This window comes from Capsicum annuum, chromosome 4 (genome assembly GCF_002878395.1).
Source record: "Capsicum annuum cultivar UCD-10X-F1 chromosome 4, UCD10Xv1.1, whole genome shotgun sequence".
NCBI lineage: Eukaryota > Viridiplantae > Streptophyta > Magnoliopsida > Solanales > Solanaceae > Capsicum > Capsicum annuum.
The window spans coordinates 105,259,441-105,331,529 of record NC_061114.1 but is presented as its reverse complement, the minus strand read 5'-3'; the positions used below and the strand labels follow the sequence as shown (position 1 = coordinate 105,331,529).

The 72,089-nt window shown below is 37.0% G+C and overlaps 1 protein-coding gene across 1 annotated transcript; it reads left to right on the top strand.

Moving 5' to 3' along the window:
• The first annotated feature begins 12,985 nt into the window (after positions 1–12,985).
• On the top strand, positions 12,986–44,079 carry LOC107867924 (universal stress protein A-like protein). Its single transcript, XM_016714418.2, has 4 exons — positions 12,986–13,257; positions 28,293–28,414; positions 28,542–28,660; positions 43,732–44,079. Exons 1-4 carry the CDS (start codon positions 13,080–13,082, stop codon positions 43,838–43,840), a joined length of 528 nt encoding a protein of 175 aa, XP_016569904.1. The 5' UTR covers positions 12,986–13,079; the 3' UTR covers positions 43,841–44,079.
• Positions 44,080–72,089: the final 28,010 nt, after the last annotated feature.

The following is a 72,089-nucleotide window of genomic DNA, read 5'->3' as shown; positions in this document are numbered from 1 at the left end:
TATAAGGTAAGGAATGAGATTATTCGGAAGAAGGTAGGAGTTTCCTCGGTGGAGGACAAGATGCAAGAAGTGAGGTTATGTTGGTTTGGGCACGTGATGAGAAGGGGCTCTGATGGTCCTGTATGAAAGTGTGAGACACTGGCTATGGATAATTTAGGCAGGGTAGAGGCAGACCGAAGAAATATTGGAAGGGGGTGATTAGGCATGATATGAGCAGTTACAGCTAACGGGGGACATGACCCTTGATAGGAAGGTATGGAGGACACGAATTAGTATTGAGGGTTAGGGGGTGGGAGTGTGTCGGTAATAGTAGGGGTGCGCTCTTCTGTGTCTAGAGTTTCTTGTGAGTCGTTAGCAGTGTTAGTTTATTTTGCTTACCGTACTAGTTTATATGCATTTATCTTTTGTGTTTGTTATACTGTTAGTTTGTCTTGCGGACCATACTAGTTGTATGCACTTATCTTTTGTACTTGTCATATTGTTATCGGTCCTAAGTTGGGGGTTTATAGAAAACATCCTCTCTACTTCTCCTAAGATAGTGGTATGGTCTGCGTACATTCTATCCTCCCCAGACCCCCCTAGGTGGGAATACATTGGGTATGTTGTTGTTGTTGTTGAAACTTTTGTGACATTGATAGTTAATTATATTTTTTAAATAATTAAAATTTTCAATTATTGTAATTTATAATATTTTTTTCTTCTATTCTACTAAGTAGAAGTGACATAGTAAAATTATTACAAAAAATACTTGTGAATTTTTTAAAATGGTCACATATAAGACGTCAAGTTAATTTAAAACATCAAAAATTAATTTTTTATTTTACGTATATTTTACCTTTTTTATTAAATATTATTAATTTTTCAATACTTAAATGACTTATAATAATTAATTATGAATAATATAGTAAAACTACGATTGAAGTAGTTGAACCAGTCATGTCATAAATATCTATTTTAGTTTAGTATTAAATATTATTAATTTTTTAATATGTAAATGACTTATAATAATTACTTAGCGGTAATGTAGTAAAATCACGATTAAAGCAGCTGAAGCAGACATGTCGACCATGATCTTCAGCTGCTTATTGTGACTTCTTATATAGGATACTAATAATATAATTTTTTAATGCTTAAATAACCATAATAAGTAATTAGGGATAATATAGTAAAATCACCATTAAAGCCGCGAAGCAGACATGTATTAAAAGTGATATAACATAATAACTACAAAAAATTACTTGTGGAAAAAATTTAAGTGGCCTCATATAAGACGTCAAGCTAATTTAAAACATCAAGAGTTAATTTATTATTTTATGTTTATTTTACGTTTTTATTAAATACTATTAATTTTTTAATACTTAGATGACTTATAATAATTAATTAGAGGTGATATGGCAAAATGACGGTTGAAGCAGCTGAAACAGACATGTCAGAAATGTTTATTTTACTTATTTGTATTAAATATTATTAATAATCTAATACATAAATAACTTATAATAATTAATTAAGGGTGATACAGTAAAAACGCGGTTGTAGCAGCTGAAGCAGGCATGTCGACCTGCTGCTTGCTTCAGCATAAAACTCCCTCTTATATATAACTAACTAAAACTAATATATAGAGAGAGAGATATACATATATACACACGCATATATATAATCCCTCTTTTTAAAAAAGAATGACATAGTTTGACTTGACACGGAGTTTAAGAAAATAAAAAAAGATTTTTGAATCTTGTGGTCTTAAATTAAAAATGTGTCAAATGTACCAAAATGCCCTTCAATCTTGTAGTCTTAAACATGCCATGTGGAAAGTTAAAATCTAAAAGTTGCTAAGAAAGGAAAGAGGCATTACTAGACACAATTGGTCGGTTCGGTTTTTGGACACCCCTAATCACCTTCATTTTTCTTGTAAATAATATTAGAAATTTATATTACGTCAAGACTTGGAATAGGAAGCAATATAGTTTAACTTCCAAAAAGAAATATTTTTTAGTTTTGAACATAAATAAAAACGGATAAGAAATGTATGTCATGCAAAAATGCATCTTTTGATAAGAAAAAAAATACTGAAGTATGTTCGTCATAAGAATTTAGTTACAATTGTATTCGATTAAACAATAAAAATATATTTATGACAAATAATAAATTTTAGATTCAGAATTAAACACAAAACAATCTAAAAATATATAAAATTTTAGATTTAGAATTAAACACAAAACAATAAAAAATTATACTTTACATCCTAAATATTCATATCTAAAGCATAAATGATAAGGGAGATTTTATGACAAAGAAAACTTGAAATTGAAAAATACAAAATTGAGATAAAGATTAACGTAGTAAAAGTTAGTCGAAGAAGAGAATGTGAAATTATAAGTTTTTTTTTTTTTTTATGAAAGTATAGAATTCATAAATGAAAAAGGATACAAATTAATATTATAGCATGATTTTAATATTTTCATATATTTTAGCCAATATTTTTTCCTTTTTTGGAAGAACCAAAAACAAAAACAATAGGACTACCTTCTTTTTTTGGAAAAAGGACTAGTACAGGGGTCCAGAAGGTCATTTTTGCCAATATAAATTAATACCAAATTGTTAACTTCACAAACACATTCCTTGAACACTATTACTGGATGAAGCTTGAAGTTGCGTTATTTGCTACCTAAGAAAGTTTTGAACTTTTAGTTACATTTTTTGCGTAAATTCAATTTTTAATTAAATTTTTATTTTTAAAATTAACATTATTGAAAGAATATTAAATTTTAAATTTGATTTTAATGGTGAAAGAGAATGGAAAGGTTGTAGAAGAAATTTGAATAAATATAAATTTAATAAAGTAAAAAGAATGAAGACAAAAACTTGTATTTTACATACTATAGAAAGGAATTTCTTCAACGTGTATTTTTAATTGAAATAAAATTAGGTATAAAAAAAGAGGCCTTACCCGTGCATGTAGTTGGGGAAGTTGGGGTAAGAGACTTGGTTTTCTTGGTTAGTTTTATTTTAGTTTATTCTCCTTTTAGGTGGGATGGGGTGGGGAGGGGGGTCATTTTCTTTTTTTGTCTTATAGTGTTTTTCTTTTTCTTTTTGGTAAAATAGAAATGCATTAATAATAAAGGAAAAGGGGAGAGCTCAATCTGGCTCTAATACAAAAAGAGTTTGACGAATGATATTCGTTCGGTTACTGAGAACAGTTCTAGTGAAGGTTTTACCCTCCAAATCATCCCATAGTTTGTGAACTACATAAGGGGGTAGGGAGACAAAAACTTTACAGTTATTAAAAAAATTTCCTTTGGCGCCTTTCTTTGCTAGAGCATCTGCTACCCTGTTCTGATGACGATAACTATGTTGGACCAGAGGTCTTCCTAGTCTTTCTAGCGTCAATCTGTATTCATGAACAAAAGTGTTAAATAAAGTGTTCCCAGATTTTATCAGATTAATTATATTTATAAAATCAGTATTTACTATAATGGGAACAAAATTATGAGCAAGGACAAGTTTAAGTCCTTTCCAAAAGGCCAAGAGTTCCATGAAGTTATTAGTAGCATGAAGAAAAGATTGAGAGAAACCTAAAACCCAGTCACCTTAGTATTTTGAATAACACCACCAATACCTTATCGACCAGGATTTCCAAGGTTGGAACCATTTATATTTAGCTTGTAGAAATGTTTAGGAGGAGGAGTCTTTCTGATTTGAATGGAGGTGGTCAGCTTGGGAACAGGATTACAGGATAAGTGGGAGAATTCAACACCCTCGGAATAAGCATTATTGAAGAAGGCAGGGAAGGATTTATTTAAGAAGAGGTTGGTGTTTCTATTCTTCCAAATGTGTCAAAGATAGAATGGGGGAGGGTGGACCAGTTGAGGAGATTATCAAAGGTAGAATACTTTATAAGCTTCCAAGTTTGGATCCAATTTAAAGGGTGGAACATCTGGGGATTGAGAACAAGGTCCCCTCTGTATTTGGGAATGAGGTTATGCCAAAGAGAGTTGGCAAGAAAATAATTCAAGAAGAGATGAGAAATGTCTTCAGGTTGGAGAAGACAGTGGGGCAATAAGGGTCTATGTGGAGCCCTCTATAGGCAAGGATGAAGTTGGAGGGGGGATTGTTGTGGTAGAGGAGCCAGAGGAAATATTTAATATCATTTGGAACTGAAGTTTCCAAATCTAACCTAGGTATTTTGGGTTGGAAAAGGAATGCGGACTTTAAGAAGCAAGGTGGTGGTAGGCAGTCTTACAAGTAAACCATCCATTCCCAGAGGGGATCCAAAGAGGAGTATCATAAGTGATGACAGATTCAGGTTTAAAGTCATTGTACATGCTGTACTAGAGATTCTCAGGTATTTTAAAAGGTAGTGAGTTGAGATTTCAAAGACCATTCTGCCAGAAGAAAGAGAAAGAAAGAGCGAAATGAAGCTTGGGAAGGGGGCCACAGATGATTGTACTAAGAGAGGGGTGACAGGGTATCCAGCTTTCCTTCCGAATATCAATCTTATTACCATCATGGACAGACCATTGGACAAGATCCTTAAAGTGAGACCAGGCTCTATGTACATTTCTCCAAGTTCTGGATGAAGATGAGGAAAGCTTTCCCATAGGGTGGCTCTTATGGAGGAGAACTCTAACCCACAAAGAGGTTGGGTTTGAGTGGAGTTTCCAAGATAGACTACAAAGAAGAGTGTCATTTTTTATACTATTTTGTTGAAGGCCTAGCCCCTCTAAGTGTTTGGGCTAAGTAATAGTCGCCCAATTTACTATGTGCATTTTTCTTTTTTCCTTAGTGGAGCCCCAAATGAAGTTTCTTTGGACTCTATCTATGCGATTATAGATTTTCCTAGGGAGAAAGATATATTGCATAACATGGTTGGGGATACTGCTAAGGCAAACCTTTGCAAGAGTAGTCCTTCCTGCCATATTAAGAAATCTGACTTTCCAACTAGCCAACTTAACTGATATTGTTAAGGATGAATTAAAAGTCAGAAAGTTTTGGTTTACCTGAAAAGATAGGGAATCCCATGTCTCTCCCAAAGAACTGGCTTGATTTAATGCCAAGGATGGATGTGAGAAGAGTTTTGGTGGAGTGTAAGCAATTGGAAGAGAATAGAACCTTGGATTTATCCAAATTAACTTTTTGACCTGAGAAGGTGCTGAAGCTGTGGAGGGTCCTGACAATGGTGGTGCAGTTGTGCTAATCAGTTTTAGCAAAAGGGGTTAGATCATCTATAAAAAAAAGATGAGATATTTTGGGGCCCCTATGTTTAATCTGAATCGGATGCCATTACAAAGTATCAACTCCATGGTTTATCCTCCTGGAGAAGAATTTCATGCAAAGGATGAACAAATAAGGTGAAAGAGGGTCCCCTTACCTTATACCCCTGGTGGGTTAGAAGCTTGGGGTGTAGCTTTCATTGAATAGGATAAAAATAGTATAAGAGGATACACAGGACATAATAAGCTTGGATAGGCAAATTAAAATAGTAAAGGGCTTGTCTGATGAAAGACCATTCAAGCCTATTAAAAGACTTTTACAGATCAATTTTCAGAATTATGCGAGGTGTGATCCCCTTCATTTTCCTAAAATGATCAATGTATTCTTGGACAATGATAGCATTGTCTGAGGCTTTTCTCCTGGACAAAAAACTGGCTTGGGTATCACCAATGAGAGATTGGAGAAAAAGTTTAATTCTATTGGCAATTATCTTGGTGATAATTCTGTATTGAGTATTATAGAGTCCTATGGGTCTGAAGTTCTTGAGAGTGGTGACATTCTTGCATTTAGAAATAAGGTACAAATAAGTAGAATTGACTTGAGCATCCATAACACCACTAATGAAGGTGTTGGTGCAAAAGTCTAAAATGAGAGGAGCAAAGGTTTCCCAAAACTTTTGGTACATGAAGGGGTGCATACCATTTGGCCCAAGGGCCTTATTAGGTGGAAAAGAGAAGACAACATTATGGATTTCAGCCAAGGTGGGAGTAGAATCCAAGAGGAAGTGAGAAGAGAAAGAGATAGAGCCATTCTGTAAAGGGTTTCATGTATCCAGATGCCTTGATCTTGAAGGGGAAGGATTTAATTCATTCTTCTTCTGTTTAAAGTGGTAAAACACCTATCTAGCCTTTCTAAGATGAGAGGTTATGTCTATGAATAGACCTCATATTAGACCAAGTAAACTTACTTCCTCTGAACCCAAGGTCTAGAAACTTACAGTGGTTCAAACAGTCTCTAAAGATGGAAGTTCTAAAGTAGTTGATACTATTTCCCCTAAATTTATCCGACGCAGCCAGTAATTCATTAAAGTCACCACCAATAAGCCAACTATTACTATCAAGAGTTCTTAGAGAGTCAACTATACACATCAGCTGGTCCCAAAGGGTCCTTCAAACTGAAAAAATATTACTAGCATAAATAATACTTAAAATCCAACAGGAAAGAGGGGAACTGACTTTAACAGTGGCATAGATTGCTTGGGTGGAAATAGAGATGTCCTTAATAGAAACGGTATCATCCTTACAAAAGAGAACTATTCTTCCTGAAGAACCATTGGCAGAAGACTGGAGAAAGCAAGAGAAACCTAATTCATCAGCTAAGTGTCTCTGATCAGTCATTCGAGTTTCGAGAAGAGCTAGGATAGAAGGCTGATAGATACCTACAAGGGACTTCCCTGTAAGGATTGCTTTCCCCTTTCCTAATAACACAGATGGACCTGAAAGATCCATGTTCTTTCTTTTCGTGGAGAGTGGAGAGAGCTTTGCTTTGTAAAAATCCCCTGTCATAGGGTTTGGCAACCCTATTCCTATTTCTACCCTAGAGATATCCATAGGGAGGAGGACGACAGTCAATTTCTGAGTAAGCCCTTCGAATACCAGGTTTACAGACCTTTTCAAAGTGAGAACATCTGTTCTTGGTATCCTCAGTTGGACTAGAAGGGCCTTCATTTCCCTGTTGCTCTCTCTTAGAACTTCTAGTGTTTTTTTCCTTTACAACACTACCTGGCTCAAGAAATGATTTAAAGATGGTTGGTTCTGGGGGATCATCAATGGGGGTAAGGGGTCGTCCCCATTGTGTCTCACAAAAAGAGGACCCATAAAAAGAATAAAAGAATTGGGTGGTAGTAAGAAGGGGAGGCTCGAGCTAGTGAGGTTCATCATCTTCGATATGATTGATGGAGTGAGCTCCCCCTGGAAGGAAGGACTAATGATTTGCATGAGGGTGGCTATCCACACATTGGACCCGTAATTCCAAAGGACTTGTTTGAGGTACTCCATGGCCAGAAGAGCCAAGTAACTAGGGTCCTGAATTAGTATGGTAATCGGAGTGCCCTCCAGTAGAAGATAGAAAGGGACTGAGTAGCCGGTCAGGCAAACTTTTAGCCAAGAAGCTGGCATGTAAGATTGGGAAAGAAGGGCGAAAGTTAGAGTGATTATGTTCTAAGTGGAGGGGAGGCCATTGAGTTTAAAAGTTGAGCATTGCATGACAGCTTCATTGTTGTTAATATTAAGGAGTGAAGTAGAGAGGTGGAGAGCTTCACCTTTGGACAACTTAGTGGCATTTAAAGCCTTGTTTGTTGCAAGATTACTGGCCATCAAATTTGTTGGAGAAGAGGAAGGTATTGACGCCGTGAGAGTGGAATTACAAGGCTTGAGAGAAGTAATTATTTGACAAGAGGGGTGGGCCCCATCTAAAAGTTGTATTTCCATTTCATTATTAAAAGATAAAGGAACAGAGGTATTAGTAGCTATTAAAGAAGGAGAGTAGTAAAGAAATAATAGATGATGGATTAGTAACGGGTTTTGGGGGAGTGGTAATTGGGCTTGGTACAAGACTGGGCCTTAGGTTTAAGCCCAAATGAGGAGTAAAAGACTTGATAAAATTAGTAGTAATTGGTCTCGAGGCCTTAATGGGAGGGGAAATAGTAGGCTGGCCCAAATAGGCTGAAAAGTCTCAGTAACTAAGTTGACCCGGGGCAACCCAACAACAGAAAGATGCCCTAGAGGTGGGGATGTGCCGCCGTTTAGGAAAGCTGCTGCGTTGGGGGAAGAGAGTTAGGGGACTTACCTGGGGTAAACAAAAAAACACCTTTACCTCGATCAGAGTTTGTCGGAGAGACCGTTGTGACAGAGAATTTATTACCGGATCATTTTCTTATAAAAAACACTGTTTGCCATTCTTCCTTCGGAGCAGTATTCACAGGAATGATGGTCGGAGAAGAGGGATTCGCCGAAGGGAGACTTCCCGTTTCTCTGGACAAGAGGTAGCAAGGTGACCCAAACAACTGCAGATTTTACAGAGAATTTTTAACCTTCATACACAAGTTGCTGTCTATGGTTGTCGATGATCATTGAGGTTTTAACCAACCTACCTAGTTTAACTTGATCACAAATTCGAGCATACCGACCTCGAATTGTAGAGGATGTACATGCATCAACTTTGAGAAGAATTCTTATCTTCCGTCCAATACGTTCAAGAATGGATCAATCATAGAATTCAATTGGTAGTTGGGGTAGACAAACCTAAATTTTTGTGGAGTCAATTTTGAAGGTACTCGGGATGAAATTGGGCTCCCCTTTATGGACGAAGATGAAGCTACCAGCCACAAACTAGGGACCCCCTTGCAAATCGATATCTTGACTATCTCTACCTTTGAATTTTGCAGTGAAGAAACCATAACCCAGATCAATTAAGCACATCGGTTCTGAAAGTTTCCAAAGGGCATTTAATTTGGTACGAAGATATTGATTCGTGAGATTATCCCCAAATACCTTAAGGATAACGGAGAATTTCCAGGGACTGTAAATTTAGAGTTTTTCATCCAGAGTAAAGGTTATCTAATCATCGTTGGTATTGTTTAAATTAGAATCAAAATCAGAACAAAGCATTTGGTGATCTGGAGAAGAGATGGAGTTGGAGACAACATCTTTGTAGGAAGGTTTGGAATCCATTAACGGTGAAAGCAGCATCAGAAAAGAGAAAAGAAAATAGCAGGGAAAGAAAAGATTAGAAAGATGGAGGACTTCTCTCTCTAATATTGCCTCTATTTGTTTTATATAGTATTTTTGTTTATAGAAATGTTTTTATTTTTCAAACTAAATTAAGATAATTTATCTATTGAATTAATAAGTTAATCAGCATACATGTATATAGATTATTGTCAACGCATACATATTCAAATTATTTCGCATGATGCTTCATAAAATGAAGGATTATTAAAAACAACTATTCAATCATTATATTAGATAAGACATTTGAATACTTAGGCCATTTTTGGCCATGAAAATTATAATTTTTCGGAGTTGGAGTTGAAGTTGGAGTTGTGTTTGACCATGAATATAAGTTAAAGTTGTTTTTGAAATTTTGTCAGAAAAGTATGAGTGAAAACAAATAAAACCTGTTTCACTTTTTCAAATACAATTCCGAAATTATATTTGAAATTTTCATGGCCAAAACTTCACTTTTTTCACTAAAGTGAAATAATTTTTCGGAAAAAAGTAAAACCTTTTCACGGCCAAACGACTACTTAGAAACATATGTAGTTGATGTATCCTTGCCTACGATCAGAATTTTAAAAAGTTCATAAGTAAAAATAACTGATATATACTGTTCCCTTTTTTCTGCAGGTTCTCTATGTAGAACAAATCAATCAGATTCAACTCCATCATTTTAAAATTTTTGATATCAAATTGACATCAGATTACTTTTATTTTTCTCATGTCGTAGAATATTGATAGAAGTTAGTTATTTATGCAATATACCTAAGAACAAAAATTTGTGAAAAATATAAATTTTTGTGAAAAATATAAATTTAATACTTTATAGGACAAAAAATTGATTCTGACAGACATTACCTGTTTGGAAATAAAAATTCAGAACTTTTACTTTTTGATTAATTGGTTCATGTGAGACATTCTTTGTATTCAGTGTAAGTGCAATATCATTTGTTCAGATTATTCTTTCAATCCTTTAACCCGTGAAACTTCAATAGAATTTTTTTTTAAAAGTAGTTTCTAAAGCAAATCAAAATTATATTTGATGTGCCTTGATTATAAATACCCATCAATTTTTATTGAAAATACTAATATATAATTTTTAAAGAACTAATATTGAAAATAGTATATAGATAATAATATAAATTTCTTTGACTTTATTTCATGAACAGATTACCTCCAATCTATTGTAAGATTTGCTATGCACCAAGCTACTGTAAAATCAAAATAAATAATTAAAATACTGCAAAACATCACCCTTCTGGTAATCAAAAGAAAAAAGAAAAACTTATATAATATATGATAAAACAAATACATTTCACATAATAATGTAAACTTTTTTAAAGAAAGATATACGTAAAATTCTTTCCAAATGTTTATCACTGTTAATAAATTGATACTTCTTTTTTCATGAGTCCATTTCACAGAATAACATAAAAAAAGGAGAAGAAACATGAGTTAATGTCTCATGATGTTATCTAGTCTAATATATAAAAAGTTGATCCACATAAAAATAATAATTAAAGAATAAAAAGAAGAAACAACAACAATTAAAATTAACGTTAATTTTCTATTTTTCAACAACAAAAAAAATCATCATAATCTCATTTCTAGTTGTAGTGCCAATGATCTTCCGCCAGTTATGAAAGTGATTGTGTGAAAGGAGAAGTTAGGAAAATGTACAAATGTGGAATGAAAAAGTTAGGCAACATCAATTAATTTATATTTTTATTCCTTTAATTAATAAGATAAAGAGGAGAAGTTGTAACCATGTAGGATTATTCAAATTTTAAATTTTAATTTTTAAAATTTTTAATATTATTTTTCTGCGATGCGGACACATGACGGTAATGCCTTTGTTATTAGATACAATTAGATTTATTGTTTTATATATATTTTTGTTTTTACGGAGAAAATGTAATTTACATAAAAAATAGATGATGTAATTTATGAGCAATAATAGATACTGTGTGATTTGAGGAGAAGATATTGATTGGAGTGAGGGTCTGAGAAGTTTTTTTTGGGGGGTGGAGGGTGGGGAGAGGTGGGGGTGATTTTTGAGGAAGAGAAAAAAAGGTCGCTTAAGAAGAATTAGTGACGGATTTAGAATTTTAAGATTGTAGGTGTTGACCTTTCTTTATTGTAAAACTGCTATCAATTATATATTATAGAAGTGTAAAGCTCTTCGAACACACTAATGAAAAAAGTTAGTGAACAACCATAAAAAAAGTTAAAAACTAAACATAAAAAGTTATTCGAATACAATGATAATAAAAAAGGTTAAAAGGAAAACCATTTAAAATAAAAGCGAATTAAGAAAGAAGAGGAAAATTGAAGAACACGTTTTTTAAAGCAAAAGAAGGAAGAGTAAAAGCGGAAAGGAGATCTTAAAATTATGTGTAGGGAAATTTGACTATATTTTTAGAAAATATAATCAAGACATAATTTTTATCAGTAAACCAAAATAATTTCCCAGATACACAAGACAACAGTTGGATATATCTCAGATACACACGATAAATTGTGTGAATTCATCGGCCATTAACCCTTCATTCTTATTTTTTTCGTGAATCCAAACCACTGCTCCACCACCTCCATCTATGTTCTCTATTTTTTTGTCGTCCAAGTACCCTAGTCATATCTGAATCTCCACTAGAACCACCACCCAATGTCGCCTCATTTTCTCCTCTGTTACTATCATGATCTAGGAAAAACAACTACCACCCTCGCTAACTCCAACTAAGTCACCATCACTTTTGGATCTGGAACGATCTAAATCTATCAGAGAAGATCAGGGAGAGAACGAGGTAAGGGGGCGTTAGAGTTTAAATGGTATTTCAATGGGTATGATGGTGCAGTGGTGGTCCATTGTGGTTGTCATAAAAATATAAATTCGGTTTCATCAGAAAAAGAGATGAGGGACAGTGGTTGCTGTTAGTTTTGTGTATGATTTTTGAAAGTATATCTACACATAAATACAATTTGATATGTAGATATTTTAAGTCCTAGATACACAATCTCGAATGCACAGTCTTACACAATCCCAAATATATGTGTGCCTGTGTATCCGAGATACACATGCCTAATTTTGATATGTTTTGTAATTTAATTTAAAATTATGGGAGTTGTTGTAGATAGTTCATTTGACTATTTAGTACTCCCCCGTTTAAAAAAGAATGACCTATTTTTCTTTTTAGTCCGTTTAAAAAAGAATGACCGTTTTCCCTTTTTGGCAATACTTTAATTTCAACTTTTCACACGATATGTTTAGAACCACAAGATTAAAGGGCATTTTGGTACATTTGACATAACTTTAATTTAAAGCCACAAGATTTAAAAGTCTTCTTTATTTTCTTAAACCTTGTGTCAAGTCAAAGTAGGTCATTCTTTTTAAAATGGAGGGAGTATTAGTATTATATAGAAGAGTGAAGTAGACAACTCTTCGTCGATGTGCCTGCTTACTCCGGAATTTTACTATATCATCCCTAATTAGTTATTATATGTCATTTATATATTAAAAAATTAATAATATTTATTAAAAAATAAAATAAATATTTATGACATTTTTGCTTCAGCTGCTTCACCTATAATTTTACTATTTCATTTCTAATTAATTACTATAAGTCATCTAAATATTAAAAAAATTAGTAATATTTAATAAAAAATAGAATAAATAAAAAAAAGATAAATTGACTATTGATGTTTTAAATTAAATTGACTTCTTATATGAGGTATGGTTAATTTTTTTCACAATTATTTTTTATATCATTTCTAGTAAGTTATTATAAGTCATTTAAGACATGTCTGCTTCGCTACTTTAATCATAATAATTGATTGACTCTTGAAATTATATCAATGTCACTTAAATTAAAATAAAAGAATTTTTTTTATAAATTATAATAATTAAAAATTTAAATTTTTTTAAAATATACTTGACTATTAATGTTACAAAAATTTAGATAAAAAAATAATATAAATTTCAATGGCCAATAGCTTACTATAGTTTTATAGTAAATTATGATGCTGAAAGAATATTATAAATTACAAAAACTCCCGAAAATCAGTAGGGGGTGATTGATTGAAGGCGAGGTAGGGATGGAAGGCGAGTCAACTCTGGTGATGGTAGCAGTGAGTGAGTCGACGATCAACGGTTATCCACATGCTTCCATTAGCAGTAAAGGAGCATTCGAGTGGACTCTTAACAAGATCGTTCGTTCCAACACTTCTGGTTTCAAACTCCTTTTCCTTCATGTCCAAGTTCCCGATGAAGATGGTTTGCTTTCTCTCTCTCTTGTGTGTGTGTTTATACTGACAAACTAATTTGATGTTTACTTCTTGTTTCTGTGTATCGAAGTGATTTATATGTAATTTTATTTGGTGCTGAAGGCTTTAGTTCTGGTATTTGACCTAATATCGAGATTCCCCGTTTCCATTAGTCCAGATACTGCAACACTGACACAGCCATTTTGATGCATAAGTTTTGACCTAGATATCACTATATTGGGATTCTCAGCTTTCCACGTCCATGAGTTCTGATTAAGCCACGAGTCCAGCAATGACCTAGCCTTTTTGTTGCATAGTTGTTTTTCTTTTGCATTGTTAAGAGGGGGATAAGAAGGGTCAACTGGGAAGCAGTAGGCTAGGGATTCAAACTGGTGCAAAACGGTGCATATGTTTGCTTTTGTGATATAAGCCATTGAGTAGAATGAGCAATGTGAAGCCTTGTCTTTCCACTTGCTGTGGCTAATCCCCTTGTCACTTTAAGGGTGATGTTGTCAAAGTGAGTCTAAAGGCCAAAGAGTCATTTTTGAAGGCTACCATGATCCTTATTCATAGAATTGGATGGGGCGGAAAGCTGTTAAGCTTAATAGGCTATTCTAGAAGAGAAAAGATGAAGTTTACTCTTTTCGTGATAGCAACAAAAAGGGTTCAATACCAGAAAAGTTCAATTTTGTGTATTTCTTTTTCTTTTACATTTTGTGCTTATATTTATATCATTTTGAAGTTACATTCAAAATATGTGGAAATTTCAAGTTGCCTTGGGAAATCATTCCCGGCTTTGGATTTAGTTGGGCAAATGCAGAGATCAGTTGTTTTATCTGGTTCTGGAGCATTTGCTATAGCCATGTTTTTCTATGGGTTGCCATCCTTACATACATCTAAGTTACTTGGACTCTTTACTTTCGGTGCCGCACCCGTGTCGACACGACATGGGTGTGGGTGTGGGATCTGTACCCAATCTGGTCAACCGATTTTGGGTACTTTGACCAAAATCGACTGGGAAAGTTCGGACAAATTTAATAAATTCTGTAATCAAAACTAAAGCTAAGGTGAAATTGAAGAAAATGGAATACCTTGTATATAGAAGTTCTATGTTATTGCTTTTCTTTTTATCTACTTCCAGGATTTCTTCTTAAACAATATTTTCTCCTCAAGTTTTCCACATAACATCTCATAATTTATGTTTTATAACTCTATTTTTAGATATTTAAATTATTTTTCGCCGAATCCCCGCACCCGTATCCATCCCTACATCCATATCCCCGAATCTTTAAATTGAGACCGCGAAGGATCCGAACTCTAGTTCCATACCCGTATCGAATACCCACACCTGAGTCCGAGCAACTTAGACATACATGATGCATATAACAAAATCTTAGTACGATCGGGCTTCAGTTTGTAAACATTGATATGCCCAAATTACACCTCTCTTACGAAAGAGTAAGCGATCATTGTCAAATATATAGCCCAACTAGGTTGAGGTCGAATCTCACAGGGAATACTGTGTTCACTAAGTATTGTGGTTGTTACTAGACCGTTGATCAAATGTTCCGAATTAAATGGGGGTTTTGATTTGTAAATTGTATCTCGCTATTTGTAACAGAAAATGTTCCAGACAGTGATTCTTATTGCAAATAATAATTCAATGAGAGTAGACAAACTAGAGTGGTTACCGAGATGTTCAAGCAGCTAGGGTTGTGAATTATTTTGAATTTACGATTAATCACTTCAATTGCAAGAGTTATTGAATCCTATAATTTACCTATTTGTCTCTCAACCTAAATGAGTAGATTATCCTTCAATTCTCTCGAACCTAAAGGATGTGTTAATTTATTCAACTATTCTCTCATGTGGGTTGATTCCGTCAAGGCATCGACCTTTAACCTAAAGGTTAAAACCCTTAGATTCCATGTAAACCTCTCCTTTTCCCAACAAACACTTTTCTATTCGAACAAGTGATGTTCTTGGGCTCACCCTTCAAGTTTGCAACCAAGAAATGTCATTATTATGAAGAAGGGTTTATACAACTTCAGTTAACCATGGAAATCAAATGTTTTCACAACCCCAATCTGCTATTCACATCAAGGCTCCCATAACCCTAGTTATGGGAGCTTAGCCACACATCTCAATAGAAGAAGAATTCATTATGTTTCTCATAAATAAATTCAGAAATTACTCATAAAAATCACAAGAATTGTTCTTGAATCTTCAAAAGAGAATGAGAATAAAATGATTAGATCCACAATTCTAGCTTGAGTCTCAGAGAATACTACGTTACAATGTGTTTCAAAGATGGAAATATGATAAAAGATACTAAATAAAACCTAAACTGGGTATTTATATGTTCCCAAGTACAGAGGATTTAAAATTCGAACTCAGAAAAGCCGCGCCCAAGTTCGACGGTCGGCCTGACGGCCCGTCGGAAGCCTGATGGTCCGTCGTGTGGACCGTCACTGGTGGTCCCAAAATGTCAGGTTCTGTTAAGGGTTGACGGTCATGTTGGCGGGCCGTCGCTGGCCTGGCGGTCCGTTGCTTAATCCTCCAAGATGTCATGTTCTGTTTCGTCCCGACGGCCAAGTCGGCGTCCGTCGGATGGTTGATGGTCCACAACTTGGACCGTCGCAGAGACCACTCAATTGCTCCCTTTTGTTTTACTTTGACGGCCACCCTGGCGGTCCGTCGCACGGTTGACGCCAGTTTGACTGTCAGTAGCCTTTTTCTGCTATTTTTCCGAGTCTTTCCTTCATCTGACTCTTTAACCTGAAAACACTCAAATCCAGTATTAAATACAACATTAGTTGCTTGAAAACATACAATTATCCTTTGAAAAAGATGTAAAATGTTCCATCAAAAGTCGGAACATCAACACCCTCAACTTAAGACAATTGCTTGTCTCAAGGAACTCAGCACCAAATTGCATCCATGAACAATACAATGACAGGCAATCGACTACTGAACTAGATTTTACACAATTATTCACTTGCCGTTTTACTCACAAGAGCTAAACACATCAGGATCTATAATCGGCATTGTTTATATTTCAGCACATACACACAAACATGGATATAAGATCCCGCAGAAATCAGTAAAACTAAGTGTAACTCAAGTTGCCCTCACAGTCAATGAAATCCGCCACTCATTATATTTTGTGGACAAAAATGTAGACTCTCACACTCATCAAAGAAGTTACAAACATAGCATACACACCCATAGGCTTGCCCTTATCATCTAATGCTCCCTTATGGTTGATTCACAAAGATCAAACAGGTCTTTTTCAGGCTTGTAATGAGGCTCCGAGGTTAGGTGAGGACAAATTTTAGGAAAAGTGACTCAACATTCAGACTTACTCTCTTTGCCCTTGAATTCTACTCACCAAGGCTACTACTTTGCCAGCTCACTTACAATTCTATCATTCATTCACACTTCGCCAGAACACCTTTTTTTTTTTCTTTAGCAGTATCAACCACCCTCAACTTATGCTGATGCAGTAAGTAGAGGTGCACAATATCTTATACAGATTAGGGCCAAATGCTTCCTTTTATTTCTAAATCTCCTTTTCGTTAAACTGCTAATATCTTGATAGTAGCCACCTTCAACTTAGGTGTTTTGCTTAAGTTAAGGTGCACAATGCCCAATGTTGGACCAAGGCCAAAGTCCGGTGTCAACAACTTAAAGAGAGTTAATTTAGAGTTATTGGTAATGAAGAAAAAAAACTAACATAAGCTCAAAAAGGGTTCAAAAATGGTAAAATCTTTTTGGCGGGTCAATTATTTAGGCTAAGTGGACTGAAGATAAAAGGAGGTCTGCTATCCTATCCTATTGAATCAACCCCAAAACAACATCAATGAACCGGGCAAGTTCTAGGTATTACACTATGCAAGAACTAACACAAATACTCGCATACATAAGCAATTAAGTCAAACTCATTCTACTACTCTTAGGATTTCCATCACATGATCATGCATATTTTACATCCTAATGCCAATTACAGAATCACCAAAGGTTGTTCAACATATGCTAAACGACAAGAAAAAATAGTTATACAAATATGCTCATAGCCTTATGCCAAAGTCATTCGTCCTCCATATATACAACAAGATGCTAAAATAAAAGACACTTCATAAATAAACATTAACAAATGGATATTTACATCACAACCTAAGAAAAGAAAATGCAATTCTAGACATGTCGGTTCTACTAGATAGCACACGGGAGGAAAAGAGCATAGGTAACAAAAACCCCCGTGGTACAAGTACACCCACCCCCACATAAAATAAATGCGTTGTCCTCAATGCATATAAAGATAGTACAGAGGAGAGGAATACTTGTAAAGCCTCTTATTCAGACGAGGCATCAGTGAAATGTGGTGAGGCTCCAATGGCCTCACCTGTAGCAACATTGGCCTCTATGGTGGTAGGGGTACTCACAATCTCTTCCTTCGAAATTGGAGGTATCACATCTCGAGCTGGGTGGCCCCCTTGCTAGGGCAGAATTGGTAGAAACTCCAGCAACTTTATCTTCTGCTTTCTTCCTTCTTTTCTCTTCATCTCTCCTCGATCTTTTTGCAGCTTTTCTCATATCATAATCTTCTCTCTCTTCCAGTGTCATTGCTTCTCGTCTTCTCCTTCTGGCAGCTTTTCTATCCGTGCTTTTCTCTGCACTTTCATCCGCCTTCTTTCCTTTGTATTTCAATGGCTTCTCCTTCAAGTCAACAATACCTTCATCTTCATCGCTTATCAAAAGCAGGGTAAAAAGCAGGCTGCTGTGGTTGCTTGCTTTTCAACTCTACTATGTCCGCTTGTGCTTGTTTAAATTCTGCCATGAACTTAGCAAGATCCGGAATGGACATCACAACCAGCCTTTTGTTGATTCTTTCTTCCATGTGGTTCATCCTAATCTGAATGTTTTGAAATTGACGGATTGCCTCAGCCACAATTTGATCAACAAAAGGCTTGAATTGCGAAGCCCATGTGTCTAGCTGCTTTTTAAACTTCTTCTGCAGCTTAACCGACTTGGCAAAATTTTCCTGCGTTAACCTGTACTCCGAATAATTTGTGCCACCAATAGCTTAACCGACTTGGCAAAATTTTCCTGCGTTAACCTGTACTCCGAATAATTTGTCCCACCCATTGGTGGCATAGATTTTGATCCTGCAGATGTACTGGGCGGCACATAATCAGGCGACACATAAGTAGTGATGGGCAATGGCATACCTGTGGGAACTTCGGAAGTATCGGGGGCTGGTGTTGACTGTGTCTGGTGGGTTGGAGGTTTGGTGACTCGCATCTCAAACTTCGAGTTATTTTTTGATTTCTCAATATCTTGCCTATGTGTAGCCCGAACTGCGTTATCAACTCCTCGAATCAGAGGCACATTAGCCCGCCTGCATAGCTCCGTGATCAAACACGGGAACAGTAGTGCGCTTGCCACTTTGTGTGCTCTCACGAACATTTCATCAGCAATGATTTGGCCGAAATCGATCTTCAGCCCTGCAATTAAACTAGCCACCAGCACAACCCTGTGACTATCCAAATTGGCATCACCTCCTGTTGGCATCAACCTTAACCGATCAATGGCCCACCAGAGCTTAGCTCGGAAGCTAAGGGAGGACTTAGCAATGCGCTCTTTCGGGTTGGTTGCGCAGGCAGGGTTGCCATCATCAGTCAGTAGCCCAGACAACCACGGCCTTTGAGTCGATGCCGAAGTCAGACGATACTCAAGATCAGGAACCGCAGTCAGAGTCGGGCCCAAACAAAATCCTGTTGATTGTTCGAGACGATATGTCAATGTTAACTCCTCTCACCGGGACTGATTCTCTGTTTGGCAAGTTGAGATCTTCGTGCCTTTGGGACAATCTTTCTCTATTAGTGCCAAATAGTTGGCAAAAAACTTCCTTACCAGATTCGGTTGATAAGAACCAAGAGGCTTGTTCATCCATGTCAACTCATACTTATTGAACTGCGCTCCAGTTTTGGATATTCGTGCAACTCACTCGTTATTATTTGGTATTCTTCGGAGATTGGCCTACTCGCCGTCGGTTCCAGTCCATCAAGGAACTTGTCATTTGATCCCTCAATTTGCCACCTGAGTGCCTCCCTCATTTGAGGGTCTTTGCTCTTAACCACAGTTTCCTCCTCAGTTTTTGTCTCAACATGGCCAGCTTCTGCCTCAACGGGGTTGGGGTTAGATGTGTTGACCCCTTCCTTGTCTGGGTTCGAACTGGTACTACTAGTGCTGCTCTCACTCTCCTTTTCAGACTTGGAGAGTATGGGGATTGCCCTGTATCGTTGTCGAGTATTGAAGGCAGGTGCTTCCTCACTCCTAGCTGGCTCGCCTCTTCCGCGTGCTCTACCACCACCTCTGGTCAAAGGGAGTTTGCGTGCCATAATACCTGAAAAAGGATCAAGGAATCAGTTTGCAGGTCAAAGCCAATCTAAAACAGTGAAACTGTGGCTTGATGGTAGGTCTGACGGTTTGTCGAGACAGCGACGGTCCGCCGGACTCACCGTCAGGCCTTAACCAGTGTGTCATGCATTTCAGAGTCTTGCGACGGTTGACCTGACGGTCCGTCAGGTTACTGACGGTCCGCCATGTCGTCCGTCGCAGCTTATCCAGTGAACATCAACTTTGGCGTCTTTGCGATGGTCCACTTACGGTCCGTCGCAAGTCCGACGGTCCGCTAAGGCCGTCACCAACCCTTTTTAGTTTCAGGCTTCACTTTGACCTTTTGTCGAACACTTGGTGTGCATCTTCACTTCTTAACACAATAATGGTGAAAAATTTGTATTTAATCACAACTTTTCTCGCCTTCAGTACATTGGTTACTCAGACTTCACCCAGAACAATGCACACCAGAGTTCGACTTTGGAATTATAATCCGATTAAAGCAAAAACAAGAGAGAATTTTCTTTAACAACCACAAACTTACTTTTCCATGTTTAACAATTCAAAGAAGATGAATAAGGTTGTAAGCATACCTTGATGGTGCAAGAACTTCACTCTTCTTACTTGCAAATTCAGAAGTAAAGAAAACTTAAAGCCTTTGTCAGTGATTGATAACTTTTGTTATGATGAGAAGAAGGAAGGATAATGTTGTTTAAATAGGGGAAAAAAAAGGAAGAAGGAGAGTCCTAAAAGGGAATAATTGACCCCAGTTACTTTGAATACAGAAAAAGTTGAACAGTTTTAGGACTTGAATAGGTAGCAACGTATGTAACCGCCTCTTCTTATTGGTTTAAAAACATTTGGGTCAGATATATGCACTTTAAATAAGTCTTGAAATTAACCCGACCCGACCCGCAACTAGGGTTAAGTTGACTGTCTACCTGACGGTCCGTCGGGTGTCCGACGGTCCGCCAGGTGGACTGTCGTGGCTTACCAGAAACATGTAAATCATGCCTTGCTGCGACGGCTGATGCGACGGTCCGTCAGCATATACCAGTACCCTTGAATTTAAGCTTCTGGTTGACGGTAGGAGCGACGGTCCGTCAAACCAGCGATGGTCCGCCAACTCGACCGTCAAGCCTTATCCAGAATGACATTTTTTTATCATGTCTTTGACTGTTCTAGTGACGGCCCGTCGAGTCCTTGACGGTCCGTCAGTCTTCTCGTCACCCCCTTATCAACTGTAGAACTCCTTTCCTTCTGCATTCTCAATCCTGCACACTTCACAAACACATCAAATTGCACAAAAACAACAAATAAATTCTAACTATGGTTACAACAACACTTTGTGGGTTGCCTCCCACTAGCGCCTGATTTATTGTCGCGGCACGACTTGGTTACCTCGACTACTCAAACTTCATCGAGATACACAATGGACTCTTGACTCTTTGCCCATTGACCTTAAACAAACTTCTGTCTTTACTTTCAAGTTCCACCACACCTGGAAAAACTTGACTTACCTTGAACGGTCCAGACCATCTTGACTTTAATTTGCCCTGGAAGAGCCTAAGTCGAGAGTTGAATAAGAATACCCAGTCGCCAGATTGAAAGTCTCTCTTCTTTATTCTTCGGTCATGATAGCTCTTCATTCTTTCTTTGTACAGATCGGCTCTTTCGTAAGCATCGAGACAGAATTCATCGATCTCATTTAACTGAACTAACCTTAACTCAGCCGCTTCTTTCCAATTCAAGTTCAGCCGTTTAAGAGCCCACAAAGCCTTGTGCTCTAGTTCAACCGGAAGGTGACATGCTTTGCCGTAGACCAGCTGGTATGGTGACATTCCAATAGGTGTCTTGAAAGCAGTTCATATGCCCACAAGGCATCATCGAGCTTTCGAGACCAATCTTTTCTGCTCGCATTCAGCATTTTAGCCAAAATTGCTTTTATCTCCTGGTTCGAAACTTCCACCTGCCCACTGGTCTGTGGGTGATATGGTGTAGCAACCTTATGCTGTTTTACACCATATTTCAACAAAGCAGCTCGGAACACTCGGTTGCAAAAGTGTGATCCACCGTCATTTGTGATGGTACGTGATACCCTAAAGCGAGAGAAGATATTTTTCTTAAGGAATGCAACCACTCTCTTTCCTTTATTATCGTCCAAAGCAACGACTTCAACCCATTTTGACACATAATCAACGGCGACCAATATGTATTTCAATCCATAAGAGATCACAAAGGGGCCCATGAAATCAATGCCCCATAAATTGAACAACTCGACTTTCATCATTTTTGTCATCGGCATCTCATGGTGCTTTGAGATTGACCCTTGTCTTTGGCATTGGTCACATCTCCGCACAAACTTATAGGCATCCTTGAATAAGGTCGGGCAGTAATAACCGCTCTGCAGCACTTTCCTCGCAGTACGGTCACCTGCATGGTGACCCCCAACCGGAGAAGCATGACAAGCTCCTCGGATATTCAGCATGTCTTGAATACTCCGTCTGATAATATTATTCGCACACTGCCGAAATAAATACGGCTTATCCCAAAAGTAGTGTGTAACATCATGTAAGAACTTCTTCCTTTGATGAAAAGACAGATACTCCTGGATGACTTCACTTGCCATTAAATTTGCAAAGTCAGCGTACCAAGGCACTTTTTCAATCGGGGCAGCAAAGATCTTTTCATTCGAACATGTATCATCACCTTGTCGATCACCTTCAAGTCTGGATGATCCGTAACTTGATTTTCACATCCTTTTCTATCTTTGACTTCAAAATCAAACTCTTGTAGAAGTAGCACCCATCTGATTAACCTTGGTTTTGCATCCTTCTTTGCCATTAAATATCTCAAGGTAGCGTGGTCTGTATGAACCACTACCTTAGTTCCCAACAGGTAAGCACGAAACTTCTCAAAAGCATAGACAACTGCGAGAAGTTCCTGCTCAGTAACAATGTAATTTTTCTGTGCCCCATTTAATGCCTTGCTCGCATAGTAAATGGGGTGGAACAATTTCTCTTTCTTCTGACCAAGCACAACACCTAGTGCTACTCCACTTGCGTCGCACATAATTTCAAAAGGCTTAGACCAGTCTGGAGCCACAATAATAGGAGCAGCAACTAGCTTCTCCTTAAGTCATTTGAATGCCTTCTTGCACTCCTCATCAAACACATACTTAGCTTCCTTCTCCAACAATTTGCATAGTGGATTGGCGATCTTGGAGAAGTCTTTAATAAACCAGCGGTAGAATCCAGCGTGACCCAAGAAACTACGCACTCCCTTCACAGAGATGGGAGAGGGTAATTTCTCTATCACCTCTGCTTTTGCTCTGTCAACTTCAATCCCTCTAGCAGAAATTTTGTGACCAAGAATAGTGCCCTCCTTCACCATGAAGTGGCATTTTTCCTAATTAAGCACAAAATTATATTCTTCACATCGCTGCAATGCCCTACTCAGGTTCACCAAGCATAGTTCAAAAGAATCACCCACCACTGAAAAATTATCCATGAACACCTCCAAGGTTTCCTCCACCATGTCGGAGAATATAGACATCATGCACCGTTGGAACATGGCGGGTGCATTACATAAGCCAAAGGGCATCCGCTTGAAAGTAAAGGTACTATACGGGCAAGTGAACGTCGTCTTCTCCTGATCCTCTGGAGCAATGGAAATCTAGTTGTAGCCCGAATACCCGTCCAAGAACCAATACCAACTTCTTCCCGCCAACTGATCAAGCATTTGATCCATGAAAAGCATTGGGAAGTGGTCCTTCAAAGTCCATGAGTTGAGCTTGCGATAGTCCATACAAACTCTCCACCCAGTCACAGGTTTGAGGGGAATCAACTCATTTTTCTCATTCGCCACAACAGTCATGCCCCACTTACTATAAAAAATTGGGTGTACAACTCCCGCGTCCAGCCATTTAATGATCTCCTTCTTAACCACCTCTTGCATTGGTGGATTAAGACGGCGTTGGTGCTCAATGGTTGGTGTGCAATCTTCCTCAAGCTGAATCTTGTGAGTGCAAATGCCAGGAGAAATACCAATGATGTCGGCAATAGTACATCCTATGGCCCTTTTGTATCGTCTAAGCATAGAAAGAAGTGCCTTAACCTGCTGCTCGCCCAAATCAGCAACAATAATCACAGGCAAAGTGTTTCTACTGCCTCGAAACACGTACCGCAAATGTCCTGGCAACTCCTTCAACTCCTACACCGGTGGCTCTTCGATAGATGGCTTAGCCGGAGGTGTTGGTCGATTTTCCAGATCTAAGTCCAGTTTCTTGGGAGCATATGAATAAGATCCCATTCTCGTCAAAGCACACACTGTCTCTTCGTACTCCTCGATACCTTCACTGTAAAAATTCATCAAGACTGCAGCTAGAGTTTCCACAACAAATTTCTTTTCAATTGGAACCTCTTGCTCGTCTTCATAATAAATATCAACAATGGAAAATACACTCATCTCCTTGGGTTGCTTCATAGATTGGCACACATCGAAGCGAACTACCTCATCATTAAACCTGAATTGTAACTCATTAACCCTTAAATCAATAAGGACACTCCCGATTGCGAGAAAAGGTCTACCCAAGATTATGGGTACCTCAAAATCCACCTCGTAGTCCAAGATAACGAAATCCGCAGGAAATATGAAACTGACCACCTTCACTAGCACATCATACAATATCCCTACTGACCGTTTTACTGACTTGTCTGCCATGACTAGTCGTATGTTTGTGGGTGTAGGATCCCCAAAACCCAACTTCTTATAAACAGCTAGCAGCATCAGGTTAATACTCGTTCCCAGATCACACAAGGCCTTAGCAAAATCAAGAGACCCAATAGTACAAGGAATAGTAAATGTTCCTAGGTCCGCTTTTTTCTGCACCAAAGACCTTGTTGAAATAGCGCTACAATGGTGAGGATTATCCACCAGTTCGTAGCTCACTGTTCTTTTCTTTGTCACCAGGTCTTTCATAAACTTAGCATACCCAGGCATCTGCTCTAATGCCTCCACTAAAGGCACATTCACTGTCAGCTGCTTCAGCATCGTCATGAATTTGCTAAACTTTGTACCATCAACTTTCTTCTTTAATCTATGAGGAAAGGGAGACAGTGGTTTTGGGAGAGTGGTAACCACTGCTACGTTCTCCTTTTCTTTTTCTTTCTCTAACTCATCAACCTGCTGATGATTAGAGTGGATGTCACTACCATCTAGTTTCTCAGACTCCAGTGGACAACTTTCTTTATTTTCAACATCCTCTTCAATCACTTCTTCAATTACAGCTTTGCCCACAGAAGGGCTAGGTAATACCTTACCACTCTGAGTGGTAACTGCCATGCAAGAACCATTATTTCGAGGATTTTGCATTATATCGCTCGGCAAGGTACCGCTCTTCCTCGAGTTAAATGCTATCGAGAGTTGGCTCATCTACTGCTCCTATTGCTTGATAGAAGTTAAATGCGAATTCACTAACTGACTCATGGAAGATAAATCACTCTTCATCGTCGTCACCCCAGCATTGGTTGCCTCAACTCTCCTTAATAGTTTCTTTATTATGTCCTCCATCGACATGTTGCCCGAACTGGTAGCAGCATTATCTCGATTTCCAGGAGGTACATACAGTCCGCTCCTGTCACTCTTATTCTTCCAACTTTCTTGCTCCCTATCCTTGTATCCTTGTATCCAGCTATGTCGTAATAGTTCCGACCTTGGTTCCCTTGATTATTGCCTTGGAAACCCCCCGATTATTTAGATAGTTGGCCTCCTCAAAATCTGAATCAACTCTGCTCTGTGCCCCGCCCCAACAGCCTTCACTTTCTCTGTCTTCCCAGATAATAAATGTTTGGTAAGCAGATCCATCTGGATTTTCATGTGAGCTATGTCTTGTTCACGTTCTTTCTCTCTCTTACATTGTTCTACAGTCATTTCGCTAGACACGGTAGAGCTTGCTACCTCGGAATCCCTGGTATGCCAAGCTCTACTCTGTTTGGTCATCCTGTCAAGTATTTCAAAATTTCAAAAGCTCCTGGAAACGTGAGATCCATAAATGCTCCTCCCGCAACATTATCAACCGCTGGTTTGGTAATAGAATTCAAGGCTCTATATAGTGTCTCCATCAAATGCACGTCAGTCATTTTGTGGTTGGGACACTGCATCAACTTCTTCTTAAATCTCTCTCAAGTCTCATGAAGAGCTTCAGTCGGGAGCTGTCGGGAGCTGTCGGAAATTACTGATCTCGTCTCTCAACTGTAACATCTTGGACGGCGGAAAGGACCTTTCTAGGAAAGCTCCTTTCAGCGTTATAGAATCAGGAGTCAACCCATTAAGCCACAGTGTTGCCTCTCCAGACAGAGACAACGGAAATAGATGCAGACGGATGGCATTCTGCCGTACTTCAGGGTTATCAAAAGACTTGCAAATAGTGACAAAATTCACTAAATGCATGTTCGGATCATCACCCGGAAGTTCACCAAATAGCCCCTTCAGATGAAGTAATTGAATCATGGTACGAGTGATGTTGAACTTAGCTCCGGGTGCCAAAGATGAGGAATAATAGCTCCAGTTGCACCTGCTCCATCCATTTCGTCCTCATCCTCCTCAAGATCAAATTGCACAGGTTGCCGATCTTGCCTTCCTCTGAAAGGACGATTTCTGTTTACATTACGGTTAACCGGTGCAGCTACATTCTCTGCACGCCTTTGGTTAGCAAGATCTAACAAATCATCGTCTCCCAAGTCCTCATTATCAACATTAGGCACTCGCCCTGGATTATCAGCATTTTGCTGATTAACTTGTGCATTAGCCAAAGCTGCTAAGCGCTTAGCTTCTTGTTGGTCAGCCATTCTACCGATCAACTAAAGTTCTGGATGTACTGATAATAACGGTTCACCTGACCTCCGTGTACTTGGCATATACAATGATTACCCTGCAAAGAACAAAAACAACAAAGAAAAGTAAAATTTGGGAAACTTGACCAAAGGTCAACTAACAAACACAAACTTAATTGACAATCGTATTTCCCGGCAATGGCGCCAAAATTTGATACGCCCAAATTACACCTCTCTTACGAGAGAGTAAGCGCTCGTTGTCAAATATATAACTCAACTAGGTTGGGGTCAAATCCCACAGGGAATACTGTGTTCACTAAGTATTGTGGTTGTTACTAGACTGTTGATCAAAGGTTCCGAATTAAAGGGGGTTTTGATTTGTAAATTGTATCTCACTATTTGTAACAGGAAATGTTCCAGACAGTGATTCTTATTGCAAATAATAATTCAATGAGAGTAGACAAACTAGAGTGGTTATCGAGATGTTCAAGCAGCTAGGGTTGTGAATTATTTTGAATTTCCGATTAATCACTTCAATTGCAAGAGTTATTGAATCCTATAATTTACCCATTTGTCTCTCAACCTAAATGAGTAGATTATCCTTCAATTCTCTTGAACCTAAAGGATGTGTTAATTTATTCAACTATTCTCTCATGTGGGTTGATCCCGTCAAGGCATCAACCTTTAACCCAAAGGTTAAAGCCCTTAGATTTTATGTAAACCTCTCTTTTTCCCAACAAACACTTTTCTATTCGAACAAGTGATGTTCTTGGGCTCACCCTTCAAGTTTGCAACCAAGAAATATCATTATTGTGAAGAAGGGTTTATACAACTTCAGTTAACCATGGAACTCAAATGTTTTCACAACCCCAATCTGCTATTCGCATCAAGGCTCCCATAACCCTAGTTATGGGAGCTTAGCCACACATCTCAATAGAAGAAGAAGAAGAATTCATTATGTTTCTCATAAATAAATTTAGAAATTACTCACAAAATCCACGAGAATTGTTCTTGAATCTTCAGAAGAGAATGAGAATAAAATGATCAGATCCACAATTCTAGCATGAGTTTCAGAGAATACTACGTTACAATGAGTTTCAAATATGGAAATATGATAAAAGATACCTAAATAAAACCTAAATTGGGTATTTATATGTTCCCTTTAAAATTCGAACTCAGAAAAGCCGCGTCCAAGTTGACGGTCGGAATGACGGCCCGTCGTAAGCCTGACGGTCCGTCGCGTGGACCGTCACTGGTGGTCCCAAAATGTCAAGTTCTGTTAAGGGTTGACGGTCATGTTGGCAGACCGTCTCTGGCCTGGCGGTCCGTCGCATGGGCCGTTGCTTGATCCTCCAAGATGTCATGTTCTATTTCGTCCTGACGGCCAAGTCGGCGGTCCGTCGGATGGTTGACGGTCCGCCACTTGGACCGTCGCAGAGACCACTCAATTGCTCCCTCTGTTTTACTCTGACGGCCGGCCACCCTGGCGGTCCGTCGACGGTCCGACAGTTTGACTTTCAATGGCATTTTTTTGCTATTTTTCAAAGTCTTTCCTTCATCTAACTCCTTAACCTGAAAACACTCAAATCCAGTACTAAATACAACATCAGTTGCTTGAAAACATACAATTATCCTTTGAAAAAGATGTAAAATATTCCGTCAAAAGCCAGAACATCAAACATCAATCTGGTTTCAATGTTTTCTTGTCAAGTTTGTATATTTGGCAGCCATATTTCTCGGTTTAATGCAATCTGCTGTGTTTGTTTTTTTCAGTAGCTTATATTATATCTTGTTGTCATCTGATTACTAGGTTTTGAAGATATGGATAGCATATTTGCATCACCTGAGGATTTCAAGGGCATGAAAAACAGGGACAAGATTAGAGGACTCCATCTGCTGGAGTACTTTGTTAACCGCTGTCATGAAATTGGGGTACTGGAATTTCCTTTGATGAATCTTGGCATGGAAATTTAAGCCTAAGTTACTATCTAGTATTTGAGCTGTACTGGTTGAGGAATACACTGTTTCAAAATTTATTGCATGCCACTTCATTTTGTAGGTTCCTTGTGAAGCATGGACAAAGAAAGGTGATCCCAAGGAAATCATCTGCCACGAAGTCAAACGTGTACAACCAGATCTTCTTGTGGTTGGTTGCCGTGGTCTTGGTCCTTTTCAGAGGTATGCATAATTGTACTAGCCGTTCTTTTTTTTTTTTATGTTTCTATGGGCATGCTTACTTATTGAGTGTGTTTGCCCTCCACCCGGTCTCCCTAGCAAGAGCGTGCTTCTGGAAAAATCATAAAGTATCTACTGCCCCGAATCATGTTCTTTTATCTTCTTCCACTCAGTGTTCAGTGAAGCGTGATGCGGAAAAAAGCGACAAGGCTCTGCATACGTGATGCGATGCGACCGCATCATTGAAGTGATGTGCAATTTAATTTTTAAAAAATACCTATAGAGCATTCAAATAGTAAGTTTTAACTGAAAAGACCATAACAACTATATAATCAACAATAAAGACAATATATTTAAGCAAAAGTTCTAATGAAACACCAACAAATCAGTTCAAAGCAAAACAAACCCAAAAAAAAGAAGAAAAATCTAATTTAAATTAATAATGGTTAAATCTAAAGATCTAGTTCATTAAGATTGTCCAATTCTTCTATTCCTTGAGTATCAATTCTTCTATTTCGGTCTTTTCTTAAACTTCTGACTCTTTTTTTAAAATTTAAAAATTACCCATAAAAAAATTCACTTCCAGCCCTTTTTTTTTAATTTAAAAATTGCCAAAAAATAAAAAAATCCATAATGCGCTTGCATCGCATCGCCGTCCGCATCGCATCACACAACAGGGTTTGATGCACCCGCAGTTCTCAAATTGCACCACATCAAAGATGCGACTCGCTGGGAGCCCGCATCGCATCGCATCAGCGCATAATGCGATGATGCGGTCGCATTTTTTAACACTGCTTCCACTTAGCAACAACCATTCAATTTTTCATAAACTAAAAGATCTATTGTTCATTTTGATTTTTGTGCTTTAGAAATGGACAATTGCAGCAAGTAATATTCACATTAAACCATCTTTGAAGGCATATGGAAGTAGCAAACGAATCTCGTTAAGCCTATAATTCGAACCACTACACGCTCCACACATTGTTAGGAACTCTTAACACCCTTTTGGTGTGGTTGTTACCCATCATTTCGTACAATATAACTTTGTACTATACTGTGTTTGTCTGATATTGTTTTGTTTTGTTTTGTGGATAGTATGTTGGGAATCGATTGTATCGTTTGGTGTTGTTTAAAACATGATTATTGTTTCGGTTTGATTGTACGTGTTATACTATACCTAGTAAGCTTACTAAACACCGTTTGTTAATATTAGATTTATCAACAATAAGTCATAAAATAATTTAAGGCCGTTTTTTTAATTCGTTTATCACAATATGCCTTGTAAATGTATAAAATTTTAGCATATGCAACTTCTAATGAAATTAGTCAAAAATAAGTTAATGATATTAACAACAATGATAAGTGCGCGCCTTCCATAATTTGGATCATAAATAGTGTTTCATAACAACATGATTCATGTAATCTCTTTTTTCGATAAGGTAGAGATTTTATTAAATGGTACCAAAATTGTACAGGAAAAGAAACTAAAACACCATAAAACCAAAAACAACCTACTACACTCTGATTCCTAGCATATCTAATAAATCCCTATACTAGTTAAACTATCTATAAAACTACCTTTTACGCCAGAAGTATAAATTTTGTAAACATCTATCCATAATTCTAAGAAAATGTGAGTTCTCTTCTTTCCAAAGCAAGGTTTGTTCTTCTCTAGCCAAATTTTCCATAAGATGCACTATGAATAGTTCTAAATGTCTGCTTTATCTCTTTGGTATTATCTGTTGTTGTCAACTTTCTAGCATCACCCAACATGCATTCGTGTAATCCATAAAAATGTATTTTCTAATAACTAATCATTCATGTTATCCATAAAATCCTCAATAGCATAGTATAGTTCTAAAAACAAGGTTTGGGGAGGGTAGAGTGTATGCAGACCTTACCATTACCTCAAGGAGGTAGAGAGACTATTTCCAGAAAACCTTCGGCTTGAGTAATGAACGTCAGAGCAGCTAACATAACAATACAAAGGTAAAGAGGACATAGAAAATAATAAGGAAAACATAGCATATCATACCAAAGAGGAGCAACAACCATAATCAACTAGTGTGATAATTGAAGAAAAGTAAATAATGAGGAATAACAAAAGTTGTTAGATAGGCCAACTACAAGACAAATGCTACTACGACTAGTAAACACTAAAAATTGGGAAATAGGTACAATGCACCAACCTATCCTACTAGGAAATAAACCACTCAACTACCTACCAACCTTCTACCCTAATCCGCGACTTCTATAACTTCCCATCTGAGGTCTTGTCCTCTAGAAGTTGGAGCTGCTCCATGTCCTGTCTAGTCAACTCTTCTCCATACGTGGTCAGCCTAACTTATGAGGCTTAGAGAAGGGAGATTGTATTAACTTGGAGAGGAGGTGGGACTAGAGGATGATGAAGAAGAAACCCAAGAAGGAGAGAAGATTGAAGAAGATGAACAAGTAGAGGGAGGTGATGAGGATGCTTGATCTCAAGATGGAGAGTTCGAGGTTCCAAATTTTGTGATAAGACTAGTAGTGATTAGTAAGACATTAGATGACCCAAGTCAAAGGAAAAACATATTCCATACTAAATGTTTTATCAAGGAAAATGTGCTCATTGGTCATTGATAGTGGGATTTGTGCTAATGTAGCTAGTGCCACCATGGTTAATTTCTTGAAGCTTCCCACAACCAAGCATGCCACATCATACAAACACCAATGGTTTAATGAGTGTAAAATTGAAAGTGACTAGACAAGTTGTGATTCGGTTCAAGGTTGGGAATTATCAAGATGAGGTGCTTTATGATGTGATTCCCATGCAAGTTTGTCACATTTTGCTTGGAAGACCATGGCAATATGATTGTTTGACCAAGCATGATGGGAGAACTAATCAGTATGCTGTTGAGTTGGATGGTCGAAAGTTCATACTTCATCCTGTTTCGCCCTCACAAGTGAATGAAGCTCATCAAAGCATGAGAGAGTTGAAAGTGAAGGGTAAGAAGGAATGAGAGGAGGAACCCCATGAATAGGAGGATGATGAAGGGAAGGAAAAAAAAAAGGTTGAAAGAAAAGAGTCCAATGGTGATGTTGGCTACGAACAAGGATCTTTTCAAAGAGCATGATACTGAAACACCTATGCTTCTCCTAGCCTGTGCTTTTAATGTTAACCGCTCTATTTCTCTTATTTTGTAGGAATATGAAGATGTGTTCCCAAAGGAACTCCCAAAATAGTTACCCCCACTTTGGGGAATTGAGCATCAAATAGACTTTGTGCCGGGTTCTCAATTGAAAACAAATCGGCTTATCGAAGTAACCCAATTGATACCAAGGAATTTCTAAGGCAAGTTGAGGAACTCCGCAACAAAGGATACATCAAAGAAAACATGAGTCGATGTGCTGTCATGGTGTTGGTGCCAAAGAAAGATGGGACGTGGCGCATGTGTGTTGATTGTCGGGCCATCAACAAAATAACAGTAGATCTTAGGAGTGGATACCACCAAATCCGGATGCAACCGGGCAATGAGGGGAGAACGCCCTTCAAGACCAATTTGGTCTATATGAATGGATGGTTATACCCTTTGGCCTCACCAATGCTCCTAGTACCTTTATGCGGTTGATGAATCATGTGATGATACTGTTCAATGGGAAATTTGTTGTGGTATACTTTGATGTTGTCCTAGTTTATAGCAAATCCCTCAAAGAGCATGTTTTACATTTGCAAAGTGTTTTTGAAGTGCTTAGAAAGAAAAGTTATATGCTAATCTTGAGAAATGCTCTTTTGGTGTGAATGAAGTAATGTTCTTGGGATTTGTTGTAAGTGCAAGAGGAGTCGAGGTGGATGATTTCAAGATAGACGCTATTAAGAATTGACCAACTTCGAAATCCATTATTGAAGTACGAAGCTTCCATGGGTTGGCTAATTTTTATAAGCGGTTTGTCAAAGGGTTTAGTATCATCGCCTCTCCTTGACCGAGGTAATCCATAAGGATAAGCTTTTCAAATGGAATGATGAGCAAACAAAGGCATTTGAAACTTTGAAACAATGCTTAGCTCCGCTCCCTTGTTGTAATTACCCAACTTTGATAAAATGTTTGAAATTGAATGAGATGCTAGCAAGGTACATTGGAGTCGTCTTAATGCAAGACCATAAGCCTATTGCTTACTTTAGCAAAAAGCTCAAAGGCTCAACCTTGAACTATTCTACGTATGATCTCGAGTTGTATGCCTTGATTAGAGCATTGGGCAATTGACAACACTATTTGTGGCCCAAGGAATTCGTGATTCGAACAGATCATGAATCATTGAAACACCTTCCAAAGATAAATTGAATAAACGGTATGCCAAGTGGATTGAGTTTTTAGAGACTTTCCCTTATGTAATTCAATCCAAAAAGGGGAAAGAGAATGTGGTAGCCGATGCATTGTCTAGAAAATTGTGTTAATCACTACATTGTCTTATGAATTTGTTGGGTTTTGAGTGCTTGAAGACATTGTACCTCGAAGACCCCGAGTTTGCTCAAATCTTCAAAGATTGTGAAGAATGGGGTAGGAAAAAATGGATTAGGGATATACCCTCTATACCCTATTCCAAGTTATTTAAAGGAAAGAGGTTGTATGTGCCCTCAAGCTCATGAAGAGAGTTGTTTGTGAGAGAAGCACACGATGGTGGTATGATGGGTCACTTTGGAATTGACAAGACCCTTGGAATCCCAGGGGAAACAATTCTATTAGCTTAAGATGCGTCATGATGTTTTTAGAACTTGTGGCCAGTTTATGGATTATAGAGGTGCGAAATCGCGCCTTCTCCCCACTGCCCACCCTCTACGCCTATGGCTTGACATCTCTATGGATTTTGTTTTGGGCTTGCCCAGGATAAGGAGGGGTAGAGATATTATCTTTGTAGTGGTTGATCTGTTTTCAAAAATGGCCCACTTCATTTTGTGTCATAAGAGTGAGGACGCTCCCAATGTGGCCTTTTTATTTATAGAGCATGTTGTCAAAATACATGGAAGTCCTCGGACCATTGTTAGTGATAGGGACTCAAAGTTTGTAGTCACTTTTGGAGGTCATTGTGGTGTAGGCTTGACACCAAATTACTTTTCTTAACATCTTGCCACCCATAAACCGATGGCCAAACGGAGGTGGTAAATAAGACATTGGGTTCTATGCTACGCACTGTGGTTAAAGAAAAAATGACCTCTTGGGAAGATCACCTATCCTTAGTCGAATCTGCTTATAATTGTGTTATCCACTCGACTATTGGTATGAATCCCTTTGAATGTGTTTATGGTTTTAACCCCTTTAACCCTTTTAAATCTCACCCTTTTTTCTAGTGATGTTATAAGCTTAGATGGAAACAAAAGGGTGGAAGCAATGAAGAAGTTGCATGAGAAGGTGAGACTTCGCCTTGAGAAGAATTGAGAAGTAGTAAAGAAGGTGAATAAAGGGCGAAGAAGGCTTGCACTTGAACTGGGCGATTGGGTATGAGTACATCATCGGAAAGACTGGTTTCCAACCCAAAGGAAGGCTAAGTTGATGCCTTGAGGTGATGGACCATTCCAAGTGCTCGAGAGGGTAGCTTTATAGAGACGATGTAATTTCCGCAATTCCTTTGGAATTTGTGGTTATCACTTGTAAGGAAAATGAATTATGTAAAAGATTTTCGTTTATCCCATTTAATTGGCCTAAAGATTTCAATGAAATTATTTTGGTATCATGAATAATCGAAATAAATTTATTGTTTATTACCTTAAAAAGGATTAAAAAGCATAGTCACTTGGGCTTTGCTATGTTAACATAGTAGTAGCAATTAACAGACACAAGTACCAACATTTAATTTGATTGACCACTCAACCCTTTCAACGGACCAGTTTTTTCCTCTCTTTTCTGATGCTTTGGTATTTTCAGGAAAGGAAAAAGGATTTGATTGTTGAGTTGCAAACAGAAAGGTAGTTTAAAAAAAAGTTGCTAACAGAGGCAGAAAAGATGCATTACAACAAACAACAACAACCCAGTATATTCCCACATAGTGAGGTCTAGGGAGGGTGAACGCAGTCCATACTGCTACCTCCGAAGAAGTAGAGAGACTGTTTCCAATAGACCCCCGGCTCAAAAGAGAGAATAGTATAGCAAGGTCGTAATGCAACTCGAAACAGGATGTATAACACAACGAAAATAAGCGATAAAATAATAACAGTAAATATCAAGGAAATACAAAATAAGTAAAGTACAAGCAATACAAAATAAGAAATAGGAAAACAGATACTCTCCTAGTAGTAAACAATACACTCACAGACCGAAGAGGACTACCACCCCCACTCTCCTAACACCTAGCCACAACCCACACACTCACACTAGCCTTCAACCCTAATTCGCGACCTCCACACCTTCTTGTTTACGGTCATGTCCTCAGTAAGCTGCAGTTGCTCTATGTCATGCCTAATCACCTCTCTCAAGTATTTCTTTGGCCTATCTCTACCTCCTCCTGAAGCCATCCAAAGCTAGTCTCTCACGCCTCCGAATAGGGGCATCCGTGCTCCTCGTCTTCACATGCCCAAACCATCTCAACCTGCCTTCTCTCATCTTGTCCTCCACCGAAGTCACTCCTACCTTCTTTCGGATAATCTCATTCCTGACTATCCCCTATAGTGAGACCACACATCCAACGCAACATCCTCATTTCCGCCACCTTCAATCTTTGGATATGGGAGTTCTTGATTGGCCAACATTCAGCTCCATACAGCATGGCCGGACGGACTGCCACTCTGTAGAATTTGCCTTTAAGCTTAAGGGGCACCTTCCTATCACATAACACTTCTGAGGCGAGCCTCCACTTCATCGAACCTGCTCCAATACGCTTAGAGACATCCTCTTCAATCTCGCCATCCCCCTGAATCATTGACCCAAGATACTTAAAACTATCCATCCCCCTGAATCATTGACCCAAGATACTTAAAACTATCCTTCTTACAAACATCATGAGAGTCCAACCTCACCGTCACACCGTCCTCCTGACTCGAGTCACTGAACTTGCATTCCAAATACTCCGTCTTGGACCTACTCAACCTGAACCCCTTAGATTCTAGGGTTTGCCTCCAAACCTCCAATTTCTCATTCACCCCTCCTCCCTCCGCGTCTCATCAATCAGCACTACATCATCCGCAAATAACATACACCACAACACCTCACCTTGAATACTCCGCGTCAACACGTCCATCACCAACGCAAAAAGGAAAGGGCTGAGAGTCGATCCCTGGTGCAAACCTGTCTCTACCGGAAAATGCCCTGAGTCTTCTCCCGCCGTCCTTACCTGATTCTTCCCTCCATCGTACATGTCCTTAATAGCTCTGATGTACGCCACTTGCACTCCTCTTACCTCCAAACATCTCCAAAGAACCTCCCTAGGGACTCTGTTATACGCCTTCTACAGATCGGTGAACACCATGTGCAAATCCCTCTTCCTTTCCCTATACTGCTCTACCAATTTTCTCACCAGGTGAATTGCCTCTATCGTCGAGCGACCAGGCATAAAACCAAACTGATTCTCTGAAATGGACACGACCCTCCTCAATCTCGTCTCAACCACCCTCTCCCAAATCTTCATTGTGTGACTTAACAGCTTAATTCCCCTATAGTTATTGCAACTCTGAATGTCACCCTTGTTTTTATACAAAAGAATCATCGTACTCCATCTCCAAGCCTTAGACATTCTCGCAGTCGTGAAAATGGCGTTGAACAAATCAGTCAGCCACCTTAAGCCTGCCCCACTAGCATACTTTCAAAAATCCACTGGAATCTCATCGGGCCCCATCGCCCTGCCTCTCCGCATTCTACGAATAGCCTTTCTGACCTCCTCAACCTTAAAACGTCTACAGTAACTGAAATCGCGGCTCTCCTCCGAGCGCTCCCTATCCCTCCGCAGAAAAGATGCATTAATGGCGTAAAATTCCGGACATTGAAATTCAAGCTAGTTATTTCAAATTTAGAAATGATTAATCCTATATAAAAAGATTCATTTCCAAAACAGAAACATAAGCTACAAAAGAAGGAAAAGGAATTTGCTTATTTCTTTTTGAAGGAGAATTCTAGACTTCCCAGTGTAGCACATAGTGAAAATAGGCAGTGCATTGTTTCCCAGTGTGATCAAACAAAGTGCACTCCTCATCATGGAATTTTCCACCTGCTCTAGCCTTCCCTTGGTCTTTATGATCTGGTTGTCTTACCACTGCTTGATAAGAGGAAATGGTAAGTATTTACAAGCTTCCTGATCGCTCCAATTCTCTTCTGACATGGTTGATTGCTAGAATCTTGATAAAGAAATGGATCTTGGGCCTAATACAACCTCAAAAGCTAGCTCATGAAGGGAGGATTGTCCAAGACCATAAAAGGAGACCAAGGACCTTTTAACCCACCGATGTGGGACTCCAACACCCTCCCCGCACGCCCAGGGTTGGCATCTGCAGCGTGGACAATATAAGCCCAATATAAAAAACAATGAACTGGGTGGGCCTGGCTCTGATACCACTTGTTGGGTTTGAAATCAAGAGGGCGTCATGCGGAAGCTATTAGTTTACAAACTATAGAGACGATAAATCAGATGACAAAAGAAAATATAATACTAAAAAATATTATTGATATGTTTTGGCCAAACGGCACATATCAAAAATAAAATTGAAAAATCTAAAACTTATTGAGAGAAATCTCCCCTTAAACAAAGACTCTTTAAAGACGACATTGTGGATGCTATTATGTTTTGGTATGAGAAGGAGATCTTCTATTTATAGATGTCCAAAACCTTTCCTCCAAGAAAGAGGTTAGCCAAATATGATAAAGTTTTATACTTTCCTTTCAAGAAAAGTAAAAGTAATTATGGTATTACTTTTAAGAAAAGTAAAACTTAAATTTGGTAAGAAAATCAAGGCAAGAACCCTAACAAATCTTTCATTTTTGGCTTGATTTTCTTGACTTGATCCTCCTTCTTCATGTCATATGCATAATTTTGATTCTTCAAATAATCTTCATTTATCTCTGCTGTTTGTCATGCTTAAAAATGAAGCCTTTTTGGGTTAAAATTATATTAGCCCTTTTGCGTTAAAAATATTGGACCCCTTTACAGGGTTAAAAGAGAGCTTTATTTTTAAAAATGTGACATCTTCTCCACATGTTGTTTTATTTTGACAAAATATCTTCATTATCATCAAACTGGTTGCAAATTAATTAGAACCGCCTTGGACTTGTCTTCAACCTCGTTTTACCAAACCACTGGACCTTTGCACTGTAGGCTCTAATACCATGATAAAGAAATGAACCTAACCCAACCTCAAAAGCTAACTCATGAGGGGAGGATTGCCCAAGAACCATATAAGGAGACCAAAGACCCTTTAACCCACCGATGTGGGACTCCAACAAATCTAATACATTTACTGGGACTACCAAGTTGTCTTAAAAGCTTCTGATAATCACCAATACATGGATTTCAGTATATACCCTGATGATGTATAAAATCGATCTTAAATCTTGTAGCCAAAAAGGTTTGAGCAAGGTCCTCTACTACATTAGCGTTCTCTCAGTTTGTCGGGAAGACTCTAGTTACCAGAGTGCTGCAGGAACTTCTGTCTCAACACATTTTTTTTTCCCTGTGTACACAACAGATAGGTCAAATGTGTTCATATACACCCAAGCTTTTTTCTGCTCTTTTGTTACATAGCAACGGTCTCCCACCTTTTTTGAGAAATGGTAGTGTATAATATGGCACCAAGGAGGTGCTGTCAAAAATATTGACAAGGTATCAACAGAATATTCCCTCCTACTCTTAAAGGAACTCTATGAGTTCACTATTGGCTTCAACATCATTTACAAAATGCTGGTTACATAAAAAAATGCAAAAAAAAGGTAAACAGATCATTTTGATCTTCTGAATAGAATGAATAGAGTTTTCTTTATCTTCAAAACAGCTAGTGTTTCTCTCCTCACCGTCCACCGTATGGGAGCTGGAGTAGTTTACCACCATTTCTTTTGACTGTAATCTTGCCTCTGATGCTCCAACATGTATGTCACAAGTACACCCTCTCATGCTTCAATTTAGCCAAACGCTGTTAAGAAAGTTGTCATAGCTGGTCCATAAGTTGACAGTGCAAAGATAAGCGATTGATACTCTTTAAGGCTTGTCTACACATAGATAACATCTAGAGCATGAGTGAAATCTGCTTTTTGGGGTGCTTTCAATGTTAAACAAGCCTCTCGGGCTACCAACCAAGTGAAAGAAGCCACTTTGTCAGGTGCATTTATTTTCCAGATTTGGTTCCATATCCCAAGATTCCTTTGCAGCTCACTAGAGTTTAAGTGAAAATTATATGACTTTACTGTGAAGTTGCCCTCACTGTGAATATTACCAAATCAGCTTCCTCATGGTGGTTGTTGTTGAGATCTTGAAAAGGCTTTAGTACTCCCAAAAATTCAGCAAGCCTTCCCATTTCCTAGGCATTCAAGAGTCTACTATTGTAGAAATTCCAACCTCCATGGTTTCTGTTAGTGATCAAGCTTGTCATGAACTACACTCTTAATCTATTTTGCAGGCTCCTATTGCCCAGGTTTCTCATGAATCATTGAATAATATGGAATCTGTCTGTCATTTTACTATTGCTTTTCAGAAGATAAGAGTACTGTGTTTTTTTTAACGGAAAGGACTTAAAATGCCCTTCACTTATTGGAAATGGTGCAAAAATGCCCTTCATCCACCTTTTGGTTCTATAATATCCTTCACATTTTGGGCTCCAAAATGTCCTTCATATCTACCTTTTTCAATATTAAATAAATAAAAAAGCGTTCTATAATGAAGTGACACATTCCTATTGGTCCGCATTTTATTAATTAAAAAAATTTAAAAGCTCTAACTCACAATGTTTTGTTTTGAAATTCATGATCTAGTACTTTTTGTGGGTTGAAATTCATGTGATGAACAACTAAAAACTTCTTGGACACTCATCAAACATGCCATGGTATGGTTCTTAGAACATAACAATGTCACATGACTTTTACAAGCTGAGATCCTGGTTATGGGAGCTTCAGATTTAGAAATCTTTTGGAGCATATAAAAGAAATGGTAGCTTTGCCTGGTGAACTACAATGCGATAATGCATGTAAATGAAAAAGGGGTTTAGAAATTAGTTGTAGTAGATCGGTAGATGATTCTGTTTGTCTTTAGTAATTCAAGGATTCTAGATAATTTTCTCTAAAGTGATATCAATGGCACTGAATGAAGAAGTTGGGTATTTCCAGGGGCTGTGCCGGCCATCGTCGGGGGATTGGTGGTGGAATGAAGAAGTTAGGAAGAAAGTGGAGACTAAGAAGGGGGCGTATGCTAAGTTGGGTGAGAGTAGGGATGAAGATGAGAAGCGGGCTAATAGGGAGGAGTACAAGATAGCTAGGAAGGAGGCTAAGTTAGCAGTCACGGCGGCTAAGACGGCAGCGTTCGAGAGCTTGTATGGGGGGTTAGTAGAGAAAGGAGGGGAAAAGAGGTTGTTTAGGCTTGCTAAGGCTAGGGAGAGGAAGGGCCGTGACCACGACCAGGTGAAATGCATGAAGGGGGAGATGGTAGAGTATTGGTGGAGGATGGTCACATTAAGAAGAGATGCAGTCGTACTTCGATAGGTTATTGAATGAAGAAGGGGATAGAGTTATAGTTTTAGGGGAGCTGGAGCACACAGAGGAGTGTCGTGATTTTAGTTATTGTAGACGTTTTAAGGTAGAAGAGGTCAGAGAGGCTGTTCGCAGGATGTGTAGGGGTAGGGCGACGGGGCCTGATGAAATCCTTGTGGATTTTTGGAAGTTCTCTGGAGAGGCTAGCTTAAGGTGGTTGACTGAATTATTTAATGGCATTTTCTAGTCGACGAAAATGCCGAGGCTTGGAGACGGAGTACTATGATCCCTCTTTATAAGAATAAGGGTGACATTCAGAGTTGCAATAACTATAGAGGTATTAAGTTATTGAGCCACACTATGAAGATTTGGGAGAGAGTGGTCGAGTTGAGGTTGAGGAGGATAGTGTCTATCTCGGAAAATCAGTTTGGATTTATGCTCGGGCGCTCGATGACGGAGGCAATTCACTTGGTGCAGAGACTGGTGGAACAGTATAGGGAAAGGAAAAGAGATCTGCACATGGTGTTTATCGACTTGGAGAAGGCGTACGACAAAGTCCCTAAGGAGGTGCTTTGGAGATGCTTGGAGGTGAGTGGGGTACCAGTGGCGTATATTAGAGCAATCAAGGACATGTATAATGGAGTTAAGACTCAGGTGAGGACGGTGAGAGGAGACTCAAAGCATCTCCCTATCTTGACGGGGTTGCATCAGGGTTCCACTCTTAGCCCGTTGTTGTTTGCTTTGGTGACGGATGTGTTGATGCGGCGGCGTATTCAAGGAGAGGTACCTTGGTGTATGCTTTTTGCAGATGATGTAGTTTTGATTGATGAGACGCGGGGGTGTGTGAATGAAAAAATTAGAGGTGTGGAGACGGACCCTTGAGTCTAAAGGGTTCAGGTTGAGCAGGAGCAAGACAAAATATTTGGAATACAAGTTTAATGACGTGAGGCAGGAAGACGAGGTGGTTGTAAGGTTGGATTCCCAGACGGTGTGTAAGAGGGATAGTTTAAGTATCTGGGGTCCATGATTCAGGGAAATGGTGAGATTGACGAGGATGTCTCCCATCGTATTGGAGCGGGATGGATGAAGTGGAAGCTCGCCTCGGGGGTGTTGTGTGATAGAAAGGTGCCGCCCAAGCTTAAAGACAAATTCTACAGGGTGGCAGTCCGACCGGCCATGTTGTATGGAGCAGAATGTTGGCCAGTCAAGAACTCTCACATTCAAAAATTGAAGGTGGCGAAAATGCGGATGTTGCGTTGGATTTGTGGGCTTAATAGGGGTGATAGAGTTCGAAATGAGACTATTCAGGAAAAGGTTGGAGTGGCTTCGGTGGAGGACAAGATGCGGGAAGTCCGATTGAGATGGTTCGAGCATGTGATGAGGAGGGGCGTGTATGCCCCGATTCGTAGGTGTGAGAAGCTTGCTTTAGATGGTTTTAAGCGGGGTAAGGGTGGGCCGATGAAATATTGGAGAGAGGTGATCAGGCAGGACATGGAGCAGTTACAACTCACTGAAGACATGACCCTAGATAGGAAGATCTGGAGGGCGCGGATTAGGATAGAAGGCTAGTGCCAATTTGAGTCGTTGGGGTAGGACATTACTTGGTAGATGTGTTATTCTTGCTAGTTCACTTTGTTGTATGCTTTATTACGAATGTGTTTACTATTCTTTGTTTATTATTCCTTGTGGGTGGCGTATTTTTGTCTTGACATCCTGTTCCATGCTTTATTAAGTATCTGTTTATTATTCCTTGTCTTGAGCCGGGGGTCTATCGAAAACTACCTTTCTATTTCTCCTGAAGTAGTGGTATGGGCTGCGTACATCTTACCCCCAGACCCCACTATGTGGGAATATACTGGGTTTGTTGTTGTTGATATCAATGGAACTGAATACAACAACACTCACCTGCCGAAATGTGTTGTGAATGCTATGATAACTAAAGTAGTCGTGGTATTATTATTTTGAACTGAACAATGTTTAGAGATGCGATTGCATTATCGCATTATGCACTGATGTGATGCGATGTGGGCTCCCAGCGAGTCGCATCTTTGATGCGGTTCAATCTGATAATTACGGGTGCATCAAGCCCTGTTGCGTGATGCGATGCGATCGCATTATGGATTTTTTTTTTATTTTTGGGCAATTTTAAATTTAAAAAAGGGTTGGAAGTGAATTTTTTTTAATGGGCAATTTTTAAATTAAAAAAAAAAGCTCTAAAGCGCCTCAGTGACGTGGTGTTCATAAAGTACAATAGAACTTTGAGGCGTCGTTACAATGTTCGCAATGGATTTGATCCAATTAGCTTGGACAACATTGATGATGCCAATGAATGGCTAACTGGAATTGAGAATGTTGAAGATGAATCAATTTTTTATGGAGATACTAATTTCACTTGGGGTGTTGTTGCTGAGGCAAGTGGAGTTGATGAGTGTCGTTATGGTTTAAGGGATAGTACTTCATGCTCATATGATAAGGGAAAAGAATTTGCTTCTTCAACTGGAGATGAAGAAGATGAGGAAGTTGAAGATGATGAGCATTATGTTGATACTCAAGGAATAAAAGAATTGGACTATCTTAATGAACTAGAAGAGCTTTAGATTGAACCATTAGATTTGATTTTTTTCTTTTTCTTTTGGGGGTTTGTTTTGCTTTGTTGAACTGATTTGTTGGTGTTTCATTAGAACTTTTGCTTAAATATATTGTCTTTATTGTTGATTATATAGTTGTGGTTTTTTCAGTTACAACTTACTATTTGAATGCTCTATAGGTATTTTTTTAATTAAATTGCGCTTCACTTCAATGATGCGGTCGCATCGCATCACGCATCGCATAATGCGTGATGCAGAGCCTTGTCACTTTTTTCCGCATCACGCTTCCCTGAACACTGGAACAATGTATCTAAGTAATTTGTCATGACATTTAATCAATAAGGCTCAGTAAATCTCATTTCACCTTCCACGCATAAAATAAAGCATGGTAATTTACCTCTAAAGCAGAGACCAATAAACAAATTTTGGCTTAATTTCACAAACTCTAAAGGAAGAAAGTAACTTATGGTGCAATCCTTAGAACGAATACCAGACACATATGTTGATTCATAAAAGAAAGATGCACACTTTGACATGATTTCACAACAAAAAATACTAAAACACTAATATATTAGTATTGGTCGTTGGGTATGGATGAGGTAGGTGTTGTGGGTTAGAATTTTTTAATTTCTTAAATAATAAAATGGGGACCAATGGAAATGTATCACTTCATTAATGAAATGTTTTTTTATTTGTTTAATATTGAAAATGTTAAATAAAGGGCATTTTGGAGCCCGAAGGTGGATGGGGAATATTTAGCACCATTTCCAACAGGTGAAGGGCATTTTAGGCCCTTTTCCGTTTTTTTAATAATCAGTACTTTGGGAGTGCTTCATTGAGAGGTAAATATTTCTTGCAGGGTTTTCGTGGGAACTGTAAGCGAGTTCTGTGTCAAGCATGCTGAATGTCCTGTTGTTACAATTAAGCGCAGTGCAGCTGAGACTCCTCAGGACCCCATAGATGATTAATTCATTTGGTGTATTTGACCGCTTCATGTTCAACGATGCATGCATATTAGATGTCTACTTGTCACAGCGTGAAAAGATTGTGGGGATTTTCATTTTGGTGCTGTTTCTGTAGCCTATATCTGTCTGCCTTCTTGTGGAATTCGTGATTGCACATGATTGTTGTGTACATGTGTATGAGCTTTGAGTGCTCCTCATTACGCTTGGTGTGGTTTGTATATATTTCTCCTTTTTCTGATGAATATTTGTTGCCTCTGCATCTGTATGCATCATATGCTTTGCCATTGTAAAAGAATTTTTCATCCTTGCACGTCTGGGTGCAAAAAAAAGATTTAACGGTGTTTGGTAAGCGTATAAGTATTTTCCGCATATTCATGCGTTTGGTAAACACCTGAAGTTATTATCAACCAAACTTAATAAGTCATTCCTAATTCATGGTTGCATTTTTTGTTTCAACTATATTTTTACTATTTTTTTTTTTAATTCCTTATGCCTTTTGCTTATCTTTTGAAATATCCTTCCCAAAACAAAATCCCAACTCCAATCAATTTTTGTCATTCATACTTTTACATGTAAAGCCTAGAGAAAATTCAACTAGCCTACTCTAGCCATTGGAAGCCGTTACATAATCGAAGGACGACACCAGACGTTACTTTTTAGCATTTATGGCATTTAATTAGACATTAATTAAGGGTTTTAATGCATAGTATCCAGCGGTTGGAGCTATACCCTTATATATGATAGTATCCGGCTGTTGGAGCTATACCCTTGAATATGATCATATAATCATCATCCTCGAAGAACAGTTCCAACCATCTCATTACAAATCAATCATTTTAGCTTACCTTTGTTGTATGAAGAAATATTACTCTTTTCACTATTGTTTAATATCTTAGAAATCTTTCAATCATAGCATCTCTGACTCCAGCTCTATTCGGACCCATTAATTTATCTAGAATAGTCACAAAATCATAATCACAGCCTTAGATCCATATACATATCCGAAACTCATATCGATAATCATATTTATAAGCTGTAGCATATCTCTAATCATCTCATTTATAGAAGGTATCTCACATATTGGAGGCATAATATAGATAGACATGTAATCATCTATAGAATATCTTATATCGATAGGCCCTACTTCATGACTACGAGGAGTATCACCTTTCTAGGTCAATTTGCATATCTAAGAGAAATAACATCTCTATAGGCCACATGACGTATCTAGGAGGAATATTATCTCTAAATGCCTAATATCACTTCCACGAAAGTATCATAATTATAACTCAAAAGCCACAATCTGGGAACATCAATACAAGTTACTAAGTTATGAGATAACCTTATTCTAAGGTTTACTAGCCTCATCAATGTCTAACATCTATAACTAAGTCCACAAGACTTAACACAAGTTTAGGCCTAAGTGGGCCAGACGATCCCACTTCTAATCCTCAATTTCCATAATTAGGCACACTATGCCCCAAACTAGGCTAAGGTATTTAGTTCATCTTTTAGATGTCAAGTAAGCCACATTCAAGCCTAAGATAGCAACTTCGACTAGAAACAAAGGTACTCAAGTCAACTCTACCCAACTTATGATTTCAAGACTACCACACTAGCCCAAAAGGTTAAATATACAAATCATACTTCAAATACTAAAATCACATCCCAAACATAGGTTTACATCATAACGATGCTACAACTAATCTAAACTAGAGAGGGAAAGTAATAGGATTCAAAAGAGGTATAAACATGCTATTTTATAGGTCTCAAACCCGCATCTAAACTCCAAACATCAACAATCAAAACCAAGTCATCCTACTCATAATCAAGCCTAACATCCATATCCACACAGAACATATATCACATATTATCTATGAAGCAAAGTAGACAGAAGCCTACCAGAGCCCACACTTAAGAAAACTTCACATCAAGTTTTTTCTCCTTTAACAAACCCAAAACAATCCTTAAGTGATTCTCATGTTTCTTTTTACTCTTAGAATAAACCAGAATATCATTGATAAACACAATCACGAAAGAATTCAAATGGGGTTTAAATATACCATTCATCAAACTCATAAAAGTAGTTGGGGCATTAGTCAGCCCAAAAGACACCACAAGAAACTCATAGTGACCATACCATATTCGAAAAACAGTCTTAGGAATATCGTCAGGGTGAATCTTAAGCTAATGACACCCGGAGCTTAAATCAATCTTAGAAAATATAGATGCACCCTACAACTGGTCAAATAAATCATTGATAGGGGCAAAGGACACTTATTACGAAGCGTAACTTATTCAACTGCCTATTGTCTATAAACATACGGAGACTACCATCCTTCTTCTTCACAAACAAGATAGGAGCACCACATGGAGAGGCAGTTGGATAGATAAAAACTTTACCCAACAAATCCCGCAACTAAGCCTTTATCTCCATCAACTTAGCCGGAGCCATCTTATAGGGAGGAATAGAAATAGGACAATTACCTAGTTCTAGATTAATACATAAATCAATGTCACAGCCTTGTGGCATACCAGGCAAATCTTCAGGAAAAACTTCTTGGTACTCACACACCAAAGAAATTGACTCAATAGATGAGACCTCTACGAAAGTGTCCCAAAGATTGCTAGGAAGGCCAAACAACCTCTCCCAATTAACCTCTTTGAACACAGAAAGGAAATAAGTTACATTGGAGTAGGACTATAATCACCCTCCTACTCAAGTCTATCCATTCTCGGCATAGCCATAATCACTGTCTTTGCATGACTGTCCAGTATAGCATGATACAAAGACAACCAAATCATACCCAAAATTATATCAAAATCTACTGTCCAGTATAGCATGATACAAAGACAACCAAATCATACCCAAAATTATATCAAAATCTACCATGTCTAGAATTATAAAATCTGCCAAAGTTTGATACCCATAAACATAACAGAACAAAAATGATAAATTCTATCAATAACAATAGAATCACTAATAGGAGTAGACACGTAAATTGGAAATTAAGTAAATCACACACCATGTCCAAACCCACGACAAAATTGACAGACACATATGAGAAAGAAGAACTAAGATCAAATAATACAATGGCCATCCGATCACAAACAAGAATAGTACCTATAATGACAAATCTGATACCTCTACCTTGAGCCTGCCTGGAAAATCATAGATATGGGCCCTACCACCAATTTGAGCATCATTTTTATCAAGCTGAGAACTACCTCGATGAGGTTGTTTACCACCCCTACCAACCTGATGAACACCACGACTACTCTATGAATAACCTCTACCATTACCACCACCTCCCCTACCTGCTAAAAATAGAGCTTGAGGATCCTGTTGCTGGCCAAACTAACTATAATGCCTCAAATTAGGACAAAACCTCCTAATGTGTCTCACTCCACTCTACCCATAATATACTCAGACCCATAGAATAAGAACCACTGAAACTACCTCCTCTGCGGGCTTTCTTTTCTAATGCCTTAGATTAGTAACTCATCCTTTTTTCTATCTCTCAAAGTATGAGGCACGTACTTTTCTAGAAAAATTGAGTAAAACTGAGTCCAAGTCAAGGGAGGAAAACCTGAATCCCTACACTCTACATAAGCTCTCCACTACATCTTGGCATCCCCTTGAAACTGAAAGGTAACCATTTCTACATCATACCTCTCAACATTACCCATCTTTGCGAATATAAATAAAAGAAGCAAAATACCAATTGGAATTGCCAGATACCAATTGAAATCAAGTAATAGCACGTAAGAAAGAAGAATTTGAATTTTCCTAATGTCCTATAGCCTCTCAAAGAAAAGTACAGACGTCTCTATACCATTTTGCAAGACTCTACTAGACATATTCTTATACGACAAGATCGACGAACCTAGGGCTCTAATACCAATTTTGTCACGACCCAAATGGCCATGAGTGGCACCCACATAATCTTTTTATGGAAGAGCCATCTAAACTGAACCATTACCCAATCACTTAGTCAATATTAAGATGATATTATTATAAAATCAATATAATAATAATAATCTAGGACTAATCATTATTAATGCAGAAGTCAAACAAACAACTTTCTAAAATCCCCAAGACCCAAAAGTCATCATACAAGAACTACTAACAAAGGATGTTTCATTGCCCAAAAGATCCAAGACCCAAGACCCAAAGATCATGACTAAAGATATATCCAAAAATAAAGTAAATAAAGAATGTTTCATTGCCCAAAAGATGAACAAGAATAAATAAGATGACCCATGAAAGCCTGAAGATAGAGTGCTCACCTTTGGATCAAGATCTGCTATCAAACTCTAGAGGAGGGGTCATGTCTGAGCCTCTAGAACACTTTCTACTCTTAACAAAAGAAGAGTACAGGGTAGTATCAGTACAAACCACTATGTACTAGTAGTTATCATAGGCTAACTCAATTTAATAGCATGTACATAACATAAATCAAATAACAAGTAGACATGCATCATTACTTAATAAATATTCAATGAATCAATAATACAATAATAATAGGTCAAACAATGCTCACAAACAAGCCACATAACCATCAAGAGTGTCAACCATACTGTAAAAATCCATAGAATTACCACAAACATGTACACACATGCTATGGGACTTATTTTTACCCAAACAGTCATGACCTATATGGAATAATCTATGTTCATATACCGTACCAGCATGGTACCCGATCTACCATATACATATTCATACCGGTGTGGTACCCAATCTAATATGTATATATCCGTACCGATATGGTACCCGATCTACCATATATATATCCATACCGGCGTGGTACCCGATCTAATATATACATATCCATATCGGTGTAGTACCCAATCCACAATATACATATCTGTATCAACCTGATACTCGATCTCACATATACATAGCCATACTGGCGTGGTACCCGATCCAACATATACATATCCGTACCAGTGTGGTACCCAATCCTTAATAACAAGTAATATCAATATCATACCATATTGGTGTGGTACTCGTTCCACTATAAATAAGTAATATCAATATCAAATTTACACTACCTCATAGCTTACAACACGATGTACCAAGTTTACAAGTACACTTAAAGTTATAAGATAATTCCATCATGTAATTTTTAATAATCATTTATACACGCCTCAATAATCCAAACATCAAAAATTTCAAGCATGTCCGAATACAAATCAACAAGTATCCAATTTAGGAGCATACACATAATTAAATGGAGTCTAAACTCCAATTAAATCGTAACCTACCTCAATTAAAAAATCCAAATGCAATTTAATTTCCAAGAGTCTTTCCCTTCTGTAAAGTCTCCAGATGATTAATATCTATTAAAAACATAATCTCCATGAAACTATGCATTAATCCATTAAATTTCAACTAAAATAAATCTTATTCGAACCCGAAATAAGCGATTCTCGCTCAAACCGAACCCTAGACCTAACATTTTAAATTTGTCAAAATAATAATTAATAATATATTATCTGCATAAGCTTAAAGCAAAGAACAAACAAGGAACCTCAGGCCAAGAAAGAAACAGAGAAAGAAAAATATGACTAAAGAACAATGATAGGCCATTATCATTACTATTATTATTATTATTATTATTATTATTATTATTATTATTATTATTATTTTGTCAACATTAGTCAACTTAATTGGACATATTGATATTCTGGTCATCATGACCTCAACATCCTCCCAAAAATAACTTTCAATGCACCAGGTTATAGCATGCTAATAGTACTTGTATTCCACGTAAGTAGATAACAAAATCAGTCCGTCAGAGATTAAAAAATTATTAAGCTAATGATAAATGACTATAAAAAATCTTGCAAAAATGACACCATGCTTCCACCCAATTATGTTCAGTGCTCAACTATTGACGATCATTATACTATTATCATACAAATTATACTAACTAAACCAAATCATCCTTATTCCATCAGCTCACCCATACTAACTAATAAATTAATAAACATATTTTCTTGCGTAACTTTTAGTTCAACCTTACATCAGTATTACGGATGTACTAATCGAAAGATATAGCTCTAGAGATTAATTAGCATGAAAACTCACATGAAGCCGTTGGAAATTTTCCTTGGACGTTATAATGAGATTTTTGAGAAACAGAAATTGCAACTTGCTGCCTCCCTTTCCCTATTGATTTATGATGATATTAGCATTATAAAAGGTAAACCCTAACCACTTAATTTCATCTTTATATTAACCTCATAAGTAAATAAATTATTGTTTTGATCCATTAATTTATTATTTAAATAATTATTTAAAATACATTAAACTTACAAACACCACAAGAATTGGTACTGCTTATCTCGTGAGTCATAATTCACGTACATAAACTACGAAGAGTCCTACAATAGTGAAGATGAGAAAATTTCACAAATGACCGGAAGGGTCGTTATAGTTAGGCCTAACATACCTAAAATTGCACTGGCCCACCTTATATCATACCAATTATATGTTTGAGGTCAATAATTTCTTGACAGAGAAATAGATGTATGTAAATGATTTACATACCATTTAAATGGGATTAATATCCTTTTAATTATAAACATTGACTATTGAATACTATTGGGATCATTTGTATTTGTTAACTTATGTTTAATTTGTATCGAATCAGTATCTGTTAATATGAACTCATAAAACCTTCGGGTCTTGAGGGGATCATCTATGTCCATATATTCTAATTTGTATAGTAAGGTTTTAACAACTTTGATATTCAAAAACCTTTATATTTTTTATCAAGTGCCATTATTGGTTGTAATGCCCCGAGTCTGTACTCCAAAAGCCACACAGTGTTTACGATCCTGAGGGATCACAAGCTAACCCATGAGCTGGTACCTACTATAAGCATGAAATAATAATACTGTAATAATGCAGAATATAAGTTGAAATGCCGTAAGGTTAAAAATCTGAATATTTGGAATAATAACATCTGATAAAACATCTAAAAACTGAGATAATATTTGAACTAGTCTAGTCTAAAAAGCCTCTAACTAAACTGTCTGAAAGTGGATTTGATGGGACAGGCCCCCAACTAACTCCTACCACTGAAATACTGAATCTACTGTAATAATGAAATAAAAGAATATCCTCAATAGATGAGGACACACTACTGAATCAGATACTGCTATCTGAGTCTGACTAAGCACGAGCAGAAACCTGAGAATTCGAACCTATGATATGAGACATCATGGTGAGAGAAAAAATATGCGTCAGTATATGGAATATTCTGGTATGCTAGATGAGGTAATGCTGAATGCAAGGGTTCATATGCATGAACAGGAATTGACTAAATGATATAGAGTAATCTGAATATGAGAGTACATGGATAACTGAAACTGCTGTAAATACTGAGTATGTAATACTGTGCATATATATGCATTTTGTATCTGAGCTTTTACTGAAGCTGAGTACTGAGTTATGATAACTGAGTAACTAATATTTAAGATTGCTGATAACTGAATTACTGATACCTAAGTGACTGTGTTTGACAGTCCTGATTCTGTAGAACTAAACTGAGGTCTATAATGAGACTAAAACTGAAATAGTGGGAGGGTGCTAGTACCAAGCCATGGGTAAAGATAAGCTAAAGAGTTACTCTCATCTGGTAGGTACTCTGAATGAGAACGGTGGTACCCTCAACTGGCAGGTTAAAATACCTCATCAACCCTCAACTGGCAGGTTGATGTCTCAACCTACACTGGCTACATCGTTCTGGAATTCAAGGATTGCTTCTAAGGAGCACTCTCTACTGGTAGGTGAACCTCCATCCTTGGGTTTACTCAATGCTGAATCCTACTCCTAACTGAATAGACTGTAGACTGATTGCTAGACTATACTGGATTTGACTAAGCTGTTACGGACCGTAGTGACGGAGTAAACCGGACTGAGTTTACTGAGTTCTATAACTGAGTGAGTACTACTGTTCCGTGACATGACTAAGGCTATTCTGTAGCTACTGTAGCTCTAGGTAAGCAGCTAGATTATCGGGTATTAGATACCCCCAGGACTCAATAGCATGAAAGGTAAAGCATAGTATGATCTTGAAAAGCATAACAATAGATACCTGTTAACAATACATTCACCTAGGAATTTAGTCAAACACTAGAAATACATGAGCTTTTATATGATTAGGACCACATAATGAAATTTCATGATTCCACTATTTAATTCCCATAAGCATTTTATCAAACACTTGGGGAGCATGGTTATTTCACATAATACTAGTCAACACATGAACATCACGAATATAATAATCAATGGTAAATTCAAGGGTTTAGCATGCAATTCATATAATTCCCCATACAAACTATTTTAATTTCATGACACTTGTAACTAAATCATAAATAAAACCTAATTACTATCATGAGCATGGATGCAATCAATTTTAAGCATTGAAATCATGATTCTATAACTTGTAATTTAAAAAGAGGTTCTTGGACTTCATGGGTGAAAGGAATCCATGAATGAAAACCTAACATACCTGAGAAAATTAGTTCTTGAAGGCTCTTGGAAGAATTTTAAGGATTTGTTCTTGATTCTTGAAGCTAGGGTTTTTCCCTTTTTGAGAGAAAATGTTTTAATCTTGAGAGAAAGTGAGTAAATAATGAGACAATAGGTTATTTAGGGGTTTAATCTCATGTTTAGACTGATTAGGGCCATGGAAAAGTACCAAATCACCCCTGGGAATAATTAGAAATTTCATCACTGGATGCCCATATTTGGCCACCACCGCGATGCCACCCATTGGAATGTGGATGGCACTGTGTAAAAATGGATGAATAGGAAATTTACTCTTGGCGTGATACGACACCATTGCGGAGACTCTCTGGATTTTGACAACTAGGGAAATGGCCCTTGGTGTGGCGCAGTGGGATCCCGATGGCACACTGAAAAATGACTATTGGGACCTGGAACTCACCGCGGTGCGGGACAATATTGCCACTTCACTGGAAATTGCCAAATGCCATTTGGATCTTCACCATGATGCGCTACTAGTTTCTATCGCGGGGTTTGACTGCTAAAACTTAAAATCGCCATAACTTGTTACTCGGTTATCAGATTAAGGAAAATTTTATATCATTGGAAAGCTGACTAAATTTCCTACGCAATGGTAAGATCTAAACTAAAAAATTCTGCGTATTTGATAAAAATTATATATGAATACTCATTTACTGAGAGTTAAATTAAGCTAGGGAAATATGGGGCATTCCAATATCTCCCCCTTGGGAACATTCGTCCTCGAATGAGACTGATTAAGTGAGAAACAATGCTAGACTTAGCTTACACACTGAACATACATATTTGGTGCATGGAATACATGATTAATGCTATTGATAAGTTAAGTTTTCATACTGAACATGCATATCTGATGCATGATTACATAGCTGAACTAATTCAAGAATGCATGACTGTCATGAAGATGATATGCAATGGTAAAGAATACCAAGCTTATAACTGTAACTGAACATGGAACTAAGCAATTCTAAGGAAGACTACTACCTTAAGCTGAATCTGAATTTTTGGAGAAAAGGTGAGGATACTTGGTCTGCATATCTACTTCTTCTTCCCAAGTAGCTCCCTCAACGGCCTGATTCCACCAAAGAACTTTGACTAAGGGAACTTCTTTGTTCCATAGTCTGCAATTATGATGATTGAGGATCTGGACTAGAACCTCTCCGAAAGAGAGATCATTCTAAATTTCTACGTCCTCTAAGGGAACTATGACTGCTGAGTCACTAATGCATTTCTTTAGCAAGTAGACATGGAAAACTGGATGTACTAAATCTGGATCTGAAGACAACTCAAGCTCATAAGCTTCCTTTCCAAAACGACTGAGAATTTTGTAAGGACCGACATATTGGGGACTGAGCTTTCCCTTTTTTCCGAACCTTTTTACCCTCTTGATGGGCGAGTTTTTCAAGTACACAAAATCGCTGACCTCAAACTTAAGATCTTTTGTCCTTACATCTGGATATGATTTTTTCGGCTTTAGGCAACACTAAGCCTTTCTCTGATCAATTGAACCTTCTATAAGGCATTAAAAACTAAGTCAGGCCCTACTACTGTGGCCTCACCCACCTCGAGCCAACCAATTAGAGATCTATATCTCCTACTATAAAGAGCCTCAAATGGAGCCACCTGGATACTAGAATGATAGCTGTTATTATATGAGAATTTGATCAAAGACAAGTGGTCATCCAACTACCTTTAAAATCAACTAGCATGCCCTTAACATATCTTCTAGAGTATGAATGGTCCTTTCTGCTTGACCATCTGCGTGAGAAGCTGTACTGAGGTAAAATTGGGTACCAAGAACCATCTGGAATGCTTTTTGAAAATAAAAAGTGAACTGCATACCTCTATCTGAAATGATGGATACTGGGACTCCATATAACCTGACTAACTCTTTGATATAGAGTTTGGCATAGTCCCCGGCTGAATAAAAAGTATGAACTGGCAAGAAATGAGCTGATTTGGTCATCCTATCTATGTTAATGCAAATCAAATTATGCAGATAACGAGTACGAGGCAAACCCATCACAAAGTCCATGTTCACTTCTTTCCATTTCTATATGGGAATAATGAACTCCTGTATGGACCCACTAGGCTTTTGGTGCTTAATCTTAACCTGATGACATGTAGAGCACTTAGATACAAACTCTGCAATATCTCTCTTCATCCTACTTCACCAATTGTTCTCCCACAAATTGTGGTACATCTTAGTGGCCCCTGGATAAATCGAGTAATACATATCGTGCACTTCTACAAGAATTCATTGCCTCAATTCATCTACACATGACACATATAATGGACCTTGGAAATGTAGCATACCATCTCTCTATTGGGAGAAAACTTCTACTTTCTGATCTTTGACTGACTCTTTCAGCTTAACTAAACTGGGATCTCTATCCTGCTTCTCCTTTACTTTGGAGATTAGAGATAATTCTTAACTATTCTGCACCCACACACTACCTTCTGTTGAATCGACTAAGCAAACACCTAGTCGGGCAAGCTGTTGAACTTCCTGAACTAACTTCTCCTTATCATTCTCAACATGAGCAATACTACCATAGACAATCTATTGAGAGCATCAACCACTACATTGGCCTTGCCTGGATAATATAGAACACTCATGTCATAGTCTTTTAATAACTCTAACCACCTTCTCTGATCCAAATTCAAATCTTTCTAAGAAAAAACATACTATAAGCTTTTGTGATTAGTGAAAACATCAATATGCACCCTATACAAATAGTGCCTCTAAATCTTTAAGGCAAATACTACAGCCGCTAACTCAAGATCATGGGTAGGGTAACTCTTCTCATGGGGCTTAAGATGTGTAGAGGAATAGGCCATGACCTTACCTCTCTGCATAAGAAAATAAGCCAAACCTAATCTAGATTCATCACAGTACACAACAATCCTATCTCAACCATCTAGTAGAGTCAAAACTGGGGCTGAGGTGAGTCGAGTCTTAAACTCCTGAAAAATCTTCTCGCAGGAATATGTCTACTAAAACTTGACTCTGTTCTGAGTTAATATGGACATGAGGGATGCAATAGATGAAAATCCTTCAACAAACCGACGGTAATAGCTGGCTAAACCTAAAAAACTCTTGATATTTGATGGAGAGATCGATCTGGGCTAGTTTCTCACCACTTTGGTCTTTTGAAGATCAACTCTAATGCCATCACCGAAAACAATATGACTAAGGAACTCTACTGACCTTAGCCAAAATTCACACTTATTGAATTTGGTGAACAACTAATGAGTTCTGAGAGTCTGAAGTATGATTTTGAGGTAACCTGTATGATCGTTCTCACTACGGGAATAGACAATAATGTCATCGATGAAGACCATGATGAACATATCTAATTACTTCTTTAACACTCGGTTCGTCAAGTCTATGAAGGCTACTGGGGCATTTGTAAGACCAACGGATATGACTTCAAACTCGAAGTGACCATACCAGGTTCAGAAAGTTATTTTTGGAATGTCACATTCTCTGACTTTGAGTTGATGATAGCCTGATCTGAGGTCTATCTTAGAAAAGAAACTGGCTCCTTAGAGCTGGTCAAACAAGTCATCAATTCTAGGAAGTAGGTATTTATTCTTGACTATGCCTTTGTTCAACTGACGGTAGTCTATACACATCCTGAGAGAACTATCTTTCTTACGTATGAATAGAACTGGCATGCCCCATGGGGAAATGCTGGGTCTGATGAATCCCTTATTTATTAGATCATTTAGTTGTTATTTTAACTCTTGAAGTTCAGCTGGAGCCATTCTATATGGAAGAGTAGAGATAGCCTGTGTCTGGAAGAAGGTCTATTCCGAAGTCAATTTCCCTAACGGGAGGAACTCCAGGAAGATCTTTGGGAAACACATCTGAAAATTCATTTACTACTGAAACTGACTCAAGACTAGGAGTTTCTAAACTAGATTCTTTGACTCACACAAGATGATAGACACATCCCTTGGATATCATTTTTTTGCCCAAAGGTATGAAATCAACTGACCCTTAAGCACTATGGTACTACCACTCCATTCAAGGACTGGTTTATTTGGAAACTAAAAATGAAAAATTTTGTTTCTGCAGTCAATTAAAACATAGCATGAATGGAGCCAATCCATGCCGAGAATGACGTCAAAATCTGTCATCTCTAATATAATCGGACATTTTTTGTATACCCACCAGGATATGATAGATTGACCCACAGGATTAGAGACTGAGATAGGTTCTGTTAAGATTTCTGATCTGAATTTGAAATTAACTGCTATGTAATTACAAAAGACAAAGAAGCTCCTGGATCTAATAAGGCATAAATATGTAAATGGAAGATCTGTAATATACCAGTGACCACTTCAGGAGAACTTTCCTGATCCTGTCCTGACTGAAGTCATAAAGCCTATTTAGGCATTGCCCACTGGTGGCACTGGAAGAGACACCCTGCAGATTTGGGAGAATGAACTGAGCTGAAGGGTGATTATACTGACCTGAGAACCTGATTGAGGAAAATCTCTAATTCTGTGGCCTGGCTTGCCACACCTAAAAAAAACATCGCCGCCAGCGCTACAGACACCCTGATGGTTTCTGCTATATTTTTAGCAAAGAGGATTTTTTCGAGCACTGCTGACGCTACCCTATAATTTAGAGCATGGTTCCCTATCTTTGTTACCATTTTTAAACTTAGGGATTGGAGCATTGGTTGAGGACAGAGTTAGAGTTAAAGATTTTTGATAAAACTGGGAATGATTACTCTTTTTGACTTAGGCTGAGTGAAATTAAAGCTACCTATTCTGGATCTCTTTTTTCTCTCCCTCTCTCCTTATTATTAGCCTCTTTTATCTACTGAGCATGGACTATGAGCCTGGATATGTACATCTCCTTAATTAACATCACAGTTCTGTACTTCTTAACCATACTCTCTTACACCCCAGACACGAACTTGCTCATTCTGGACCTAATATCTGCTACTACATGGGGAGCATATCAGTCTAACTGAGTAAACTTGAGGTAAAACTCTTTCACACTCATGCTGTCTTGCCTGAGATTGATGAATTCTAATATCTTAGATTTTCTCAGCTCTAAGGGAAAGAATCTATCAAGAAAAGTAGTACCAAACTCTTCCCATTCTAGGGGCTCTACATTTATGCCCTTGTCTACCTTCCACTGCTTAAACCACGTATGGGCTATATCTTGTAGCTCATAGGAAGCTAACTCCGCACTCTCACTGGAAGTCACTCCCATGATGTCTGTGACTTTTTGAACCTGATCGAGGAACTCTTGTGGATCCTCTTCAGACTTAGATCCTGAGAATAATGGAGAATTCATTTGGGTGAAGTCCCAAATCCTGAATACAGTAGTATTGTTGGCTAGAGTGTAAACACAACTCTAAATTATGCATGAGAGATGTGCTTGTCTAAGGGATCTACCTGAATGGGCTGAGGTGCTGACTGATTTCCTGTTCTTTTTTCATTTTTCTTGGTAGGCATGTTTTATAAAAGGAAGGAAGAAAAGGATTAGAGTGAGAGTTTAACTTGAGCTCATGCTTACTCACACGGCATGAATACTGAAAGAAGGGAAACTTTTCCTAAAAATGCCTTATAGCCTCTTGCCCATAAGTGTGGTGCACTATACACACATGCACAAGATTCTACTAGATGCAAATTTTAGACTCCCTAGGACACTATTGAGCCTTAGTCTCTGATACCAAGTTGGTAACGCCCTGAGTCTACACCTCGAATGCCACACAATACTTATGATCCTAAGGGATCACAAGCTAACCCTTGAGCTGGTACCTGCTGTGAGCACTAAATAATAATACTATAATAATGCAGATAAAGGCTGAAATACCATAAGGTTCAAAATCTAAATACTGGTAATAATAATATATGATAAAACATCTAAAAATTGAGATACTGTTTAAACTACTCTAGTCTGAAAAGCCTCTAATTAAACTATCTGAAAGTGGAGTTAATGGGACAGGCGCCCAACTAACTCCCACTTCTAAAATACTGAATCTACTATAATAATGAAATAAAAGAATATCCTCGATAGATGAGAACTCACTACTGTTCGATACCGTTATCTGAGTCTGGCTAAGTGTGGTTAGGAACCTGAGTATTCAAACCTATCATATGAGACATCATAGCACAAAAGAAAGTATGCGTCTGTACGTGGAATGTACTGATATGCTAGACGAGGTAAGGATGAATGCAAGGGTTCATATATATAAATAGTAACTGACTGAATAATATAGAGTAATCTGAATATGAGAGTACATGGAGAACTGAAACTACTATAAATACTGAGTATGCAATACTGTTCATATACGTATATACTATATCTTAGCTTTTACTAAAGCTGAGTACTGAGTTCTGATAACTGAGTAGCTGATATCTGAGATTGCTGATAACTAAATTACTAATAACTGAGTGACTGTGTCTGACAGTCCTGATTCTATAGAACTAAACTGAGTTCTATACTAAGATTGAAATTGAAACCGTGGAAGGTAATCACCTAACCGACATGCCCCAAATAAGATAACTGGATTCTAACCTGTAACCCCAGCTAGAAGGGTATCAGTACTGTGCCACGGGTAAAGACAAGATGAAGAGTTACCCTCATCTAGTAGGTACTCCAAATGAGAATGGTGGTACCCTTAACTGGCAGGTTAAAACATCTCATCAACCCTAAATTGGAAGGTTGATGTCTCAACCTATGCTTGCTACATAGTTCTGGAATGCAAGGACTACTTCTAAGGATTTCACCCTCTACTGGTAGGTGAGCCACTATCAATGGGTTCACTCGGTGCTAAATCTTAATCCCAACTGAATAAACCATAGACTGATTGCTAGACTATACTGGATTTGAGTGAACTATTATTGATTGTGTTGACTGATTGAACTGAGTTTACTGAGTTCTATAACTGATTGATTACTACTATTCCGTGACATGACTGAGACTATTCTGTAGATACTGTAGCTCTAGGTAAACAACTAGATTGTTGGGTATTAGATACCCTTAGGACTCAATAGCATAAAAGGTAAAGCATAGCATGATCTTGAAAAACATAATAATAGATACTTGTTAACAATACATTCACCTAGGCATTTAGTCAAACACTTGACATACATGAGCTTGTACATGATTGGGACCACATAATGACATGTCATGATTCCACTATTTACTTCACATAAGAGTTTTATCAAACACTTGGAGAGTATAGTTATTTCACATAATACTAGTCAACACATGAACATCATGAATACAATAATCGATGGTAAATTCAAGGGTTTAGCATGCAATTAATATAATTCCCGATACAAACTATTTTAATTTCATGAGACATGTAATTAAATCATGAATTGATACTAATTACTATCATGAACATGGATGCAATCAATTTCAAGCATTGAAATCATAAATCTATAACTTGTAATTTAAAAAGAGGTTCTTGGACTTCATGGGTGAAAGGAACCCATGAATGAACACCTAACATACCTGAGAAGATTAGTTCTTGAAGGTTCTTGTAGGAATTCTTGAGATTAGTTCTTGACGCTAGGGTTTTGCTATTTTTGAGAGAGAATGTTTTAATCTTGAGAGAAAGTGAGTAAATAATAGAATAGTAGGTTATTTAGGGGTTTAATCTCATGTTTAGACTGATTAGGGCCGTGGAAAAGTACAAAATCTCCCATGGGAATAATTAGAAATTTCATCACTAGATGCCTGAATTTGTCCACCACCGCGATGTAGTGGCATCGCAGTGAGCCACTGGAATGTGGTTGGCACTGTGTAGAAATGGACGATTGGGATATTTCCTCTTGGTGTGATGCGGTACCATCACGGAGCCTCACTGCATTTTGACAACTAGGGAAATTGCCCTTGGTGCGGTGCGGTGCAGTGGGATCGCGATAGCACACTGAAAAATGACTATTGGGACCTGGAAGATCACCGTGATATACGATAATTATGCCACTTCACTGGAAATTTTCAAATGCCATTTGGAACTTCACCACGACGTGCTACTAGTTTATATCGCGGGGTTTGACTGCTGAAACTTAAAATTGCCATAACTTCTTACCTGGTTATCAGATTAAGATGAATTTTATATCATTGGAAAACTGACTGAATTTCCTACGCCATGGTAAACTCTAAACTGAAAAATTATGAGTCTTTGGAAAAATTTTATATATGAATACTTATGTATTGAGAGTTAAATTAAGCTAGGGAAATACGGGGCATTACATTGGCACTACCTGCAAATCTACTTTCTCAAATTGCTTTTAATCAAGAATACTTTGTTCTTCCTTCCTTTGCTGAGTAGATGGGGAGACTTCTTGCGAATATGTCTCTAGTGGTTTTATCGCATAACTATCTTTGGTTTGGATAGCAATATTCTTATTGGATGAGGAGTATTCTTCTTTAAATATTTGATTAAAAGGTTGCATTCTTGGTAAATCGGTAATGGATTCTTTTGATAGTAGGGGAATGGTAGATTTTCGCAGGGATGGGAATTCTGCCAGGACTGAAAATCTATTTTCATACTTTTTATCATCTTCATTGAAGGGTCTTTTTATTTTTTTTGGACGAAAAGGCTGAAATGGTGGTCTTAGCCTTGTTCCTGAAGTTTCGGGTCTTATAATTTCCCTGTAGAAAAATTTTTGTTAAAATTTTTGGGAGAAAATTTCTACCTAAAATTAAAATGTTAACATCTTTTGTAAAAGAGTTTTGGTTGTTTTTTTTAAAGAATTTTGAAATTTGATAACTTATAATATCTTAAAATTTCCTTTTAATGGTAAATCAGTATTTTCTAATTTTTATAGAATTGATTTTTTCTTGAGATGAACCCTACAAACCTATGTAACAATAAGAATATAAAATCTACAACATAGTTGGAAATTTCTCTTTTTTTTTATAAATGCAAATTCTTTAATGTTTATTTGACTCTTTAGACAGTTTATCCTAAAGATAGTTTGATCTTTTATAAAATCACTTTCTTCTTTTGATATATTATTTAGATAAGGAAAAATAATTTTTTTTCCTAAAATTGTGGTGTGGATGCCATCTAATTCGGCAATATAAGGTTTCATTTGAGTTATAAAGGAAGACCTAATATTATTTATTCATTAATATCTTTAGTTATTACTAAATCATTGATGAAAAAAACTCCGTCATTGCAAATATGTGCTTTGGGGAGTTTATAATTTATTTTTATTCTTTCTCCTATTGTGGAGAATAATCGCGTAGTACCTTTTTCTAGGTACTTTATAGGAATTAATCCTTCTATAATGCAGTTTTCACCAGCACCTCTATCAAATAATGCAATCTTATGAATTTTATAATCTTTTTTTGATAAATATAGTAATTGGTATATGGTAACTTTGTGGTTTAACTATAGCAATTGTATTAATTTCATCTTTGTTTGTAGGAGGTTTTTCTAGAGATTCTATTTCCAGAGACTCCATTTCCTTATTATTACCTTTTACTCCTTATGTTTCACTAAGCTCAAGCTTCTGTGATTTGGGTTCTTAGTTAAAAGTTAAATCCTTTAATATTTTATTCGCAAGTGTTTTTGTTTCTAGGTTGTTAAGTCTTTGCTTAACTTGCCTAAGTTCTTCTTTTAGGTATAATAATCTTGTCTGAAGATCTTTTATTGTTGTTTTGGACTTATGTTCTTAAAAGTTATTTAATACATTTTTCATATTAAAGGGTTCCATAGTCTCTATATTATCAACCTGTTGATTAAGAACAATATCTTTTAAGACTATTAAATGTTCTCTTGTAAGAGTTGGATCATCTAGATGATCTATCATATAAAAAATGGCCTCATTTTCTTTATTATTATTTGTGATAACATTTATAGAATGACTATCGCAAGTGCAAATTTCACCGCTACAATTACAATGATCTGTTAATTCACTACTGTCTGAACTGTATGCTATATTAAGTTAATTATCATCACTAAGATCTTCAAGTGAACAACAATTTTCATTTTCATCAAGAATTGAATATATTTTATCTTTAAATTCATTTCCTCATTCTAACATATTTATCTTATCTTTCATTTTATTAGTAATTCGACAATCTTTAGCCCTATAACCGGTTCTTTCGCAGTTCCAACAGGTGTCATTATTGGCTTTGTATTCACTTTTAGAGGATTTTTTAGATATTTTAGATCGTCTTTTATAATAATGAAAATTTTTAGATTTATCTTGATAATTTTTTTGTTTCCTTTTAATCTCATTGGTAGCTTTTTTTGAAGGGGCTGATAACTTTATATATCCAAAATCTTGACAAAAACTTCCTTGATCATTCTGAGTTATTTTATTATCTCTTTTTAGTTGATTTTTAAGTTTAATATATGTAAATAATTCAAGTCCTGCGATATTTATAAAACTTATAATATCACCATAAGTTAAATTAATATAAGGAATTTTCCTCTCAAATCTATCTTTTAATTTTGTTCTAAACTTTTCTGCAAATAATGTTGGTAAACCATTTATAAATTTTTCTTTCCTATAATCATGATTATAATCTTCTCTAACCATGACTTTGTTGAGGAAAACGTCTTTATACCATCTAAAATCATCTAACTTTGGATGCGATAAATTTGATAATATTTCTAAACTTCTATCTTTAAAAAGCTGAGGTTCTTCTATAAAATGTTTGGCTATATATAAATTAAAGTAGTGGTGGCATCTTCTAAGACTTGTTTTTCAACTGTTTGTCCTGTTGACTCAGTCTTAATAGCTTGAGTAATAGTTGTAGCATTTAGAATGCTTTGTCTATTATTATCTATAAGGTAATTATCCCACCAATGTTTTACAGTACCTGTAAAACTTAATATAATCATAAACGCTGCTTGTTTATCTGACATTTTGGCAAATTTATATGCCGTAATGGCTATTCTCATTTCTTGTAGTTTATTATATATTTGATGTTCTGCTAATCCATCTATATTTTATTCGACAATTTCTTTTCTAGAATGTGAATTATGAGATAGAAATTCATTTTCTTCATACTGGATATCCAAAAATATGGGCCTTTTATAATAATTTGTTTTTATCGAATATTTAAAGCTTAATTTGTTAATTTCATTTTCATTCCTTTTCGATAGAGTTCTTATAACCTTGTCATTTGTGACCTTTAATTAAGATTTTAATTTTTCATTAATTTTTTCTAAAATATCATCAGTTACTTCAAACTTTTCTTCAAATTTAGGAAATTTATCTTTTGAGAATTCTGGTAATTTAAAAATTGGATGAGTTTCTAACTTTTTATCCTGATGAAAAGAACTTGGTTTATCTTTAAAAATTGATTTATTCTCAGCTTTGAGAATCTGTTTAGATATTACATATAATAATTGATTTGTATAATTGTTTTGTTGGAGTATCTTATTTATATCCTTATTTGTAGGATCACCTTTAGTATCTACTATATCTAATTTAAAAGGTGAGGCAGTAACAACTCTACCATCTACTGGTAGACTAATTTCTTCTAAGGGAGGAATTACTGATTCTACAACTTTATTACTAGTAGTATACCATTTATTAACAATCATGTTTAACGAATCCTTTTGATCATCTAATTTTCCTGTGATTTCAAACCATTTTTAAAATTCAACGTTATATCTTAATCTTTTAATATCATTGCACCATTTTTCTCTAGAAGAATAACTTTCTTTTAATGAATATTTTTCTTTATACCATTCCTTTTTAATAGAATTTTTTGGGCTGTTCCATAATTTATCTAACTATTCAATTCAAGTTCAAATATTACATCTGATCTAATCATGCATAGGTAATGTCTTACTCCTAACATTTCACTAGCAGTGAGACTTACTGATTTTTTAGTGAGAGAAGTATCAATTACCCCCTGAACTTGTCACGTTTTATTCATGGTATACCTGAACTTTTACTAGTCCTAAGTACCCTCCCGAACTTGTTCTTTTAGTATGTCGCGACACCCTTTTCGGTCCACTGTCCACTGCGTGTATTACATGCGCAAACACGTGGATAAAAATACTGATGTGGCTGTCCACGTGGATAATACCATTTACTTTCCTTATATTTATCCTATATTAAAAAATAACCCATTTCTACCCTTAATTAATTTGGATTTCTCTCTAAAAAATTATACTTCTCAATTTTTCTCTACTCCAAAATAGTAAAAGGTATAATTTTCGTCGATAAAGTAAGCTATTATTTAAAAAATTACATTTTTTTGTGTGTTAAAAATATAATTTTTTTTTTTGATTAGTGTTTCATAATATGAAATTATTTTTTCTGGTTAGTGTTTCATAGTAGTTTTCGATTAGTGTTTCGATTAGGATTTTGAGGAGAGTCACATGCACAATTACGTTTCTTATTATAATTAATGGATTAAGAAATTATAATTTATCGTTACTGATAAAAATGTTACTGATTTATCGTTATTGGGTTAACAATTTTTTATTGATTTTGTAAAAAAAATTATTGGGTTATTGAATCGATTTTGATTTTTTTACTAAGTTATTGGGTAAACTGACAACCCAATAAGATTATATTAATTTATATATATATATATATATATATATATATATATAGGTAGAATTTTTGTTGCAACTAAGATTTGGTTTATTTTCATGTTAGTTACTACTTTTTCTATTTTATGAGTATTTTCTTATCGGTTAAATCGAAAATCAAATCCCTAGGGATTAAAAACTGATAACTAATATAACTACATTTATTATAAGTATGTGTCTTAGTTTCTTTAATATTTTTTTTGTTAATATTGTTTAAAATATCAGCTTCAATATTTAGTACATTTTTTTAGTTACAATAACTCATATGATATATATAATTAAGATTACAAAATTGAAGGAGTTTTATAGGAATGAAAACTGAAGTTTTAGATTGAATTATAAACGGAAGATTTTTTTTTCTAGATTAATAAATGAAATTTTTACAAAATTAATAAATGGATGAAATTTTAATTTCATAAACTAATTAATAAACTGGAGTTTTACAAAATTAATAAACGGATGAATTTATTTTAGATTAAAAGTAATGAAGGAAGAGGTATAATAAATAGGGAGAGGATAATTGAATTTTTTGAAAAATTAAAGGAAAATAGATTTTTTTCATTTTTTTATCATTAAAAATGCTTATTTTACATAAAAATACCTCATCCCGCGCGTGATGGAGGTTGAACTCAAAAATTTTGCCACATCAACGTAAAAGGGACACACGACATACTAAAAGAACAAGTTCGGGGGGGGGGGGGGGGAGATACTTAGGACTAGTCAAAGTTCAGGTGTACCATGAATAAAACGTGATAAGTTCTGGGGGGTAATTGCTACTTCTCTCTTTTTTAGTTTTAAAATTTGTAGATTCATATTCTACTTTGGAAATTATTTTTGAGAAATCAACTTCTTTTGATTTTCTTTCAATATCTTCTAATGTTACTTTCCTTTATTTTACTTGAAGATGCTTGACTAAAGGATTGTGATCTTAGAAATTTTAAATCTATAGATCCATATGGATATTGTACTACTACCTGTTCAATATTTGAATTTTCTTCTTCTATTTTTGGCTCCGTTATGGAGTCAAAATACCAATTTTTTTTTATTAATACATCATCCCATTTTATCATTTTTCGGATAAGGGTATTATTATGATTATGATTAGCTTCCATAAGCATAGTAGCTACTTTATTACTAACTATTTTATCCTTAGGGGATAAGGTTATTTTCATTAATCTATAATATACTCTAAATATTATTGCTGTGAGAATTTCTCCCTAAAATTAAAATGTTGACATCTTCTTTAAAATAATTTTGGTCATTTTTTAAAGACATTTCATCAACCCTCACTGGCAGAAAAATTCGTACGAGACGTATCAACCCTTATCTGGCAGGAAGATATCTCAATGTACGCCGGCTATATAGTTTTGTAACACAGGGATTTCGACAAAGGGTCAAACCCTTCACTGACAGAAATGCCCCCATCCCTGGGTTCACTCGATGCTGATTCCTACTCCCAAGTGAATAGAAACTAAACTAATTTCTAAACTGTACTAGGCTTGACTGAATTGTTACTGATCATACTAAATGACTGAGATGGACTGAGTTCACTGAGTTCTGTTAACTGACTGAAGGTACTAAGTTTTATAATTGATTGAGTATTACTGTATATGACATTATTGAGACTATTCTGAAGCTACTGTAATTCTAGGTAAACAACTAGATTTTGAGTATTGGATACCCCCAGGACTCGATAGCACTCAAAGTAAAACATGGCATGGTTATAATAGCACAACAATGTAGCTTGTTAATTATAATTTCAAGGGATTTTAACATAAATCCACATAACCCTACACGCATGTTAATTACTTCACATGAAACTTGAAATAAATCATGGATTAAAACTCAAATAACATCATAATCATGGATACAATCAAATTCAACATGAAATTCATGAAAACAATTAACTTATAGTTTTAAAAGAGGTTCTTGAACTCCAAGGGCGGAAGAAAACCCAAGGATGAGCACCTAACATACCTTGATTATTAATTCTCTGAAAGTTGCGGTGAATTTCTTGGGACTTAAATTTTGAATTTGATGGGTTAGGGTTTGTTCTTGAGAGGATTTATGAATAATGAGTGAATTTTGACTTTAGAAAGTCTTAATCTCATGTTTTGGGGCTGATATATGGTGGAAAAATGACCCAATTACCCTCTTTAGATGCAGATTTTAATTACTAAAACTTACCCAGCGATGCGCAGACCGATGCGCTGCATTGAGATCACGTCAGCTCACTAGAATTTGCACTGGGAGCTGGGAAAAAATATCTATCAATGCAATAGGTGACACGACGCATTGACATTGTGTCGATCCACTGCTTTAGACTGCCAAACATGCCTCAAACAATGTTCAAAAAAATCCAAAACACGTCAGAGAACAGCTACTGAGATTCCTGATCATGAAATATCCTAAAAATAGACATTTTAAGGCTGTAAGGATCGAAAATAAGTTTATGGAAATATCGAGGACAAAATAAGACTAAGTGCCAATACTTAGCTTAAAATTTTCTATGTCTGGGACCTTTTTTCATGCTATAAGGACTGAGTTAGGCTAGGGTTTTGCGGGGTCTTACAATATCTCCACCTTGGGAACATTCATCATCGAATGAGACTAACTAAGATTAGAATACTGATAGACTGAGTTTACATACTGAACATGCATAAATGAAGCATGATTACATGACTGAAACTACTGATATAATGAGTTTTCATACTGAACATGCATAACTGAAGTATGACTAAATTCTAAAGATATGACACATGACTGAGCTGTTTCCTGAAGGTATGCATGATATATGAATTTCATGCAACTAGAATCGATACAGAGTTTGTAAGGGTAATCTGAGTATGGAACTGAGTAAATTTAAGGAAAACTATTATCTTGAGATGAGTCTGAGTTTACGGAGAAGAGGTGAGGATACTTGGTCCGCATATCTACTTCTGCTTCCTAAGTAGCTACCTCAATGGAATGATTCTGCCAAAGAACTTTGACTAGAGGAATTTCTTTGTTCCTCAGTCTGCGAACCTGATGATCAAGAATTTCGACTAGAACTTTTTCATAAGATAGACTATTCTGAGCATCTATACCCTCTATAGGGATTAAAACTACTGGGTTATCAATGCATTTCTTAAGTCAGGAGACATGAAACACTAGGTGCACTGAAGCTAAGTCAGAAGGAAACTCAAGATCGTAAGCTACCTTTACGAAACGGCTAAGAATTCAGTAAGGACCTATATATTGGGGACTAAGCTTCCACTTCATGCCAAACCTCTTCACTCCCTTCAGAGGAAGGATTTTCAAATACACATAATCACCAATCTCAAACTTGAGATACTTTCTTTATACATCTGTATATGATTTCTGTCGGCTCTGAGCTATCTTAAGCCTTTCCTTAATCAACTGAAATTTTTCTAAGGTATCAAATACCAAGTTAGGCCCTAACACTGTAGCCTCACCCACTTCAAACCAATCGATGGTAGATCTAAATCTCCTCCCATAGAGCACCCCAAATAGAGCCATCTGAATGCTTGAATGATAGCTATTGTTACACGCGAACTCAATCAAAGGCAAGTGGTCATCCCAACTACCCTTAAAGTCAATGGCACACTCTCTTAAAATATCTTTAAAAGTTTGAAGGGTCCTTTTTGCTTGACCATCTATCTGAGGATAAAAGACTGTACTGATGTGAACTTGGGTACCAAGATCCTTCTGGAGGCATTTCCAGAAATGAGAGGTGAACTGCGAACCTCTATCTAAAATGATGGACAATAGAACTCCATTCAATCTGATAAACTCTCTAACATAGATCTTGGCATAATCCTCAGCTGAATAAGAGGTGTGAACTGGTAAGAAATGAGCTAATTTTGTGTAATTCCCTGTATTTCCCTAGCTTAATTTAACTCTAAGCAAATGAATATTTATGTATAAATTTATGAAAATACCTAGTATTTTTTAGTTTAGAGCATACCAATGTGTAGGAAATTCAGTTAGCTTTCCAACGATATAAAATATGTGCAAATTTGATACCCGGGTGTAGAGTTAGAGCAATTTTTGTAAAACAGTGTGCCACCTGGCATATCACTGCATTGCGCTAAGGGTACAAATTACAATTGTCATTTTCCAGTGAGAGATTGTGATCTCACTGCATTACACCACCAGCCATTTTTCCTAATTATCACTTTCCAGTGTGACTCCGCGATCCTGGCGTGTCGCGCCAAGGGTTAAATTCGCATACAGTGGGGTACCTCGATTGTACCGCATCGCGCTAAGCTCCCAGGTTGCAATTGTTAATTTCCAATGACATGGTGTGATAGCACCACGTCACGCCAAAGGCCTAAATCGGAAAATTTTGACAAAAATTAAAAGTGTCGTCCAGGGGCAAACAAGTCTTTTCCCATAAATTTAATCAGTCTTGAAACTGGATTTAACCCCTAAAAATGTTATTAAGTCATTCTTTAATCAACTTTCCCCAAATAAAAAAGCATTATCTCTTTAATAGAAAACCCTAGCTTTAAGAAATCAAGAGCAATCCTCAAGAAAATTACAAGAGCTTCAAGAATTAAAATACCCAGTTATGTTAAGTGTTCATCTATGGGTTCCTTTCACCCATAGGGTCCAAGAATCCATTTTTAAAACTACAAGATTATTTATTCATGATTTACATGCTTGAAATTGGATTAATTCATGTTCATGACATTAGAGCTATGATAGTTATAGAATAGTCTCAGTCATATCATGAAATAGTAGTACTCAGTCAGTTATAGAACTTAATGAACTCAGTCCAGTTCAGTCAATCGACACGATTAGTAACAACTCAGTCAAATACAGTACAGTCTAGCAATCAGTCCATGGTTTATTTAGTTGGGAGTAGGATTCAGCACCGAGTGAACCCAAGGATGGGGGCTCACCTACTAGTACAGGGTATGATACTTAGAAACAGTCCTTGCATTCCAGAACTAGGTAGCTAGTGTAGGTTATGACATCAACCTGCCAGTTGAGGGTTGATAAGGCTTTTTAACCTGCAAGTTAAGGTTACCACCATTCTCATTAGAGTACCTACCAGATAAGGGTAATTCTTCAGATTGTCTTTAACCATGGCATGGTATTGACACCCTTCTGATACACCCAAATTACAACTCTCTTACAAAAGAGTAAGCGATCACTGTCAAATATAGAACCCAACATGGTTGGGCATCGAATCCTACAGAGAATACCGTGTTCACTAAGTATTGTGACTATTATTAGACTTTTGATCTAAGGCTCTGAAATACAAAGGGGTTTTGGGAATGTTAACAAAGTTCTTTTGTATTTGTGTTACACAAAATTCTAGCTACTGAGAATAAATATAGATATAATTCCAATGAGAATGAATTAACTAGAGTTATACTCACTAAGATGTTCAAACAATTAGGGTTGTTAACTTGAGTTTGAATTCTAACTTATGCATCCAATTGCAAGAATTATTGAATTCTAAAGATTACCCACATGTTTCTCAATCCAATGGGTATTTCACTTTTTACTTCTCTCGAACTTAAAGGATTTATGCGTTATTTAATAACACTCTCCATGTCAGAAATAAAGATTATATTGGTGTTCATAAATAACTTCAGAAGAGTATTTACAAAAGTTACAATATTATTCTTCTCAATCTTTGATGGAAAAAATGAAAATTGATAATCAAGGCACTCTCTCTGGATTTAAATCTCAGTGAAAAATAATACAAAACTCTCAATAGAGACAAAAGTATGAAACTGAAGACAAAAGTCCCTACTAAAACTTAATACTTGGTATTTATATGTTCCCTGCTAAAAGGATTTAAAATTCAAAATAATAAAATTCGCGTCCAAAGTAACGGCCAAATTGGAGGTCCGCCGCAAGGTTGACGGTCCACCATTAGGCCTGTCGCTGCTGATCTGGGAAGGTCACTTTTTGGATAATACTGATGGCCAACTTGGTGGTCTGTCGTAAGTCTGATGGTACACCATTTGGTCTGTCTCTAAGTCCTTCAAGGATCCAGGTTCTGGATGAACTTGACGGCCAACTTGGTGGTCCGTTGTAAGAATGACGGTCCACCATTTGGTCTGTTACTGAGTCCTTCGTGTAGCCTAGTTTTGGATAACACTGATGGCCAACTTGGTGGTTCGTCATAAGACTGAAGGTCCATCATTTTGTTCGTCACTGCAGGTTCTAAAGTCTTGGGTTCTGTTTAGGCTTGACGGTCAGGTTGGTGATCTGTCGCAAGACTGACGGTCTACCATTTTGACCATCAAAATTGTTTTCTTGCCATTTTTCTGAGACTTTCTCTTCAGCTCACTCCTTGCCCTGAAACATTAAAAACCAACATTAAACACAACGTTAGTTGCTTGAAAACTTCAAACTTTCTCAAGACAAAGATGTAAAATATTCCATCGAAAGCTGAAACATCAACACCATCAACTTAAGATCGTTGCTTGTCCTTAAGCTACTCAGCATCCAATTGCATAGATGAACCATATCATGACAACCAACCAACTAGTGAATCACTTTAACGCGACCATTCACTCATCATTTAACTCATATGAATTTCAACCAGCAGGTTTTACACCCAACATTGATTATAATTTGGCACACACAAACATGGATGTCATGTCCCACAGTGAACAATAGAACTAAGCAAAACTCTAGTTGCCCTTACAACAATGAAGTCCACCACTCTTTATACTATATGGACACAATCTAAACTCTCACGCTCCTCAAAGAAGTTACAACCATAGTCCAGGTACCCATAGGCTTGCCCTTGCCGTTTAACACACCCTCAAAACTGATTTATTAAGATCAAACAGGTCTTTTCTAGGCTTTTAATGAGGCTTCAGGCTAGGTGAGGGTACTCTTTTGGGTAAAGTAACTCAATAGGGTTTAACTCTCCTTGCCATAGCAACTTTTTATCCCCCAAACTGCTATTTTAATCAACTTGCTTACAATCACCCTTAATCAATTCTATATTTTTTTTGAGAGCATCAGCCACCCTCAACTTATGCTGATGCAGTAAGCTGAGGTGCACAATATCTTTGGATAGTTCAGGGCCAAATGCCTTTAAACTATATTCTAAACCAACTTTCCACTGGGTGTTTGCATTTTTACAATATCCACCCTCAACTTA

Bases quoted from the DNA above. Each gene is read 5' to 3' on its own strand.
- LOC107867924 (XM_016714418.2), top strand. From the start codon at position 13,080: ATGGAAGGCGAGTCAACTCTGGTGATGGTAGCAGTGAGTGAGTCGACG. The intron at 13,258-28,292 runs GTTTGCTTTCTC...TCTGATTACTAG, and splicing joins CCAAGTTCCCGATGAAGATG to GTTTTGAAGATATGGATAGC. The intron at 28,661-43,731 runs GTATGCATAATT...TATTTCTTGCAG, and splicing joins GGTCTTGGTCCTTTTCAGAG to GGTTTTCGTGGGAACTGTAA.